The 72,089-nt window shown below is 38.2% G+C and overlaps 1 long non-coding RNA gene across 1 annotated transcript; it reads right to left on the bottom strand.

Moving 5' to 3' along the window:
• Positions 1-13,638: 13,638 nt before the first annotated feature.
• On the bottom strand, positions 13,639-37,075 carry LOC115437736 (uncharacterized). The gene is made up of 3 exons (XR_003937972.1): positions 37,003-37,075; positions 19,260-19,266; positions 13,639-13,649 (listed from the first exon to the last, which is right to left on the bottom strand). It is a non-coding gene; the product is annotated as an uncharacterized LOC115437736 (long non-coding RNA).
• Between the last annotated feature and the right edge of the window lie 35,014 nt (positions 37,076-72,089).

Here is a 72,089-nt window from a genome sequence, read left to right as displayed (position 1 = left end):
ATTTTAGATTTTCATTATTGCACATTGTTGGTGGTTACACACTGTAAAAGCAGTGTTGGGAGTAACACATTACAAAAGTAATGTATTACATCAGGGGTGTCCAATCCTGGTCCTCGAGGGCCAGTATCCTTTATGTTTTAGATGTTTCCCTCTTCCAACACACCTGAGGGTCATTATCAGACTTCTGCAGAGCTTCATGATAGGGTTCTCATTTGAATCAGGTGTGTTGGAAGAGGGATACATCTAAAACATGCAGGATACTGGCCCTCGAGGACCAGGATTGGACACCCCTGCATAATACTAACAGATTATAATCTATTTATCAATCTGCAGTAATATTTTACTCAGTGCATGCTCAATAGCACTTGCATTACAACACAATTTTCCTCCCTAATTTAATTACTCTAGTGTAGAAAAAAAAACAAAAAATAGCAAGACCGTAAGACCTTAAGGAATGAAAAATGCAGCAGGAAAGATGGCAAAAGACAGTACATGCACCAGATGGACGTACGCTCGTTACTATAAAGACCAGAAGAACATAATAGTAAACAAGTGTTCAGAGAACGCAAACCTCCGCCAAGCACCCCAAACGGTGTGCATGTGTGGATCGACTATTTCTTTTTAAATTAAACAGTTTCAAGGTTGTTCCATACAGCAGAAAAAGTTGAGGCTTGGTACCAGTCATGTGTATGTCAAATTATATTAAATTCCAATCAATATTTGTTGAGTTATAATGAAAAATGTGTCGTAAAAGGGATTTTCAATGTTAAATGTAAATGTCCACAGAGTCCACATTCCACAGTGGATGTGGACAATTTTGTGCCAGATACAAGATATTGTTATAAGCTACAGGTGGATCAAATTGGAGGTTAATCGGAGTCATTTGGAATTTTTTATGAATTTTCTAAAATGGCTCAATGATGAGAGATAGGAAAACTGGAGATTTTGTGACCTTGCTGTGACCTTGAACTTTGACCTACTTGGCCCAAAATTTAATGGGTTTGTCCCAGGGCCTAGGCCTATCTGTGGGTAAAATTTAGTAAAGATGGTTGGAATAGTTTTCCTGTAAAGTTGCTCACAAAAATGCTTTGAAATACATTTTGTTATTTTAGAATGTTAAGTTGTACTTCTGTAGATTTTTTGGTGAAAGTAACTCAAAAGTCATACAGGAGTCACATAACGCATCACAGTTCTGAGACAGTAATATTACAAAGTAAGGAATAACTATTAAGTAACAGTTACAAATATCAGAATAGAATAGAATAGAATAGAATAGAATAGAATAGAATAGAATAGAATAGAATAGAATAGAATAGAATAGAATAGAATAGAACAGAATATCCTTTATTGTCATTATATTGAATGCACAAAAAGATCGGAGATTAATTTGTAAACTATTACAGTTTGGAAGTAACTTGCACAATAGTGTTTAAAAGTAATTCCTTTCCTAACAAGAAAAGCACTCAGAGAGCGCAGACCTTCACCAAGAGAGATCTGCCCCCCTGATCACCACCAAAATTTAATCATTTCTTCCTTGTGCCAATATAAACATTTCCTGAAAATATCATGAAAATCCATCCATAACTTTTTGAGTTAACTTGCTAACAAACAAACAAACAAACAAACACGCACACAAAGCAAAGTGATCACGATACTCCTGGTGGAGGTAATAATATGACTGTCTCAGAACTGTGATGTATTTCATGACTTCTGTTTTACTTTTGAGTTATTTTCACCAAAATATCGACAGAGGTAGAACTTAACATTCTGAAATGACCAAATGTACTCCAGAGCATTTTAGCTCAAGTAGAGGATGATATGGTGGAGCATACTGACTGTGTTCTATCCAGGTTCGAACAACAGAGTTTAGAACTGTCAAAGTCAAGGATCAAGGCAATGAAAGAAAGGATGACAGACAAACGGAGTTTCTGTTGCTTTATCTCATCACTCTGGTCCTCTGTTTTCTTTCTCTCCTCAGTCAGTGGAGTGGTCACATGACACCGTTCTACATGTTTTTTTAAATTGTTACTGCTATTCCTCAACGTTGATCGTTCTTTTGGTTTTGGACTGCTGAATATATTAAGGTAAAGTTTTAGACGTGAACTGTATTTAATTTGCAGGCCAACATATGACAAATACCAGAAGTTTATGTATATTACTGCTTCCCCAGGCCTATATTTGAAAACCACCATTTATTTATTAATTCCATCCTTGCCCTTGGCTGTTCTTAGAGACCTGGTTTAACTGACTCCCAATTTTTACATTAGGAAATAAGATAATAAGATGTAAGATGATAATAAGATAAGAGGTCAACACTCTATGTTTTGGATGAGAGGGAGAGAAAGCAGCGTTAGAATGATTAAAATAATGAACTAGAGAAACAGTGCTATAGAGCACATAAACGGCTAATTGGGTAGCAGTTAGTGGCTAACAGCAGCTAGTTAATTCAGATGGGAAAAATTACAGGGTTTTTTTTTAGAGTAGTTTGGAAAATTATGGTGTAACAAATCTAAAACCTGACCACATACACATAATTTGACTCTAATTTATAATACCTAATTCCCTATATTACACATATAGAATGCTAATCTGCAAAAATTTACTTAGGGGTTCAAATGAGTGGCCATTTTTGTCAAAAAAAAAAGTTGTAAGAAATGCATAGAACTGTGTTGAAATAATGCTAATCCATTTGTGCACAGACTACTGATATTATTTGACAGTGGAAACTATATTTTCAGAAATATTGGATTTTGAATAGCACGTGTATGTGAAAACTTTTGCTGGTGGACGGACGTGACATTACCCATGATGCTCTGGTCAGTACCAGTACTTTATTAGTAATAAACTTATATACTTACTATTGCTAATTCTCCTCTCATTCATAAATGTTAGTATTGTGGATCTAAAACAATAACAGCTGACACAAAAACACAAAATGTGGCAGTGGACGGATGTGACATGGTTGTTACAGATCCCATCATACTGATGCTCGGCAGCCATGTCACCGTTTCCACAAATGATCCCTGTGCAAAAACTAGGATCAGAATTATTTATTGTATAGTTTATCATCATACTAAAGAGTAAATAACACTATAGAATTGTTATTTCTTTATAAAATTGCTTATTAATAGAAAACTGTTGATTTAAAAAGTGACGTGTGACATTCTTAATGTATGTATTAGCGTAACAGAAGCAGGATGGATCAGCACCATACTCCATATTGCAACCTGTAAAAATAAAACATGTGATATGTAGTATAGAATCTTGTAAGAAAAATTGGGGAATCTAAAAGAATAGAATATTTGTTTTTCAGGTAAATTCAGTTCAAATATAACTTGGCCATTTGTGACATGAAAATATGGCATTAACTGTGATGAAATTGGACATTTTTGAGCTGAAAACATAGTTCATATGACCATCAACATGTTACAACAGAACTGAAATCCTGTAAATTTGCATAATTTGCATTTACCGACACAAAGTTCCTTTGGGGATTCACTTATATTGATTTCTTATGTACAAAGACATAAATAAGACCTCTAAGCAAGTTTTAGCCGTAATGTATTAATTCTGTGGCTTATTACATTTCAAAAATAACCTGTCTATACCTAGAAAACTTTATATTTAACTACATTCCACAGGTATGGTTGATTAAAATTAAATAAGCAAACAGTTTCTGCAGAGTCCAGTTAGCTTTCTAAAGTAGCTGTCCTACTTTATCATACAGTCTCAAAGTCAGAGGAGGGTGAGAGGAATATGCTAACTCCACCAGAGAAAGCCATATTTGACAGATGGCTTTTTTCCACCCATAAAACATTCATATAATGAATCACTTAAGATATCGAAATACAGGAGAGCTGACTGGGTGCAGAGAATAGAATTCTTTTTCATTCCACTGAAAACACACTGTCATATACCTTACTTTTGGATGTGACAGGAGTGAAGAAGAATGCATAATGCATCTGAAATAGGCTAAGCAGGAGGGATACATATCACAGGTATTAATGCAGAGCTATTAGTTTCTTAGTGAACCATGTATCAAAGTACTTTCTTCAAAAGCCCAACAGATAGCGTTATCCTGATATACTGACCTATAATTTGGACTTCCTGTCTAGACTGTGTAATAGAGTAGGCAAATACCAAGCGTTTCCAAATGCCAGGGAGAATATTTCACAGAGAAATCATACTCTCTTTTGTCATGTTCAGGTTATTATGTAAAGGTTTCCACTGGTTTTATTTTGAATTAATGATTTTTTTTTTTTTTTTAATTTCGGTTATGTACAAAACACATAAAGAAAGTACAATTTACACAATTAGTAACTGAAAAGGGAAGAAGCTGAGGCCAGAGGCTTATTTCTGTTTTTCTTACTTCCATCTTTTGAATCATTTGTCATTGATCCAACTCCATTGATTTTTACTGGTGAATCAATGTTGTAGAAGATGATGGTGTTTTTACGTTCACTACGGAGCCTCTGAACGTCCAAATAGGTCATATCTGATGACCATGAAAAGACGACAAACTGTATTTTACACCAATTATTTACATGGATTGATAGGATTAGTGGATCAACAGGTATTAAACAGTTTACATCAGTAGGTTTTGGTCACTGGTGGATATTTGGGTCTTTTTGTGTTAAATATCTATACTACAGCCATAAGTTACAAAAAAGACAAAAAAATAGAAAACCTGGAAAAATATATACATTTTTTTAATCAACTGATGAACAGTTCAAAGATGCATTGTCCTTTATTCAGGTTTTACATGTACAAATAGGGGTTTATATTGGCAAGAATCTGGCAATACGATACAAATCACAATACTAAAATCTCGATATGATATATCATGATACTGATGATAATGATTATCTACTGGAAGAACTGAAAATTACACCAGAAATATGCACAAATACTAAACACATCTTTATTTGATCACAACAGGATCTAATGCTATATCACAAAATGTTCCTGTGTTAAAACTTAAATTATATTTTACAGACATTACAGTTTAAGATCCTGCTCAAATGTTCATATTCTATTAATTCAGAACTAACATCATAGCATTATTTTTGTGCAATTTTGTGTCCCAACAAAGAAGCTAACATCTGCCTCTCAGACAGTAAAAAGTGCTTTTAGGATGCTTCAAATAACCTTTATTTAATTAAACAGTGTTAAATAATAATAACTAAAATATAAACAATAAAGAAAACCAAAACACAAAAATGTATCTCCGCCATATCTGCATTTGAAAAAATACCTAAAAATATCGATACAGCACTTTTTAATATCGATACAGTATTGTGAAATGAAATATCGTGATATATTGCTGAACCGATAACACTGGGTTACAAAAAAATGTTTTTTGCAAGTTGTCTAGGTTTTTTCATCTGAATTAGGACCATTTTGCACCGCTAAATCCAATTTTTTGCTAATTTGATTTTGAAAAATTTGATCTTCTCACAAAATATAATAATTAATACCTAAATAAGATTGGTAAACACACTTTATGAAACTTGTGACTTGATTCCTGTTAGGTACAATGGTGTATTCACCGCAGATATAGCAGAATACGTCAGGCTTATTTTTGCAAGATCTTCTAGTCGAAGCCATTTCATTCACCTGTAATATTAAAAAAAACATTAATCATAAATTGGCAAAAGTAAAATAATCAGAACTCGTTTATTGCAAGAAATATGAAAGAATTTTGTATCATATGATGTGAAAATGCCCATAAATGTAAACAAAAATGTTAAAAAGCCAATATGTAGCATAGTTCAGAAAGTTGACCTGATTGAGCAAAATTAATGTGATTTTTGGATTCAGCACACCAAAATTATCCTAAATCAGCTCAAAAAACTTCAACAATAAATTTGATGTTGACCAATGTAATTTCTAACACCCCTATGTACCAGTACACAAATGTCTAAACAGAAGTAATTGGACTTGTGAGCAAGGTTCTAATAGTTTTGGATTTTTCATTAGTTTAGTTTTATTTAGTTTTGACTTTTTCCCCCTCTAATTCAGTTAGTTTTAATTCATTTTTAGAGCAGGTTTGACACTTTTTATTTTCATTTTTTTCTAAATGCTTAGTTTTAGTATTAATTTTAGTTTTGTTGTATCTTTTCTCTTCTTCTCCGTCGTATTCAAATAAATCCCAGACAGGACTCTGCTGCTTTCTCCCAACTTTAGTCTCCATATTTCCAGGTAGAGTGGGGACCAGAAGACGACTGGAAACCACAAGTAACGGATCGTTAAATATCATACGGTGACAGCAGACAAAATTGCTAGAGCGAAATAAATTATTTCGTATCAATCCGACATTGACAAAGACAAAAACGAAGGGAATTTTATCCATCATTTTTATCTGTTTTAGTTAGTTTTGTAAGCACACAATACAGTTTCAGTTAGTTATCGTTTTTTCTTTTTAATTATAGTTTTTTTTAATTTCAGTTCACGAAAATGTTTTTACAATTCTAGTTTTTGTCATTTCGTTAGTTTTCGTTAATAACCTTGCGTGTGAGGCTGTCACTGCTCTGAAATGTATTACTATTTTATAATTTTTTTTTTGCATTTTTACAGAGGAAATAGCACTGAACCCAGACATGCATACATATTAATACATTTGTCTCCTCAAGGACAGTCCTTCTTGCAATAAGTCATCATTCTGTCAATATGAGCACATCCTATGACACTTAGCCCTGAGCCATGCAACCCACAGACACCCAGGACATGTGTAGGAATGCCTCAGTGTGACAGCTCCATCTGGACACACTACACCGACCGTTTAATGATCAGAGGAAGGATCCACTCAAGGACCCAGTGCTCCTTAACTGAACACTGGCCAGTGTCCACTTCACTGTGGCTTTAATCAGGATTTTCTTTTCTTTAATATGTAATTTCATCTTCTTCAACGGTGAGGGTGAGTCATATTTAACCTAGATATGTAGGGAGATTGAACATTTGATCTTCATCTCTGTGAAAGGTACATGACAGGACATTTTTCCCTAGTCTATGTGTGTGTGTATGTGTGTGTACGAGGGGGTTTGATTGAGATATGGGACAGTGGCACTGGTTATAGTAGACCATTAGATGAGTGTCCTTGGGCTCCTGGGCTCCTCTCATCACTCTTGGGTGGCTGGCTGTGAGCAGCACAGGTCCCTGTTTGGTTCCATTATTTATGACTCTGTCAATCTGACATCAGGTCGCTCCACCTGTGCTATTCAGCCCACTGGACTGGATGTCAGTGGAATGTGCGGCAAAAGATAACAGCGGTTGTTGACAGAAAAACACTGGGTTACGTCACGTTGCTCTGACTTCTTGAAAACCTTGAAAGACCTGTGTGTGTTGGCAAACACTGCACTGTTTTTCCATCCGACTAAAAAGCAGAGGCTGAATTTTACAATCGGCTCACTTGTAAGTATGTGATAATATCATTCAGTATCGCTCAGGCTGATTCCAAATTCATGGCAGGTTTTTGTGGCTCGTAACATGTATTAAAGAAGCAGACACAGACACTAATGTTAAAGTGAGTTTGGAAATTAACCCTTTCACGCATCAGTTATGAGAACCTTAATCAAGATTTTTTGTTTTCCTGAGTGTTTTTATTCCTTTTTTAAGCATGGGAAATAAAATTTAAAAAAAAACAATACGATTGAAAATTTTCTTCTGAACCTATTTTAAATGGAGTTCCAAAAATGTCCACTCAGCTGGAATTTTTTGAAGCAAAGAAACATATATTTACCTATATATTGTGTGAAAACTATGAAATAAAAACATTTTAAATGCTGCTATTCTGATGTTTTTACACATTTGCACATACTCTAATACTAGAGTATTAGTTGCTTAATTCAAGCAAAAAAAATCTGCCAATGGAACAAGTGAAAATTATCTTGGTAAGATTTCTTGAAATAAGATTTTCAAGATCTGTCATCTAAAAATAAGTACTTATATCTCACTGAAAAGTTACTCTATAGGTGATTATGTCTTATTTTAAGTGTGATGAGATATTTTGACTAGAAATGAGAAAAATACACTTGGTAAGATTTTGATTTTTGCAGCGTAAAAGCTCAGTAATTTCAAAGGTTATTACATCAAAACAGAGAAAACATTAGAAAACATGAATTTTTCACCAAAATAAATCAATAATTAAACACAAAAACAAGTGTCTCTATCCACTGTCATTGATCCAATTCCATGGGTTTTACTGGTGAATCAATGTTGTAGAAGATGACGGTGTTTCCATGTTCACTACAGAGCCTCTGAACGTCCAAATGGGTCATATCTGATGACCATGAAAAGATGATAAACTGTGTTTTACACCAATTATTTACATGGACTGATAGGATTAGTGGATCAACAGGTATTAAACAGGTTAGATCAGTAGATGTTTGTTGGTCTTTTAGGGTTAAAACAGCAACAAACAACATATCTGTGGATAGCGTAATTCAGATGGTATCACAAAATTGTCACTGTCACTGTTTAGATTTTTTCCGAAGTTAGATTTCATTAGACACATTTAAAATTGCGGGACTTTGTCTATGTCAAGATTAGTTAACCCCATAACGCCAAATGTATCATATTTGATACATGAGTTTTGAAGCCCTCTACATAATCAGTGTGATATTTTTTTTTCTTGAAAAACCTGATGTATACAATTAGATACATGCAATACACAGATAATCCACCAGGGGGAAGGAATTTGTTCACCAGAGGCCTTTCCAGTGACACTGCAAGACTGTCATTAATGAGGAAGGAGGCAGAACTTTGCCAAATTTGAAAAGGAATTACCAATTTGTTAGACATGTTTGTGTTATATTATGTTTTTGTTTGTTAAAAAAAAAAAAAAATAATAATAATAATAATAATAATAATAATAATAATAATAATTGAGCACTGAGACCTGATGTATCAAATATGATACAAAATGGAAATTCATACATGGAAATTGATATTTGAAAAATAAATTCTTTAGGTTGTTCAGATGAACCAATAAAGCCTCCAGTTTCAAAGAACTGGAATTTTCTGTCAGTGATTTAATGGTTCTGGCTTTACAGGGTTCATGTATGTAAGTGATCTAAACAGTCTGGTTAGTCTAATTAAGTAATGGTAAACCTCATGAAACACTGGTGTAAATAAATTGTATGGTGGTAAATTGAAGAAATCTTTTTATTCAACATACACAAGCCCTGTCTGTCTCAACAGGTAATAATAATAATAATAATAATAATAATAATAATAATAATAATAATGATAATAATAATAATAATAATAATAATAATAATAATAATAATAATAATAATAATAATAATCACACCCATCAGTCACAGCCCAGTTGATATATATCCCGTCTATTAGCCCTAAAATTCAATTAATGAAGCGATAATTTATACTAGTTATTTGTTTTATGTACTGAATTTAGCATTTGGCTGTTAGCATGTTGGATTTTTGGAGACTTAAGGGACAAAAAGGTTAACTAGGTAAGGGGTGATGAGCAAAAGTTGCAGACTACAGCTAGCTTACACAAACCACTGCTAACACTTTTATGTTAAACACCCCCATGTAATTATGGGTGTTTGCTAAATGATAACACATATAGTTGTAATGTAATGCCAGATAGCATTACAGTTGCTTGTATGAGCAAGAATGACTATTAGCCCTGATTAGCAGGCGAGGTGATGCACCATAAAGCAACATCACATTACTGCTAACATTAGTTAATGTATCTAAGTGACACTAACAGGGTGGTTATTAGAATTAAGTGGCAGTAAAAATCTTGAAACACTGGTGTAATTAAATGGTATGGTCTTCTTAATTTAGCTTCTAAATGACAGTTACAGTAGAGCTGTCTGTCAAGAAGACATCTTTTTATTCAACAAACAGCAGCTGCGACAGTCTGACAGAGTAGGCAGGTGAGCTGTCAATCACCCCTGTCAGTCAAAACCTTCATGGCACGTATAAAAATCGGTCAACCCTAAAATCATATCAGTGGAGGAATGATGTACTGTACGTTTATTAGAAGGTCAAGATGAAGTAAATGAGACTATAATAACATAAGATAAGACTTTATTAATCCCACCGTGGGGAAATTTCACAGTTAACAGCAGCAACATACAACAAACAAGTGCAGAGAAAAAGACAGGTAGAAAAACCACAAATGAGTGACAAATTAAGACTTTGATGTATGAATTATGAGAACCTTAGTCAAGATTTTTTCCTGAGTGTTTTTATTCCTCTTTAGGCATGAAAAAAAAAAAAAAACATTCATTCATTCATTTTCTGAACCCGCTTTATCCTCACCAGGGTCACAGGGGGTCGCTTGGAGCCTATCCCAGCTACATAGGGGCGAAGGCGGGGTACACCCTGGACAAGTCACCAGTTCATCACAGGGCTGAACATATAGAGACAAACAATCACTCTCACATTCACACCTATGGGAAATTTGGATTAACCAATTAACCTATCAGTGCATGTGTTTGGATGGTGGGAGGAACCAGGAGTACCCAGAGAGAACCCACGCAGACACGGGGAGAACATGCAAACTCCACACAGAAAGGTCCCACCCCCCGTCGACTGGTGTTGGAATCGAACCCAGGACCTTCTTGCTGTGAGGCACGAGTGCTAACCACTGCACCACCATGTCACCCTAAAAAAACAAACAAAAAAAACAATGTGATTGAATTTTTTTTAATGAGCTTATTTTTTTATGGAGTTACAAAAATGTCCACTCACCTGGACACCATGTGCTTAATGTTTGAAGCAAAGAAACATGTATTTAAAATGCAATGTCAGAAAGTGATATACTCTGTGAAAACTATGAAATAAAACATTTTAAATGCAGCTCATCTGATGTTTTCTCACATTTTATCGTACTCTAAAACTAGCTATTATCCACTTCATGAAGATGATATGCAAAATAAAAACATTTTTGTTTAAGAAAACTGTTAATTACAGTCTAATAACAACTAGCAATTGATTTTCACTTAAACAAGTTACTGCAGATCAGGTTCATCCAGAACAGCAGAGTTACAGTAATGGCATGAATGTCTATGTATTATGGAATGGTGCATAAGCGTCCACTGTGTTGGCTGATATGGAACTAAAACAACAAAACCCATGAATATACAAGAGAACAGCTGGAGAATAACTGTCCACTGGAGTGACCAGTATGCATGAAAGGGTTAAATAAAACAGAAAATAAGAAATTTGGTATCTACTGTATATTGAATATTTATATGAATTAGAATAAATAAATTAATGCTATTAAAGAATGCTGGCGAAAGAAAAAAAGAGGTCAGGTTATTTTTTTGATGGAGTCATCTAGAGCAGGGGTGTCAAACTCATTTTAGTTCAGGGGCCACATTCAGCTAAACTTGATCTGAAGTGGGTTGAACCAGTAAAATAATAACATAATAATATGTAAATAATGTCAACTCCAAACTTTTCTCTATGTTTCAGAGCAAAACAAGTTAATTTACATTATGAAAAGGTTTACATCTACAAACTATCCTTTCAAAAGATGTGAATAACATGAACAAACTGAAAAAATATGTGTAATTTTAACAATATTCTGCCTCAGTTTATCATTTCCACATGTACATTATAACTTACAGATCACAGTGGATGTACAAATACACAAAACATTTAATAACAGGCAGAATCTTGTTAAAATTGTACTCAGTTCTCTTAAGACATTTCAGGTTGTTTATACTTGTTCAGGTTATTCACATTTTTTGCAAAATTCTACTTTGTTTCAGTATAAATACATGAAAATATTTACATTTACAAAGAGAAAAATTTGGAGTTATTTCTATGTAATCATGATAGTATTTTACAGATTTGACCCACTTGATTTTGAATTGGTCTGAATGTGGAACCTGAACTAAAATGATTGTTAATATCTTAGTGTAATTTTTGAATTTCACAAATTCATCCCAAGGGCCAGACTGGACCCTTTGGCGGGCCAGATTTGGCCCCCGGGCCACATGTTTGACACCTGTGATCTAGAGACATGCTTTTTTACAACAAGAATCCAGTCGTTGCCATTGGTTTTTCACTGTAGGCCACTGCAGTACTGGCTTCAATATCAGCCCATGGCTATTGCCCCTTGCGTGCAAGCCCAAACAGGCTAGGACCAGGAGGATGATGTGACTAATGGACAGTGATCTGGCAGGTCTGAGGTCTTTGGCAGGCACAGGATCGGGTATGAATGATGGCTCTGACCCATCCATCAGTCAGAATGTGACAGGACAGGAGCGCTCTTTGCAGAGGGACAACCCTGACCTGAAGGGAGTTAGTTACTGCATCCCTTCTGCCGGCAGCCTCATAAGACATTCACATCTCCATACCACTGGGGAGAGAAGGCGGTCCTGCTGAGCCCAGAGAATAGGTGTCCCTGCTGGATTCTAATTTGAGATCTTCAAGTGGCTGTGAATGAAGGATGCCCTCGCGACTGAGTGCACATCATGTATAAAGAATGACGCAGACAGGTAATTTGACAAGCACAGTACAAACAAAAGTGACACTGTAAGTTCAGTTAATATATTCCTGTTATAAATGTCCTGTGTGAAAACTACTCTGTAATGTTGATGCATTTATTTACGTGATGAATTGTGCCACCATTAGCTCAGAGGGTTCAGTAAAATTACATCTGCTCAAGTCAGGGCACAGTACGTTGCATACAAATGAAACAAAGGGTATTAATCAATACTGTATTTCTCCCCACTAAGTGAAGCGTTAACTATTGCACTATTTCAGGAACACGACATTTGAATAAATATTTGATTTAGCAGGAACAGAATACATGCCAGTTTGACAAGAAAAATCCATCACAATTTTTTGTTAATGCAAATGGTATTTACTCTGCTATTAATGAGGGGGGTGTTGCAGTCAGCGGCGCTACTAGAGCGACTTACAGCGAGAATCGCATCAACACATTGATTCTGATCTGTCTGTGTGACGCACTAATTTATATGAAGATGCAAGAGGAAAAAAAAAAGAACAACTCTCTGAAAGGGAGTTCAAGAATGGTGTAGAATCAAAGAAAACTCTATACAACTGGAAAAAAAAAAAGTGCGTCAGACTCCAAGCTCCATTTTTGTTGGCCTGCCATGTTGCCATGGTAACCGTAACACGTTGGACTGCCTCACTGTCAATACGCTGTGAATTAATAATTTGGTAATTGTTTGTAAAGAGAGATTGAAGGAGAACTGTTGAATGTTAAATGAGTTGGCTGTAGTCTTTAAGTACCCAGATGGCTGGTGTGTATTTATAGGATCCACTGACAAAAGCATCAAGGCCTCCATTTCTGTGATGTTAAACAGCCCATAGAGAGCTATTGGGGAATCCATGGATAATGTTTTGGCAGATCCAGTGTTTTTTAATTATCTTTTGGTGACTCACATGAACAAAGAGCAGAGATCGGTACAGCTCAGTAAATTTAAAGAAGGTTCGGTGCATCTGCAACTGTGCAAAAGCTTCGATTCCATATTCTTTGCTTTGAAACCATAAAATACGATGAACATTTCATAGTGTACGAAATTAAACACAGATTGCAGTGTGCAAATTATCATCTTGTACATGTTTAAATATCCCTAAAAATAAATGGATGTTTGTGCATGGAGATAAAAACAAAATGCTAAACATAATAGAAAAGGCTGGTATTGTTTAAAGAAGATCTTTGAGCATAATGCATGAAAAAAAAAGAAAAAGAAAACACATCTAAATGCCTGTCAGTATTTGTTGTTTACGTAATGTCACATTCATAATGTATGAGATGATAAAAATGGAAACACAAAAGTCTGGCTACAGGAATAATCAAGCCTTTAGTACAGTGTTTTTCAACCTTGGGGTCGCCTGAAATTTCTAGTAATTGATTAAACATTTTTTTAAAAAATACTATTAAAATATATGTTTTAATGACATGGGTGGTGGTGCGGTGGTCAGCACTCGTGCCTCACAGCAAGAAGATCCTGGGTTCGATTTCCAACACCAGTCGATGGGGGTGGGACCTTTCTGTGTGGAGTTTGCATGTTCTCCCCCTGTCTGCGAGGGTTCTCTCCGGGTACTCCGGCTTCCTCCCACCATCCAAACACATGCACTGATAGGTTAATTGGTTAATCTAAATTTCCCATAGGTGTGAATGTGACAGTGATTGTTTGTCTCTATATGTTCAGCCCTGTGATGAACTGGCGACTCATCCAGGATGTATCCCGCTTTCGCCCCTATGTAGCTGGGATAGGCTCCAAGCAACCCCCGTGACCCTAGTGACGATAAAGTGGGTTCAGAAAATGAATGAATGAATGAATGATTCAATATATATTTCATTGTAATTAAAATACCACACACTTTTCCTAACAAAAATCAAGTTCAAATAACATGCACAATATAATATCTGAGAGGGCATATCTTGACTGACCCAATCATGTGACCACATGTGTTACTACGCTTCAGCCTGCCACAGTCACAGTCAGAAAATCAGACTGAACAGAGAATGGAAAGATTTCTTTACCCACCTGGCCCCTCTAAGACATCTCCAAGAGAAACTAAGAAGCAGACACCAAAAAGGTGCATTATATACATTATATAGCCTAAATGTCATCTAAAATTAAGATTTATTTGCAACATTGTATTGCAAACTATTACATGATTAAAACATTAATTTTAGCATAAAAAAATGTATGTGTTTTGAATGTCTGGGGTCTCCAGAAATCTGTGATGTTGAAATGGCGTCATGAGCCAAAAAAGGTGGGAACCACTGCCTTATAGCACATGCAGTTATTTCCGTATGATAGTGTGTTTGTGTGTCTGAGTGTTACAACACCCAAACAAACACACAGTGTGAAGGAAAACATCCCACTTGTTAAAGGCCCTGTCACGCCTTGAGGATTGATGCAGCGTATGCCAACGTGTCAAAATTTCTCTATAACGCTGGCATAAAGGGGACTATCAATTTTTTTTTTGGGGGGGGGGGGGGGGGGGGGGGGGGGGCGTATACGTATCTTACATAGAATGTTTCAATAACTTATAGATACATTACACCAGGGGTGTCCAATTGTGGTCCTCGAGGGCAGCTATCCTGCACATTTTAGATGTTTACCTCTTCCAGCACACCCGACAGTCGTTATCAGGCTTCTGCAGAGTTTGATGGTAGGCTCATCATTTGAATCAGGTGTGTTAGGAGAGGGATACATCTAAAACATTCAGGATAACGGCCCTCGCGGATCAGATCTGGACACCCCTGACTTATACCAACGAAAGCTCAGTGTGTTATCCGTGTCAAATCGATGAGGTCATGCTGATGTTAGAAGCTAGTAGGTATTCTGATCCCTCTGCTCCCTGTGGCTTTGGAAAATTAATACTGAGTATTTAATTAAAATGTTTGAATTATTTAAATTTTTTTAGTTTAATTGGTTAGTTTTTTTTTTTAAGTGTAATTCTAAATTTGAAGATTATAGAGATATTAGGTTTTATAGGTTTTATCTCCTGCTGCACAACAAAGTCTGGTTGCTGTCCAGAGGGGAGGTGCTGAAACACTTTGTGTCTGGAGGAAGTGGAAAGAGGTCATCCAGGACACGTCCACATACGTCAATAGGGGTTGGAGGTGAGTTCAATATAAGTTACACATTGGTTCAAAGCACATTACCCATAGGTTAGAGATAAGTTTTGGACAAGCTAGATATTATCTTCGACTTATGAGTGTGTCACAACGGCATAATTTACCTACAATTTATGGCCCATGTATGACACATATGCTGGCATACGGCAAAAAATTTTGTGCATGAACAAAGTTTCTTAATGACCTCGCTGTACTACGACCTATACCAATGTGTTTCAGCGTGTTCTTCAGCTGTACAAAACTTAACCAAATTTGTCATACGTTAGCATACGCTGGCCTAGAGCCATTTCATAGTCAACGCAAGAGAACGCAGACACGAACGCAGACTCAAACACGTTCTGACGCATTGGTCACCATGATGCGTGCCTAGGGATGGGAATCCATAAGAATTTAACAATTCCGATTCCATTAACGATTTTGCTTATCGATCCGATTCCTTATCGATTCTCTTATCAATTCTCATTGGGTAAGTGAATAAAAGAGTACAAATGGAAGTGTTTGCATTAACTGTCTTTGTGCACCTCATTTCCTTTCCCCTACCTTCGGAAACTTGTATTTGAAGGGGTACGACGTTTGTTGCCCACACCGGAACTGGAACTGGGCCCGGATGACGGACTGGTGTTCACTCTGCTACTACATTTGCAAGCGTTGCTAAGTAGCGAATCAAGTTCGTGACATTCCTGTAAATGAATCACATGTTGTGGACAAATGTTTGAACATGCTGGAGGGATTCCACCCTTTTGAAGACATGGAAGCTTTGACAGTGTTACAAGTGGACCTGGTGTCATCTTTTTAGACCGTTTCTGTCTCAACACCATGTTGGCTACGTTCTGATCAAAAAAATGTAGCGTACACGTGATGTCATCGCACATGTGCAACAAAGGGCGGAATCGATAAGCAGAATCGTTAAGCAGGCAGGCAAATGATTCCAAGGAATCAAGCTACTGGGATTCGGTTCTCAAAAAGAACCAGTTCTCGATTCCCATCCCTATGCGTGCCGGCATCTCAAAATGTTTTGTCCATTTTTTTTATATGCTACACAGCGACACATGTAATACCATTCATCACCAGCAGGGGCAATATGTGATGTAGTTTAATTTAACACATTACATTTACAGAAGAAGAAGATGATAGTGATTCACAGGAGTCTCCGGCAGAATGCGAGTCACTGGAGCCAGCAGGTTGGAGACAGACATTCTGTTGTGTATTCTTTGTGCTCTTACACTGAAGGGTCAAACAGGATGTTAATTAATTAAAAAGCAACACAGGCTAAGTGAGTTAACATGTGTTCTGGGATAGCTGAGAGAAGGGCGAAGACTTTCAGATTTCCACTGATATTTAGTTTATTACTCATTTAGGAACCATACAAGGTCAGGTCTCCATGGTGCTAGTTTTAAATCATACATGAATATACATTAGATTTGTCCGAAATACCTGCACCATTTGTTACTTTAGTTGTCGAGCACAGAATTGCGTGTGTGTGCTCCATGTCCATGACACTGAACCGGAAAAAGTGACCTATAACCTCACAGTACAATAACAAAGAGAGGTGCCATTGTGTGGCACTTTAAAGTATTACAACTGTAATACAGTAATACTGACTGATACAATATCAGCCGGTCTGACACCCAGATTGGAAATGTCCCTGTTTGGTATGATAAGCTGAAGATGTAAATTAATGGTTTGGAAATACCTAGAATAACCTTTTTTTTTACAACTATCATGTCAATTTCGTCACAGTCTGTAGATGTTTTATTTTTACATTTATTGACAGTTTCTATTATTTCTTTTTTGTCAATAGCTTTGAGAAACATTGAATTTGGATTTTGATCTATTAATGCTACATTACTTTGATCTGTTGCTGGAGCAGGAATTTTATCTGCCAAGTTTGGTCCAACATTAACAAGGAACTCATTAAACTTGTTCACTTGTACCTGACTCAGAGCTACCCCCTATTGCGCTAGTGATGTATTGCATTTTACACGTTGCCCGGCTCGCTTACGTTCAATGTGTTGACTGTGAAAGGAAATGTGTTGCACCCACTGACTATGTAGGCAGCTTTAATCGTCAAGGTGTGACAGGGCCTTCAGATACAATCCCTGTCTTTTAAAAGAGTGAGTTAACACACGAGTCAGACTCATACATGACTCCAGTCTGACAGGGAAAATGTAGTTTCTGCAACTACATTGTTGTGGTTAAACACATGTTTACGGTTTAGAAACTGAACAGGAGAGCAGCTTTGGGATCACGCTGCTGTGTTTTATAGGATGTAGAACAACATAGCGATACACTGTGATGTGAGTGATTTTTATAAAGTCTGGAGTTTGAGTTGACAGCTCCGTGTGTTTTTACGGTTGGCTTAAAAGCACAGAAAATGAAATTCCAGGCAGTTCGACAGAGCTGAAGTGGGTGAACGTGGACCAGCTCATGCCTGAGAGCTGTCAATTAAAGCAAACGCAGGTTGGATGTAGAGACTTATGGCATAAAAAGAAAAATAATGTTGGTATTAAAGGAGGCAGAATTTGCTGTTGATTAACTTGGATATGTTATAGTCAGTTTAGCTTCTGTACTGCATCATTTTTACCAAAATATCTTCATTACTAAATGAAAGACTAGGTCTAATGCCAACAGTGGTCCTTCCGTGTTGTTACTTAGTTAACCCATAAAGACCCAAACATCCACTGACAACCAAAACCATCTACTGTTATGAAATGTTTGTTGATCCACTAATCCTATCAATACATGTAAATAATTGGTGTAAAATGCAGTTTGTCATCTTTTCATGGTCATCAGATATGACCCATTTGGGCATTCAGAGGCTCCGTAGTGAACATGAAAACACAGTCATCTTCTACAACACTGATTCACCAGTAAAACACATGGAGTTGGATCAATGACAGTGGATGGAGACACTTGGGTTGTGTTCAGTTAATGATTTCTTTTACTAAAAAGTCATGTTTTCGTCAGTTTTTTCTGTTTTTGATCTAATAAACCCCAACTTTAATCTGAGCTTTTACGGTCATCTACTTGATCAGTGAATTAAATATAGGAAAATGCCAGATTTATACTCAAGAATGCAAAATACAGAGCATAATGTTAGAATAAATGGTGATAAATCAGTTAAGAAAGGTAAAAACAAATTTTTAAAAAATCATTTGGGAAGTGCCACAAAAGTAGTCCTGGGTCTTTATTCAAATTGTTACATGTAGCTCCAAAAAAAACCCAAAACATAATAATAATAATAATAATGATTAGAAGTGAAGGTTAGAAATTGGAACATGTTTTTTCATTTGACTGATGATTAATGGGGTCTGTTCATTAGTCCACACATACCTGTTACTTCTGCCAACTTTGGTCTTTTTCCAGGTCGATACTGGAAACAGCTTCTGCTTCTTCCTCATTTTTTGTAGAAGTAGAAAAAGAGAAATATCCACATAACACATACAGTTGTGTTTGATAAAAGCAACACTAACAGCTCTTGAAAAATGAGGTGTAATATGCTGAGATAAGAGCCATCTCGGTGTTGACGATGTGAATCATGTGAGATGAGAGATGCAGTCTACTCAGCAGTTTCACAAAAAAACTTTTTTCAAGTCATAGCCAGTGACGAAAATGTATGCTATGAGGCTAACGATATAATGAAATGTACCTAAAATCTCCAGCATTTAGTGGATGTGTACCAATGAATAAATCGATACAGTTAAATAAACGCCATATTTCTACAATATCAACAAAGTAGGTGTTTCCATTAAAAAATGTTTGGCTTCTGATGCGTGATTCTTGTTAAGTCCTGTCTTGCATATACTTCTTGCAAGACACTTGTTTAAGGAAGATGGATGCACTGAGTTTCATGCCAAACCTCCACAGTGTTGGCGCTGTAGTGTTGGTTCATCTACTGCTATTGCAGTGACTGTCTTAAACAAAAGAAGGGAACGTATAATCGCCCCAATGCAAAGTCCATATTTATGGCAGTGGCCACACAGAATGGAATTCTGGGAGAGAGCTGTGCATCAGGAATTCACCAATATCCAGAATGGATCCAGAATTTCCGAATCACGCAGGCAACATTTAATGAACTGTGTGCTATTGAACCTCTCATGGCCCCAGACTTGTCATGCCTTCGGAAGCAGTTCCTACACAAATGCGAGGGTCTATTGTCCGATACAAACTAGAACCATCAGTTTGTTCTGAGTACAGGGTAATGGGTGAGATATTTGGTGTGAGCAGAACCACTGTGCACAGGTGTGTAAAAATGAGAAAAGTGTGTTTCCATTACACTTTTGTGCTATACTTCTATACAGGGTGCGATTTGCCAAAAAAAAAAAAAAAAAAAAAAGGGTGGGGGTGGGGGTGTGGTCCATAACTAACGTATCTAACACTGGTGTGAAACAAAAGTGAAACTTTATATTATTTCAACGTCCAACTCTCTAGTTCTGTTCCTCTGTTATTCAGCGGATCTTTCACCAAATTTTGACACCTTCTAACCTGTATCCACTGGACCCTCTCCACTGCTCTATGCCCCCCTCCCACACACACACACACAAATGCTGGGCCCCATGAATTTGTCATGTTTACCTCCCCTTTACGGTGCCCCAGTGCATGGGGACATTCGCAAACTCTGAGACTGCCGACAGTTCGGTTCAGATGAACGTTGGTGTCAGTAATATAGGATATAGGTGTAAGAAAACTGCCACAACCTGCCAATTGGTTGGTTGTCCCCCCCAAGGACGAAATTCATTGAGCAGAAGTAGAGATGTAAAAACCAGAGTGGGGGTTGATCCTCCCCATCCCCCCCAACAAATCGTACCCTGCTTCTATATCAAAACATCTCAGAAGCCACCTCATGAGAGCGTAAACATTTTTTTCCGATCTTTGACAGTTTTTGTGATATTTCAGTGTTTCCATTACCAGTTTTCTGTTCCGCAATTTACTTTTTATGCATTTCTAAGGGTAATGGAAACCCAGCTACTAAGAGGACAGGACTTATGGTTAGGGATGGGAATCGTTAAGAATTTAACGATTCCGATTCCATTATCGATTTTGCTTATCGATCCGATTCCTTATCGATTCTCTTATCAATTCTCATTGGGTGAGGGAATAAAAGAGTACAAACGGGTGTGTTTGTATTAACTGTCTTTTATATTTCCATCTGCACAGAAAATATACCATATACAGTATGAACAAATAAGAACAGATGACGCTGGGCCCGGTTCGGGGGGGGGGGCGTGCAGTGAAAATGAAACTAAAGACGCTTTACTAATTCCTCTATTGCCACATGTGCACTACGTCGAACCAGTTTGACTCGTCTTGGCTCGTCTCCCGTTGTTGTGCACCTCATTTCCTTTCCCTTCTTACCTTCGGAAACTTGCATTTGGGTGTGACATTTGTTGCCCGCTCCGGAACCAGAACTGGGCCTGGTGTTCACTCTGCCGCTACATTCACAAGCGCCGCTAAGTAGTGTACCAAATACATGGCATTCCTGTAAATGAATCACATGCTGTGGACAAATGTTTGAGCATATTGGAGGGATTTCACCCTTTTGGAGACATGGAAGCTTTGCAAGTGTTACAAGTAAGTGGACCTGGTGTCGTCTTTTTAGACTGTTTCTGCCTCAGCCCCATGTTGGCTACGTTCTGACCAAAACAATGCAGCAAATGCGTGACGTCATTGCGCATGTGCAACGAAGGCGGAATCGATAAGCAGAATCGTTAAGCAGGAAGGCAAATGATTCCAAGGAATTGAGCTACTGGGATCCGGTTCTCAAAAAGAAGCAGTTCTCGATTCCCATCCCTACTTATGGTCTTACTACATCCCATCACCTGGATGAAATTGAGGCATTTTTACTTTACTTTTGAAGAACTACAATGCTGTCTATAATTACTGTGACTGTCATAAGCAGGACCTATGAAGACATCTTCAACCGGATGACAGTCTTATCTCTACCATTCAGTTAAGTACAGTGAACGGTAGCTTTGAGTAGCTTGAAGATAATCCCTGTGCAGATATTAAGATTAAGAGCACGCGAAAGCCTATAGCGGAGTTATTACCTAAGAAGAGATGCATTATACAGCAGTCGACAGAAACATTTAAGTTTTTCATTTCCAAGCCGCACAGGGCCAAACACAAAGTAAGACTTATGTAACCCGGATTCAACATTCAGCCATATTCTTCCCACAACGAGTGCGGCTCTGCAGTTAGCTTAATCAGGATTGATGGTACAGCACATTGGGTCTAAATTTAGTCTCCCCGAGAACATTCCTCTCCTTGCCGTTGCTGTGGGGCGAAGCTGAGGTTTTCAGATCCGCCACGGTCACACGCACAGGATGGGAGGCAGTGGAGCTGAAACGTACTCCTGTGTCACACTCTGCCCTGCTTCCCATCCCCAATGCCACACTCTGGTTCCTTCTTTTTTTTTTCTCCTCTGCCTCTCTTTATCTCCCCCGTTCACTGGGATTTTGTGGATCACTTACTCAGGGAAAACCCCCCGAGGAAACAGGATTCTGTGTTCAGAGGTGCAATTTCTAAAATCCTCTCTTGTGTGGATCAGACGAAATGTAAAGCACCAATCAAACTGGATCATTAACAGTGGTAATTTCACCCCCAAAAAAAGAAGAAAAAAAAAAAAAAAAACCAAAACGTTAAAACCAACATAGTGTACAGCGTGGGTATCTCATACTGCACAGTAATGATAGCTTCAGGAGAACTCTGGGGAGATTCTCTTTTTTAATTTGTGTGTGACTCAGTTGAAATTGAAAAATAAGAAGACACTGAAAGGAGCTCAAGGCAAACCATTATTATTTTGCTATGATTTGATTTTCGTGACGGAAACAGCAGCGAAAGCCACCTCATTACGGTACCCATACATTTAAAATATGCCTCTGGCCCGTTAGCCTAACTAGCCATAGCAGCAGATGTACTGTCAGTGTAATGTGACCAAATCATCAGCAAACCTTTATATTAAATATCTAATGCAGAACGACTGCTGCTACACACTTATAGTTTTACTAGTTTTATGATATCTTGTATTTCTATCTATATCTTTTGGGCACTTTGCATTGTTGTAAATGTGCTATATAAATAAATTTGACCTTGACCTAAAGAATGCAGTTCTACCGAGTACATGCTCACTGAAGTTGTCACATGAAGTCCATTGACCTAGTGCCAATCCTACTTTTCGTCTGGAGAGGATAGTTGGAATATGATTTATTTGCCCAAAAACATCATCCGCAGACAAAGTGTTATTAAATTCAGCTGGCAAGATAGAGATATGTTGGGAAACAATGGAGTCTGGCCACTAATAAGCTCTGAAAGTGGTATCCACTGTTCTCGTTCAATAATAAAAGGGCCTCTTGGAAAATTAAAGTCTGGCACATGAAATATGGATTTATTTTTGATCCACATCTTTTAAAACGTACAATAGCGGAGATTAAAAAGTGAATGTAATTTAGCAGCAGTTTGACGAAGAACACTCTGCTTTAAGGAGCATTTAGTTACATTTTTGAAGCATCTTGACATCTTTTATTAAGTAGCTTACTGTACAGAGTGTTCAGTGTTTATTTACTGTCTCTGTTTCTTTGCCCTAATAGGATTAACTAGTGCATCTGTAAAGGTAGTAGAGGATGAGGAGTGTCCCTGCAGCTGCCATGCACCTTGGATAGAAAGAAGAAATAGTATTATTTGATTATTTCCATTCATACATAAACCCATCCTAATCCCAGTGCTATCCAAAACTATTACAATTCTAACCGCTGCAAAGAATTCCAAAGAGTCAGTTGTTCTGTTAAAAGATTTTTTTTTTTTCCACGTTCCTCCTATAGTTCGGTGACCACTCCTTCAACCTGAACTTAAAGTATGTAAAGGTTAAAACAGGACTACACCCTGGAACATACTAAAGAAAACTGAAAATGAAAAGAAGAGTCTTTTTTAGGAAGACAGACTTGACTCTATAAATATTTATGGGTAATGCAGTGTTATTTTGTTTTGGAAAAACAAAAAAGGGCTTCAGACGGTGACTAAAAATGCATTTAAAACCCTCCGTTCACTCATCGTATAAGACATAATAAATACACCCGGCATTGAAGAATAACTGAAGTTTATGGGTTTTGCACAAGAAAGTCCAATGACCTTGCAGAAAACATGTTCAATTTAAATCCTCTCCGCCCACATTGAAAAACTGGGATCAAAATATGCAAATATTGTTCATTTTTAAAGGTTACCTCCTGGACACCAGATGTTTTCTGAGAAGTGCACTTTCAGTCTTCTGTGTACTGATGGACTTGGGTTTCCACATCACACTCGTAAACCATAGACCACATCCCCACTAATGAATGTGAATATTTGCATCAAAACAATTCCTCCTGATAGTAATGCAAATTTGTGACAGTTGCAACACTTGTTCAATAGGTCATAACAGATTTGCACTAACCCATTCAAGAGAAACAGTAATGAATTCAACATCACCGTAACCTCGTCTGCAGCCTGGGTGTCCAAACACAGAAGTAAGATATAAACAGGTCCACTGTTGTTGCTGCCTCAGTGTGTAGTTTAAAGTGTACCCTTACTGGTTGTGCTTACAACATTTATTGTGCTTTGTGTATTACTTATAGGCAAGAGAAGTGCACATTCAGTTAAAAAAAAAAAAAGATTTCCATATATTCACCACACTGGACGTTTTTATTATGTGAATTATAGTCGGGGGTGGGACCTATGGGGTGCAGCCATTGCTGGCCAAAACTGACAAGCAGCAGTCAGTGAGCAAGACTGAGTGGAAAGCATGTGTTCACATTTGTTGTTTGTGCAGTCATGAGTTTTGCACTCCACCATTGTCCTAGAGACACGACCCAGCACTGGCTGATAATGTGTCATTTTAGACTGGTGTCTATGCACAGGGTCAGTGACCAGTCCATCACAGCCCAGATAATCGGAAAATACAACATTATTTCTTTACTACCGGTGCAGGAACAGCCTGTGAAGGAGGAAACATGTCACTGACAATGACTGATGAAGCAGTGACTTAGTACTCGCATGTACTTTAACAACAGGCAATAACGCAAGTTACCTGATGGAACCACTAGTATTATTATGATGTATTATTATTATAATCTTTTGACAGCTAGCAATGAAAATTCACTACAGGTACCCTTTAATGTCCTTTAGGACTGTGGCAACTGTCAGAAAAATACAATCACAACAGTTATGATCCTGCAGTCAAAGACATTTCACAACAAAGAACTAGACCATGGCATCAGCAACAGTTAAATAGAAACAAATGCAACTGTACATACCCAGGTCACATACATATGTTTAACAGGGATGAGAAGTCCATAAGGATAGTGTCCAGTATCACTGTCAGAACAACCTAACTCATGTTCAGCACGTTGAGGGTGTGAAACATCACTGAGGATTACCCACCCCTTCACCACTGTTCTGGACTCACAAAGATTCAAAGTGAGGTGTTGTTGACCTGCAGTCTTACGAGACATATTAATAATCCAAGTTTGTTATTACTAACTGAAGAAAGTAGGACTAGTATACACTGTATACATACATACATATATATATATATATATATATATATATATATATATATATATATAGTGTTGTCAGTAGCTGTGATTAAGATTGAATGATTTAGCGCGTTGACCTGTGGGGATCCACAGGTTCTAGATGTGGTACTTTTTATGTTGTGTATTTGTGCATGCTGTACCACATTTGTCCAGCAGTCACTGCCAAAGCGTTCTGGGCATAGCAATGTGATTGTAAGGCTATTGTATTCCAAAATTACTAATATCTTCCAAAATAATGATCTTATCAACTTGCCGTTTTTGCTAGTCTCTTCTTTGACCAAAAATACCTAAGTATGCCAAACTGCAGCAGTCAGCTCTTTCTGGATTTTGTGTGATTCCTGAGACACACACACATGTACACACACACACACACACACACACACCTACACACACACACACACACACACACACACACATACAGAGGCCACTTGGCTTTTATAATGTAGATAAGCCTCTTAATCAAACTCACCCATAGAAGACACAATGCTATTTCAGCATCAAACTCTATTCTTTTCATTCACAGCTGTGTCCAGTGGTGACAACAGTGCTTCTAGCTTTTATCACTTTGTCACTTTCTGCAACTTTAACTCATCTCATCTCATCACTTTCACTTTGATGCTTTGGTCAAAGGCACCGTGGTGTTAGTTTTCATCAACCATGGGAGACTGACTCAATACTCCCTCTAGTGGTCACATAAAACCCCTGGCCTGCCAGTGTAAATCAGTGATACTCCGGTCCGTGAACGCCCCACAGGTGGTCCGCGAGAGGATGTCATTAAAAAGTCAAATGTATATCAGTGTTTCTCAAATCACCTTCATCTGACTTCCAAAGCAAAGTTATGAGTACAGATAATTGTTTTCTAAATTAAAAGTTAATCAAATGTAGCCTAAATAAGCCTAAGAGTAGACTTTTAGTGAATTTGTCTAGGCAAAGCCACGTTTTGCATCACCATCTCTTGAGGTTACCTAGATTGCCCATTGTCATGTCAAAGGCCTCTCGTCACTTGTGAATTGTGATGGAAATGAAACGGCATAGCTAACTAATCAGAAACAAAGAGTGAAATGAAAGGAAGAGTGACTTGAACAGTTCTAAAATACAATAATGGATCGATGACTGAAGAGAAAAACTGGAGAAACAATGACCAATGTTTGCAACAAGGTGCAAAGACATTCTGTTAGCATCGAGCCGTTAGCAGCATTTATAATATACTGCAGACTTAATTTGTAATATACAAAATTAATGATTTTGTAATATAGGCTGTGTAATTTTTTTTTTTTTTTTGTTAGGGTGGGAGTGAGAAACTGGCCGGCTGGTTAAGTGGTCTGTGAACTTTTTTTTTTATGATAAAGTGGTCCTTGTTGTGAAATAAATCGATTTCGTATCAATCCGACATTGACAAAGACAAAAACGAAGGGAATTTTATCCATCATTTTTATCTGTTTTAGATAGTTTTGTAAACACACAATACAGTTTCAGTTAGTTATCTTTTTTTTTTTTTCTTTTAATTATAGTTTTTATTTATTTCAGTTAACAAAAATGTTTTTACAATTCTAGTTTTCGTCATTTCGTTAGTTTTCGTTAACGATAATAACCTTGTTCCAAAGGTGGTATTTTATTTATTTACTAGAGTTATACCAGGAGAACACAAGAGCACTTCAAGTACACATGATGTAACCCATAAACACAACACTAACATAAAATAAAACTGAGAAAGTATATTCCATCAAGCATTTCTTATAGCTTCAGGATGCACTGAAGGCATTTTGGAGAGAAATATTAAATCTAAATAAAACTGTTTGTTTACAGTTAAAAACTCCACAGGGTACTTGTAGAAAATAAACCTAGAGATGCCTTTGAAGAATGGGTCACATGGAGCAGTGATTAAAACGATATTCATACTGATGCTGTGTTTTTAAGTGGGAAATATAATCATTATTGTAGCTAAGATGGAAAATGAGTCATATGCTGAGGTTATTAACAGTCATGAGGTTACCTTGAAAAAAAAAAAAAGCAGGATATATTAATTCTTGAAAATACTTATCAGTATGGTACAATCTCTCCCACACACACACAGTAGTGGTTTGGGATGAAAACCTTTAATTAGAGCCTTTTTTCCGAATATTTTGCCACCAATTTGATTCGCACACTGCTCTTGAATGCAAATTTGAGACAGGTTCTCATTAACCAATTTAATGATAACTTTTGTGAGGTCATGAGGCCAATGCACCTGATTTCACAGCGAATATAAATACCAGCCGGGGGGTTCGGGGGTGGTTAATCAATGAGAAATTAATGCTCATTTTCAGTTTTGAGGATGGAATTCAACTTGGCATTCCTTACTGTATGTGCTTCCTAAAAAAAAAAAAAAAAAATCAGTTATCTAAAAATACACACACGCCCATGTTCCTACCCCTGCTGTTACATCTTGGGATGTTTTTCTGCTGATAGACCAAATAAGTTACATTTGTATTATATGATGCAGTGTCCCGGAGGCTTCCAGTCAAGGTTATTGATCAACACTCACCTCCATAATTGCATTGCCTTCTATTTAATTTCCTGTTAAGCTCCTCATTAATTACCCTGTTTTCCATCTGGGGCACGGCTATTAATCTCATAGTCTTTGATCTGTTTAATATGCCTTGTGGACTAGTCTTGACATCTTTTACAGTTGTGTGAACCCATCCAGAAGTCCACCTATTTGTTTTGTTAATGGTAACAACCCGGAGTAGAAGAAGAATTTAAGAAGAATTGACAGCTCTCAGTGTTTGGAAGTAAAAAAAAAAAAAAAAAAATAAGTAAATAAAAGTCTGAGGAGGTTTGTGATTGAGAGATCTTTGAACTCTGACAGAAGAGACTGCCTCAGGAGTTTTTGTTGTTGTTTTGGATGTGAACTGGCATTTGGTAAACAAAGGAACAAAAGCGTGAAATTCATCTAAAAGTCAGATCTTCTTTGAGAGATTTCACACTTGAAGGTAGAGAAGGAAAAAAATAAATAAGACTGAAAAATTATACAAAAAGTCTGGTCTCTATCCAGCCTTTTTTGTGCCAAATCTGTAAGCATCTACACATAATTTCGAAAACTAATCTTGAGTGCCTTATCCACGGTGAAAACTGACTTTCAAACTCGATCTCTCCGGCAATCAATCTTCTCCTGGCAGGGTAAGTCTGTCGAAAACTGGGAGCCGTGGCTGTAAAGAAAGTAACATTTCAATTTCTCTCTTCAACTCTTAGTGGCAGCCAGCATATGTTAGCCCTGGCACTGGAAGCAACCATCACAAATGGGCAAAGAGCGGGGGGAGGGGGGGGTTGTGTAGAAGGAAACAGAGGAATGAAGTAACTCAGTTCAGCAGAGGTCTGTGGGAGTTGCAGGACAGATGAGGATGGACAGTGAGGGATCAGAGTAGACTGTTTTGCATATATGCATGTGTATTTAGCTGAAGTATATGGTACTATGTGGGACGATGTGGACTGTTTTCATGGAACCCTAACCTTAACCCTTAGCTCCTTCTCTTATAGCCCTAACCCTAACAAATGTCTAAAACTTAAATGCATGTATTAGACAATGATGAAAGTGTTCCGGTTTTTGCCAAAAATCCGTTTTTTTTCCAAAAACTGAGCATATGTTCTGGTAAATTAAACGTGTCCAGATAATTTCTGTCTGGTTTGGCAACATTTCAGTCAGAAAATTATGCATAAATCACTCCGAAAAGTGTAAATTATGTTTATTTGGGTCCGTCTCATGGGCGCGGCCATATTGCTTTCTTCTCCATCCGTCTCGACCAATGAGATGCTCATTTACAACGCAGAACTTGTATCGACGGCTCTGATTGGTCCATTGATGACTTGTGGTCTGTTTCGCCTGTCTGGAGGCGGATTCGCTTTGAGTATTTTACTGCCAATGTATTTCGTCTAAATATTTTGTGAAATCATGTCAGAATTCATCGTCCTTCAGTGTGGGGACGAGCTGAAGTGTGAGGCAGGAATCAAAAATAAGTTCAAGTGGTCCTGGCTCCAGGAAACTGATAGAAATGGCGATTTTCTGTCGCAGTACGTCCGGAAGACAAGCAAACCAGGTTTGTTACTCATTGAAGTCATTCAGTAGATTGTAGTATTCCACCACCTGGCCCTGCTGTGTACAGGCATAGGTTATTTCTTTGTCTTCTGTATTGTGTAATAATTATGGCAGCAATACGTTGGAATACATTGGAAACTGTTATCATGTAGTTTAGTAGTTAGTGACAGATGTAAAGCCTGGAGATTCCATATCTGAACATTATATTAAATGAGATTACTATTCTTGATGAGCCTCTTTTCTCATGTTTCTAAGAGACCAATGTTTTTACCACAGATACTTAATCTGTCCATAATCTACCCATGACAATGTTTGAAGTACATCAGTAAGAGAATTAGTGAAACAGAATGTTTAAGTAGAGATATCAAGATTTGATAAAATGTTTGACCATATTCCTGTGTGAGATGTATTTTTTCATTAATTTTGAACCTTAATGCTTTACAGGTTTTTGCTCCCAAAGTGCACCAGAATACACCTAAGAGCATGCAGAATGAAATGCTCAGAAAAGTGCAGTTTTTTGTCTTTCCTCACTTTCCTCACTGATTAGATGTTATCTGAAAGTACATATGTTCTAGTTTCTATTGCCGCATTTCGACTATGTGGAACCAGCTTGGCTCGGCTCGGATACCAGATACTATTCCTGGAGACCGTTTCCATTACAGGATACTAAAGATTTTAGAGTACCTGGACATCATAGCGATGCGGTGCCTAACTTCCGTGACGTCTGCTCAGAGAGTTGCTGATAAACTCCCTCGTTGCGTGTTGTCCCATCAAGCTCACGCTGAATTTTTTCGTCAGCCACCAAGGACAGAAATGTCTGAACCTCCTCGACTGATCAGTGTCATTTTACGGGCTGCCATCATGTGGATTAGCCAATCGAAATATTTACAGTAAACCTTTGAATCTGTTTTTTGAAAATAGCGGGTCACACATTGACGATGCAATGACGCAGAGACAGCTCTCTGACCGATCAGTGGTCTGCAGTATTTACACATCACGTTTTAGTATCTCTTCTCCAGTTTTGGAACTTCGGCAGAGTAGATACCAAAAGGGTGCCAAATCCCAGGTCCTTTTACAAGATGGAAATGCAAAAAAGCTGAGTCGAGTCAACCTGAGCCTGTACCACGTAGTGAAAACGCAGCATATGTTTCGATGTTACAAAAACATAACTACATTAGTTTAACTGTGGCTGAAAAACACTGCCTGGCCAAAAACAAAGCCTTTAGCTTTGATTTTGGGATACACTGACTTATCCAATGCAACACTTATGTAATGTCACAATTAGGGATGGGAATCGAGAACTGGTTCTTTTTTGAGAACCGGATCCCAGTAGCTCGATTCCTTGGAATCGTTTGCCTGCCTGCTTAACAATTCTGCTTATTGATTCCGCCTTTGTTGCGCATGCACAATGCGCGTACGCTGCATTGTTTTGGTCAGAATGTAGCCAACATGGCGTTGAGGCAGAAACGTTCTAAAAAGACGATACCAGGTCCGCTTGTAACACTGTCAAAGCTTCCGTGTCTTCAGAAGGGTGGAATCCCTCCAATATGTTCAGACATTTGTCCACAGCATGTGATTCATTTACAGGAATGCCACGTATTTGATACGCTACTTAGCAACGCTTGTGAATGTGGCGGCAGAGTGAATGCCGGGCCCAGTTCTGGTTCCAGTGCCGGCAACAAACGTCATACCCCCTCAAATACAAGTTTCTGAAGGTAAGGTAAGGGAAATGAAGTGCACAACGGGAGACGGGCCGAGCCGAGTCGAACTGGTTCCACATGGTGGACATATGGCAGTAGAGGAATTAGCAAAGCGTCGTAAGTTTCACTTTCACTGCAGCCCCCCCCCCCGAGCCAGGCATCATCTGTTTTTATTATTTGTACATACTGTATATGTTATATTTTCTGTGCAAAGATGGAAGTATAAAAGACAGTTAATGCAAACACACCGGTTTGTACTCTTTTATTCCCTCACCCAATGAGAATCGATAAGGAAATAGGATAAGGAATTGGATCAATAAGCAAAATCGATAATGGAATCGTAATCATTAAATTCTTATCGATTCCCATCCCTACTCCTGAGTGACCAAATGCCCAAACAACCTCAGGTGTTGATATGGAGGAACAACAGCTCTACTCTGATCTCTTCACCATATTGCTAAGTAACAACCCACCCTCCTAAGGACACTCATTTCTATCATTTGTATCTGTGATGTTGTTCTTTCAGTCACTACCACATCTTACGAACACATGTGAGGGTGGGAATGTAGATTAAGCAGTAAATTGAGAGCCTCACCTTTCCACAGAGCTGCCTTTTAAATGCAATAGACCAGTACAGTGTCTGCACCACTGTTCCAATTCACTTGTCACAGTCTAGCCTTCTCTTACTCATGAACAGAACCCTTGGGTACTTCAACTCCTCCACTTGAGGCAGAAACGTATCCTCAGCTGTCCTTTTCTGGTGCAGAACCATAACAGCCGAAGAAGGATTTGTGCTCAGGGTCAAAACTTTCTGTGCACTCTCAACATGCCAAACATTGAATGAATTTTGGAAAGCTTTTAGAAATTTAAACTGAAGGATTCTGGCTGTAAAACTCTAGTCAAATCTGTTAGAGCATGAATGAAACAGTATGAAATCAAATCCCTCTGCGTATCACATGGTTTTATGAAGAGTGAATGTGGTTGCAGCCCCTCCATCCCCCCATGAATTCAACGTCTATAGGCATAACCATGACCTTTGTTACATGTTATTCAGCATTTCTTTCTCTTTCTCAGTCTCTTGTGTCTTCTTTATTGCCACCTATAAAACAAAGACACAAAAACGGCCAAAAATACCACATATATATAGAAAAGAGTTTGACTTGACCCATTCCATCATTGTTCAGTATGTTTTAATTCTATTCATCACTGCTGAAGGCCGCCTGACAACCAAAGGGAAATCAACAAACTTAATAAAAATGTCATGTTGACCTGCCAGTTTCATATCCCTTAATAGTTTCAGAAAGTATTGGTGGTGGGCAGGGGCAGCTCTCATCAGACGCAGTACACGAAAACTTTGAGAGCAACTTTTCTGGTAAATTGCTTTTCTGCAACATTAATGAGCAAGTTTTTATTGGTTAGCTCACTAAAGATGTATGGATCGGTACAAGCAGATCCATGCATCTTGAGAAAGACATTTAGATCAATGACAAAGTGTCTCTGATGAAGATCTAAGATGATGATGAAGCTGTATGCTACATGCATACTGTATGATCACCACTAGATATCTAAAAGTAACATTACAGATTAGATTAATGGATTAAAGAATTAGAGGCTTGACAGAAAAGTACAACACTGATAATAAACCATGACTGCTACTGCATTAAAATCAGGCACCAGTTATGTAGGGTTTATGATTATGTTATTTGCAGCTTTATTAACACTTTTAGAACTAATTTACTCATTATTTATGTATTCATTAAATATGGGTTTAATCCTTTGTTGGTGAAGTTTAAATATACTTAAGTTCTAAGCCAATTCATCCAAATTTCAAGAAATGCATCTGCAATGTGTCCACTTGGAGTTCACATTCTTAAAAAATAATATTTACCTATGCAGATTTGCAATTGCTTTTGTTTTATTTGACTTACATTATACTGAGCTGACCACAGTTTATTAATTGCTTACTGTATAAATATTCATAACCACAGCAGTGTTACCATAATTGCTGCCCATCATCTTTGATTATATTTTGCATTCTGATTTGAATTCACTGGTGACAAAATGTAAATATCATAAAAACAAGCCATAGTAAAAGACCAACATTAAACTGCAATTACAGCACTACCACATCTGTTTTTCATTCACTACATTTGCAATGGATGATAAAAGACTGTGTAAATGATTTTACTGTTATGTTTAAAAAGGAGAAAAAAAAAAGTCATAATAATGGTCTTAGTCCTGTGCTGAACTGGCCCCACATCCAGGGTTTACCCCCCCTTCGACCGTTGGTAGATGGGAAAGGCTCCAGTATCCCCTGTGAACCTCTCAAGGACTAAGGGGTTCAGAAAATGGATGGAGGGAAAAATTGTTTTCTGCTGGGCTTAAGGTTGCTCTTTGGGTGAATGGGTCTCAGTGCTGTGGACTTCAAACACGCTAAATGATCTATATCATGGTTCTCACCTGGTCAGGCTTTGGAACCCACTGATCATTAAATCATAACCCACTTTCACAGAATTCAAACCAAACAAAGACATTTTTCAAAAATAGGCTCATAAAATCATGTCCAGTATAATTGTGATTGTGTACTTTTTTATGGTTATGCACCTTTTTTTTTTTTTTTTTTTACATTTCATTTTATTTGATACATTACTTTTCTTCATTTGATGGAATCACATAAATAATCATTAATATTTTTCTTAAATTTAATTGTACTAGGAGTTAGGATCACCTTTGACCCGTTCACCGCATTGTTTGGCATTGTTCCTGGAAGGTCGCAGCTACCTGCAGGTGGACACAAGGTGGTTGCCTTTAGTACTGTTTGGGCACGCCGTCTTCTTCTTATTAGGTGGAAGGAACCTGCCCCACCTTCTGCTGGACATTGGGTCAGAGAAGTGATCTCCTATCTTAAACTCCAAAAAATCCAATATACATTATGTGGATCTGAACAGAAGTTTCATAAAGAGTGGAAATCTTTCTTAACCTTTTTTGACAATCCTACGACGCATGCACAAGACCCTTAACAAGTTAAGATGTATATGTGTCTATGTAATCCTCTGATATGTAATTTTATTCATATCTACATTGCCATATTGTATACGCATACAGATGTCTGGTAACAGCAAGGGGTTTGGGAGGGTTAAGTGGGTTTTGTTTGATTTAGCTCTTTTTTTGTGCATGTGTGTGTGTGTGTGTGTGTGTGTGTGTGTGTGTGTGTGTGTGTGTGTGAATACCTGTGTAAATTCAGTATTTTGAAAGTCAATAAATATATCTAAACAAGAACGTTTTTCTTAAATTTGACCATGTTTGGTTTTGGCAGGAACATGTGGGTTGGCAGAGAATTCCATGCCCTTGGTATGTATGAGGTTTGATGGAGAGTTGTGGGAGATCTAGGGAGGGTTATGCAGTATGGATTTGAAGTTATAGTCAGTCTAGTTGTTTGTGAGCTAGTTGACACTGGGGGGAGAATAGCACCTAGCTCCTTAGTACGAGAAATTTGCTTTAAGAGCCCTTGAGCATTTTTGTCTCGAAATACGAGTGGACATTCATAGTACGAGCAGGTGCTCCTCCACAGGCTGACTTAACGTTCAGGAGGACCAGCATTCAGATGGAGGAGGACATTCCAAAATGAGGATTGTTATGGATCTGTTATTTAGTTCAGTTATTTAGGGTGTGTCACTGACACTTTAAGAGATGCAGGAAAGCGTGACAGGACCATGTGGCAGATGAGCAGCACAGCTAAAGTCATGGACATGTACAAGTGAGCTATGTGTTGTTAACCCATGTGTCAAGGCCGGCCGAGCAGTCGAGGCTTCAAAGTGGTGAACTAACTTGAGTCTGAGGCGCTTCAAAGGGTTTCTTTTTCAGGTTTTTTTTCAATAATTTTTGAGAGCAATTCACCAGTACACACATCTGGCATCCATACACCAACCAGCTCCAAAAAACCAGACAACTGTGAGGCTTTGTACCCAGTGCTGCCTCTAGTGGTGGGAAAATATACTATCTACATTACCAACCCCATATCTAATCTATATACACCACTATATACAAACACAACATACCTATATAACAATTAAACATCAGACCCAAATATATACACAGAAATATTTACATAACCCAACACCTAACACCCTACTGAAACTCACCTCTGTGTGAGTCACCTGGGTGGAACTATAAGTAGCCCATCGGACCCCCAGGGACTGTTTGCCCGACGGACCACTCCACCAGGAACCCAACACAGGTTAGTTTACATCTGTCCGTGCATTTACATGACAGCTTTTATTCCTGGTTTAATCTGATTAAAGGTTAGATCCTATTTCAGACGCCCATGTAAACACCTTATTCCAGTTGAAAAAGAAAAGTACGGATTAAATTTAAACCCAATTAAAGTCACTGGTTTAATCCACTCTTGAATCCGGGCAAAAATTATTCCTCGGACATGTAAACCCTTTATTCCGTGTGGACTTTATTCCTGCCATTCTGCACATGCTCGTTGTCTTGTCCTGTCGCGATAACGCACACATTCTGCGCTGGCAGAAGAATATGCAATGCAGTCTAGTCAACCCAAACCGTTCCAGTGGGCTATTCTGATGGGATCTACCAGCCTCTAAAACCCTGAAGGAAGAGTTCACCACTTGTTTTTTATTAATTCATTTGTCATGCGCTAATGAGTTCGATAAGTGGGCAAATCAGTTTGCACCGCAGTGCACCGATTGCCTTGTTCTCGTAGCCCTTCCATTAGCTTAGCTTAGCCTAGCTTAGCATAATCGCTGCACTCCTATGGTCAGACGTAGCCAGGCTTTTATAGGTGATTTGTAGTATTTTATGAGTGATTTTATGAAATTCAGTTCTCCCTAATCATTACTTTACTCCGGTGGGGTCAATATGATCACAAATTGAGGCTCAAATCATGGCGATGTGACTTACTGCAGGAATAAAATCTTGGGAAATAAAAACTAATGCAAAGCTAAAACGGTAAAGCAAAGCTAATTTAGCGCATGCATCCCTTCCAACAAAAAGATTTTCCAACTTCCGTCAACACAACAGTCCCAAGATTGTTTGAGTGCAGTAAGTCACGGATCTAAAGAAATATTTAGGGAGGATCGGATTTCACAAAATCACTTACAAAAGACAACAAATCACCTTTAAGAAACTGGACTATGTGTGACCATGGAAATGCAGTGACTATGCTAAGCTAAGCTAACAGAAGGGCTGCGAGAACTGAATAAATGTTTCTCATGTAAACCTTTATTCAGTTTAACATTTCCATGTAAACAGAAGAGAAAGTACTTTAGTTCTGGATTAATTTCTTCTGGAAAAATAAATTGGATTGAAAAAACATCATGTAACCGTACCCTATGTGTTCATCAGTTTTATATTAATTTTCTGTCAGTATAAGTCCCGCCTTGTACACCCGGTATATTAACTTTTTACTCCATACCCAGCTACTCCTTTCAGCTCAGAGACCGTGCTGAAAACCTGGCTCCCACAACTGGAACCATTCCCTACACCGACATACAATTTTATAATTTTTACACAACTAAGAAATAGTTTTACAATTTAAAATGTGTGCGTCATTTCTTCCCCCTTATATACAATAATCCCTCGTTGTCTTAACTCTTATATTTTTCCCCTGTATACTATAAAACACATCCATAATTCACCATCCAACTATGTAATGGTGGCTCGTCATTACACCATTGTTTGGATCATTTCATGTGGTGGAGGAGGCTATCTCTATGGGTAAATTAAAAGAAGTGTTGGCAAAGTAGACAGAAGTTTGTGATTGCGTTGAAAGAAAATCATCCAGACAAATTAAGTTCAGGTCATGCAGCTGCTTTATTTAATGACAATGGTCTGGTGCATTTTCAGAACATTTTAAAAAGCAGAACAAAGCAGATTTCTCTGGATCAGTTTTTAATTAAATGACCTGCAAGTGCGGATAGTGATGAAAGTGAGGCCAGAACGAACAAATTAAGTGAAGAGAGAGAGAGAAAACAGCAGAAATTCTTCTACCTGATGTTTTACTAAAAGGAGATTCTCCTTCCACAGAATAACCCTCTTTCTTCCTCCTCCTCCTCTTCCTCACGCACAGATCATCTTATCTTTAAGGTAAATAAGTTAATAAAACCAGTTTATTTGTTTTTATAATTATTTTCGTTCTAACTGCACTTTTTCTATTAACCCTTTCATGCATACTGGTCACTCCAGTGGACAGTTCTTCTCCAGCTGTTCTCTTGTATATTCATGGGTTTTGTTGTTTTAGTTCCATATCAGCCAACACAGTGAACACTTATGCATCATCCCATACACTGACATTCATACCATTACTATAACTTGACTGTTCTAGATAATCCTGATCTGCAGTAACATGTTTGAGTGCAAAAAAAAAAAAAGCAAATTGTTATTAGATTGCAACTAACAGGATTTATTTATTTATTTATTGCATTTTTAAATAAAAAGTTTTTTGGGTTTTTTTGCATATTATTTCAATAAAGTAAGTAATAACTAGTATTAGAGTATGATAAAAATGTGAGAAAACATCAAATTAGCGGCATTAAAATGTTTTTATTTAATAGTTAACAGTATATCAGTAAATGCATGTTTCTTTGCCTTTAAAATTTAACACATATGTTCTGGGACTGCGACCTTCTAAAAAGTAATTGGAGCTCAATTCACTCTTTTACTCAATCAGTTCTGGATTTACAATTTGATTTAAGCAGCAGTCTGTATTTATTAAATGACACATATAAGTTACAGGTAGATCATAAAAAATGCAGGACACTAATTTTGATCACTTACTTCGCAAAGAAATGCATACTTTTATTTTGGAAGAATGACTCCCCTCCATCCTTTAAGATCTTCCATGATCAACTGTCTTCTTTTTTACCTTTAGAGAAACTGACTTTTGATAAATATAATCAGGGCCATATCTTTAATGAATTTTGGTTGCCTTTACTTTCCGGTAGGGAGAAAGTTTGAGTTTGTAGATCATGAATACTGCCCTATTATTGCTATTTATGTGACAGCATGTATAATTATGTTCATGCTTATGTTGTTACCCTTACTAATGTTATTGTGAGGATGATGATGATGATTTTTTTTTTTTTTTGTTATTATTATTATTTTTATTTTATTATGATTTTTTTAAAAATTATTATTATTTATTTGTTTATTTATCTTTCTTTAGATATGTATATTTCTGGCCTGTTACTTTTGTGTGTGTGTTTAGTTGATTTATTTCTTTCGGGATGGGAGGTGGGAAGAACGCACAAAGGAGAATTGTAAAAAGTGAGACCCAGTATGACTATGTTTGTACTGTATCTGGAGGATTCTCCTGTGTGAAATGAAAAGATATTTAAAAAAAAATAAAAAATTAACACATGGTGTCCGGCTGAGTGGACATTTTTGTAACTCCATAAAAAATAGGTTGATGAAAAAAATTAAATTGCATTGTTTTCTGTTGTTTTGTTTTTTTTCATGCCTAAAGAGGAATAAAAACACTCAGGAAAAAAAAATCTTGATTAAGGTTCTCATAAATTGTGCATGAAAGGGTTAAAAAAAAAAAAAAGAAAAAAAAGCCTGTAAACAGATCTTTGAGTGGTTTTTGGAGGCTGGAATAAATTAATTATATTTCAGTTCATTTCAGTGGGGAAAACTGATTCGTAAAATGAGTATTTCACAAAACGAGCAGTCATGGAGTTAAATTCGTACTACAAGGTTCTACTGTATTGCATTCTATCTGTGCAACTGGATTCTCTTAAACGCCCTTAAATACCAACAGCAAACACTGGACCTGTAAACACTAGAAGGGAATACCCTACTCAAAAGACCAATTGAAATGGAAATGATTATTGACATGTCTAAGAGAAATTATTGTGGCAAATCCTGAGGACCACCAATCATTGCAGGCATCTGGGTTTTCCAATGGGTGTGTTGTTGAAATCTGACTTGTCAGCTCATGTTGGCTCCCTTTGGTGATTGGCCAAATGTCAAGAGAGAGACTAAGGGAAAACCCTATCCAGTATATCCATCTCAAAGGAGTGACAAAAATCAATGGGTGAGATGCTTATCAGGAGCATGTTAATAATTCATTGTGGGCCAGTGGAAGGTGTATAATTGATCAAGGGAGCGATAAGTTGTGGTGATAAATATTTCAAAGGTAGCCGGTAGAGAAAAAAAAAAACAACAGAGCCCCCACGGTCAACTGTTGTCGCCAAGAGGCTATAGGCTTATTGAGTCTCCTGAAAATTGTGCAGCGATTTTCTCTGAAAGCTGTTGATAGCTCTTCCAGAGATGATTGAGATGGCTCCCATGGTGAAGATCAAAAGGCTGGAACATATACAAGATACCCACCAGCATATCGCTCAACTCTGTGGATCAAGTCTGACATCCCAAGGGCCAGACCTCAAGAACAGGTTGGACTATAATGGGGCCTGTTTCAAATGGCCATGCTGGTAAGAGATATACCGCACACTAGCAGTCAGTCACATGGGATGGATTGAGAGTGTCTACCACTCAGCAAAATTTATTTTCTCTTCTGTGCATTGAATTCACTACAGGCCTTTCAGGATGCTTGTTGGATCTGCTTTAAAAGAGTGGTATTTTTGCTTTTTTAAATGGAATTATTCTTTTTAAAACATTTCCCTGTGGTCTACATATACTGTAAATACTATTCTTGGGTCTGAATTCTTCATTATTTAACTCATAAAGACCCAAACATCCACTGGTGACCAAAACCACAAGTCAAGTTACTTCTGTTTAGACATTTGTGTATTTGTAAAACCTGAAAAAAGGATGATGCACCTTTGAACTGTTCTAAGGTCATCAGTTGATTAAGAAATGTATACATTTTTTTTCAGGTTTTCTTTCTTTCTTTTTTTTTTTTTTTTTTTTTGTAACTTACAGCTGTAGTATAGATATTTAACCAAAAAAGACCCAAATATCCACCAGTGACCAAAACCTACTGATCTAAAATGTTTAATACCTGTTGATCCACTAATTCTATCAATACATGTAAATAATTGGTGTAAAATACAGTTTGTCATATTTTTATGGTCATCACATATGACCCATTTGGATGTTTAGACGCTCCATAGTTATTGTAGAAACACTGTCATCTTCTATGACATTGATTCACCAGTAAAACCCATGGAGTTGGATCAGTGACAGTGAATGGACACACTTGATTTATGTTCAGTTAATAATAGACTAATGATTGACTAAAAAACCCTCAAAATTAATCTGAGTTTTTATGAACATCTACATGATTAGTCATTTAAATATAGGAAAATACATGATTTTCACTTGAGAATACAAAATTCAGAGCATAATATTAGATTTTTTTTTTTTTTTTTTTTTTTTGATAAATCACTTAAGAAATGTTAAAAATAGAGAAAAATTCATTTGGGAACTGCCACAAAATTAGCACTGGGTCTTTATGGGTTAAACTCCATTGGTCCATCTTCAACCCTATTTCTGAGTAATGACACCAGAAAGGTTATTTTGAGCGCTGGCCCTTTAAATGCAAATGAGCCACTTCATGCCCCACCCCCTCCAAGTTGTTGACGGTGCTTCTCTGTCCCATTCAGCCATTTGTGTTCGTTAACACAACCAACAACTGAACATTTTAGGCAATCGGCTCGAAATTTGGACATATTTTCAGTATGGACTACAACCGCTGCTGCTGATGAACAATTATGTCGTACTTAGAGAAATGTATATCAGAAGTCGTGGCCTTATATGTGCAAATGTCGAGACGTAGCTAGTTACAGATGTAACAATTTAAGAAGAAATTGAAATGGGTTGTAGAAATCCACTCGATATATAGATAGCTTTGCAGCACCTGGAGGGTTCAAATTCAAACTTTATGAACCATTAGGGTCCAAATACACAAATAAATGAACCAAAGACTAACAACAGTGGGTTTAGCAAAATATGACCCCTTTAAGAGATATAGGGGACATAAAAAAATCTAACTACAATGGTATCCTCAATTCATAGACATCTTCAAACCACCTCCTCTGTGCGTATACAAGCCTACAGGAGATCACATAGTTTAACACCAGCAGGTAAAGAATACCAGTGACCCTCACCCCAGTAATGGTAATAGTATTTAATAGGCTTCCTCACATGTCAAAAAGACACAACCAAAACAAGGATCTGTGCAAATCCAACCAAAACCTCCATAAAAAATAACAAGGCTTGATCCAAAAGAACCCTCAAGGATTTGGCACATGCTTGGAGATTGTCTAAATCCAAGCAGATAGAGCAGCTGTGTTTCCATGTAAATACCAAGTACATCTGAAGAGAACCTGTGACAGCAAATGGATATGAGTCACATTTCCATCAACTGCTTTGGTGTGACTTTGTTAGGTTGTGTGATGTCGTGAGAAGGTGTCAGTATAGCTGAGGTTTTACACATGGTTGTAATAAATAGAACAAGAAGAGGATGTAGATGTTGCCAAAACCAGCTGGCTACCACTTGCTGTGAAGACACCAGGATCAGCTCCATCTTCAGAAATAGAAACAGCTGATCCACCATGTGAATAAAATGTTTGCTAATGCAGAACTTATTTGAAAAATGTTTCCATCTCTAGTTAACACCTTGTCTTTACCTTCTGTGAAGTAACACTTCAAATTTGCCTGATGGCAGGAGTATAAGGAGCCAGTGAAAAACACTGTTTAATATTACTATAATTATATAACTTATTACCAGGGGCGGTGCTATCAATTGTGAGCCCCATGAAAGCTAAACATTGTAGGCCTTTTCATGAAATTCAGTATCTTGTTGATCATTCGGGGGGTATGCGCAATCGACACACAACATCACTTGCGCTAGCATGAAAACGAAACTTACCATGCTTTGAACATCTGACTCCTGACTTCTATGTCTCATATACAGCAGATCTTACAGGACAGCTTCACAACTTCTAACCTGAACCCCCTCCTCTGTTCTAAGGGCCCCTCACAAATGCTGGGCCCCATGAATTCGTCATGCCCCCCCTTATCGGCGCCCCAGCTTATTACTATTAGTAATAGGAGTAGTTGCTTTGGATCCACACAAAGTGACCCACAGACCAGAGAGTCACAACAATACAAAAAGACCTTTTGGACCCTGTTTGTTGTTTTAACTTGAATCCAAATCGAAAAACAAAAAGTCCCTTTTTTGAGCTTTGGATTTATTTGGCTGTAATGACAGGTCGCCGTTACGTCCATTATTGATTATAGTTGGTGTATCGAATGACTGTGGCAGTAAATGTTAACTCACGTATCACAGAAATATACACACATTGTGTTTTAAACTGAGAACTTTATTGAATGTTGTTTGTATTGTGGGTGACACGGTGGTGCAGTGGTCAGCACTCGTGCCTCACAGCAAGAAGGTCCTGGGTTCAATTCCAACACCAGTTGATGGGGGGTGGGACCTTTCTGTGTGGAGTTTGCATGTTCTCCCCGTGTCTGTGTGGGTTCTCTCTGGGTACTCTGGCTTCCTCCCACCATCCAAAGACATGCACTGATAGGTTAATCTAAATCACCCATAGGTGTGAATGTGAGAGTGATTGCCTCTATATGTTCAGCCCTGCAATGAACTGGCAACTTGTCCAGGGTGTACCCCGCCTTCGCCCCTATGTAGCTGGGATAGGCTCCAAGCAACCCCCGTGACCCTAGTGAGGATAAAGCGGGTTCAGAAAATGAATGAATGAATGTTTGAATTGTAATGCTGTGGTGGAGCGGATCCGGCGAAGGGATGGTGAGCAGTGTGCGCATTCTCTAACGCAATGTGTGCGCAATCCTCTTCACCGTGCCTGCGCATTTCACAAAGACGGCACATATTAATTGTTAAAGGTATATAGCGATTGTGATATTGCATAAAGTTCAATGTACCAGTGTCATTTTTAGAATATTGTGGGAAATGGGTTTTAAGACACTAACTTACCATATGTGTGCTTCCGTTTCCGGCATGGTGTCCAGCCAAAAGAGTCCCCGGGGGGGGGCTTGGGCACTATTTAAAGGTTCCGGAAGGGGGAGCACACACCGGAGGTTGAAGGAGGGGTGTTTGGTGTTGGGGAAAATGTAAATATGTATATATGTGTTTGCATATGTAATGATCTGAGTACGGTGACTGAACCCAAATGCAAGACCCGGAAGCAGATGTAAAAGTTCAGTGTTTATTAAACACAGGTTTAACAGACAAGACTTGGATAGTGATTGTATACAGATTCTTGAAGTCAGAGTTCAGGGTTCTTCACGGGGTTTGTGAAGTGGACCAGAGACGGACACTCACAGCCCGGACCGAAAAAACACGTCGGGTATCTGACGAGGGAAGAGCAGAGGGAAGTCAGTAAACAGACCAGGTCATACACGGTAAGGCAAATGGACAGGCAACAGTACATGGGGGGGACAGACAAGCTCACGTACCAGTAAAACAGGCAGGAAGGTCAAACACGTTGAGGCGACAGCAGCTGAGGCACAGACAGGGGTCAGGCAAAAAGCAGAGGTCCAGAAAAACAATCCGGGTCGAAAAAACAGGCAGACAGACAAACAGGATCCAAAAACACTGGTAATTAACACACAAGGCGATACGAACTGGCACAGGACAGGGGAAAACACAGGGCTTAAATACAAAAGAGGGAGGGAAGACAATGAGACCCAGGCGGAACAAATCAGGGTGGGGACAGGTAATCACACACAGGTGGAAATGATTAGGGAAAGGAAGCAAAGACACCAGACATAACACATGAGGAGAACTTAACAAAATAAAACAGGAAGTGACAGACAAAACACACAAGACAGACAAAACCAGACTAACATCTGGTGGCAGACGTGACAGTATAGTGTTGGTTTGGGTATTTGGTTCTGTATTAATATTTGTAAATACTGTATTTTGTGAGTTGTGGTGTTTTTTAAAGGTAAAAAGAAACTATTATTAGTGTGTATTTTGTGTCTCCCCTGTGATAAATGGTGTATTCTCGTCACGTGCACAGTGCACTTTTGCATATATTTGGTCCATTTAGTATCTGTAGGTTGATGGTGAAGGCTGTGTTTTTGACTCTCTGGAGAAAATAAAAAGAAATATGTATTTTTACTACAACACCTGGGTCCAAGCTCCTTCTTAAACGCGCCTTGACCGCTCGAGCTATGACATGGGCCCAGGGTAACTGACAGTGTCTGCAACAGATTAGGTCTATGTCACACATTTAGTTGACTTTTGAACTTACATTACATCAAAGATTTGCACCAGTGTTCAAAAAATCTAGGTTTTTATTCAAAGTATTCAGCCCCTTTAATTTGTTTGCATGTTTATTTCATCATGACTCCTTATTCATTTAAAACATGGTCAAATATTTAGTGAGATCGAGTGTTGAAACAGCAGAGTGAAGCCAACGGAATACCCCCCTTCTGGTGGCTGAGTTCTTTTGCTTGTTTTTTGCTTGTCGCTATAAAAAAAACAGTTACATACAGGTTAATTATCCTGTCAGTGCCGTTTGACGCCTGCGATGCCAGCTAATGTGTGCTAATTGCTAATGCTTACACTAGGTACTGTGGATATATTAGCACAGGTAAAATGCAGAGACCGAATATCCTATAGGAAAAATAGAGCGAGATAACACTATTTTTTGTTCAGGTGAAGTCCACTGTTTCTCGTAATGGTTCATTGGAAGGTAACAGAAAAACAAAACAAAACACAGAAACATGATTATAAAGTGATAAAAAAAAAAAAAAAAACAAAGCTATGAATATTACATTCTAATTCTGCACTCAGATCCCTGTACATAATTAAAACTTTTAATTATGTATGCTGTAAACATGATTTCTGCCTTCGTTACATCAGATAGATTTTCATCAGCAGCGGTGGTGAAAATAAATCCCATGACCCATTAATGAAAACATCTACTATTCAGTCTTTTGTTACTGTTTTTAATTGAGTGGCAGAAATTACATATTGTGTGTTGTAACATTTACACAGATTTGTGAAGTATGTCTAACCACTCCAGGTACAGCTGCTTACTACAGTATTGCTTTTAAAATGCTTTTAAATATTGTCTTAACATTTTGGAATCAATGTCAAAAGCTGTATTTTTAAATGCATTAAACCAGGGGTGTCAAACTCACTTTAGTTCACGGGCCACATACAGACAAATATGATCTGAAGTGGCCGAACCAGTAAAAATAATACAAATAATAGGATAAGAACTTATAATTAATATCAACTCCAATGTTTTTCTTATATTTTTGAGTGAAAAAAGTCAAATGTTTACATCTATGAACTGTACTTGAACATATCACGAAAAAATATGAACAACCTGAAAGTTCTTGAGAAAAATAAGTGCAATTTTAGTTTATTATTTATACATGTACATCACAGCTTACAGACCACAGTGGATCTACAAATACACAAAATATTTAGTAAAAGGCAGATTGTTGGTAAAATTCCACATACTTCTCTTAAGAAATTTCAGGTTGTTCACATTTTTTGTGAAAGGTTAGTCTGTAAATGTAAATATTTGTGTAATTTTACCTTTTTTTTTTACACTAAAACAAAGAGAGTAATTTGTGGTTTTCTTTATTTATAGGTTATTATGATAGTGTTTTACTGATCTGACCCACTTTAGATTGAATTGACCTAAAATGATTTTAACATCCTTGATTGTTAATATCTTCAGTGTAAATTTTGCATTTCTCAAATTCATCCCACAGGCCGGATTGGACCATTTGGCGGGCCGGATTTGGCCCCTGGGCCACATGTTTGACACCTGTGCATTAAACAATCTGAAGAACTGATCTGTAGAACTCTGTTTACATGTAAAAAAATAACATTCATCAAAGACTTGTATCAATAAATACTGTCTTCAGCAGAGAAATGGCATCTCATCATAGCTCATTTATTTCCACCAGCCTTAATTGTTGCCAATAAGAAACATGACGCATCTCATTATAGATGATTAATTGCCATCAGACAGTGAACTGAGGTTTGAGTGTGAGAGACAAAATGGAAAAGGGCAAAATAATCTTCATAACACCTGTGACAGCGAGTGTGTTTTGTGTGGGAGTGCATAAATATTTATTTTATTGAATCAGACTTAACACTTTAATCCGTCTGCTGAATTCATCAACTGAGACAACTATGAATATTCATCAAAGTCCATCATGAGTGAAGAGAATTTAATTAATAAAGTTGTTCCTAAATTTAAATCGTGTTTGATTCAAACTAAACTAAATGGAGGAAAAGACAAGAATGAAGTTCATGAGCAGGAGGATAATTAAAGTATGCATTTTATCCAGAAATCGCATGCATTTAATCCCACAAGTGGATCGCCGTAATGCTTTAATGTTAAAACTATCTGAGAAGAACTTTCTCTTTAATCATTTTATTCATTTTGTGCAGATGAAAATAATTTATTTTCTTTTTTTATAATCAAGGTTTTTATTGATTTTTTGTTTTTGACAAGAAACACACAACATACATATAATTTTAACAGCTAACACTTTGCGTTGTACACATCCACTAAACAACCAGGCCAATGAAACCGAAAACCAGTAAGAGCATAACATCACAATAATAACAAGTGGTGCCAGGCACAACAAACCCCACCCCTTACATGTATTGTAGCTTATTTTGGCATCGATCCAGCTGATGTCATCATGTCTATGTGTGTGCTGGAGTTAGCATACCAATCGCCTCTATATATGTGCCAAATTTGAAGTAATTTGAAACAAAATTTATGTTTTTATAGACATTTGAAATATATATATTATAAATATATATACAGTACAGGCCAAAAGTTTGGACACACCTTCTCATTCTTTGCATTTTCTTTATTTTCATGACTATTTACATTGTAGATTCTCACTGAAGGCATCAAAACTATGAATGAACACATGTGGAATTATGTACTTAACAAAAAAGTGTGAAATAACTGAAAACATCTCTTATATTCTAGTTTCTTCAAAGTAGCACCCTTAGCTCTGATGACTGTTTTGCACACTCTTGCCATTCTCTTGATGAGCATCAAGAGGTAGTCACCTGAAATGGTTTCCTAACAGTCTTGAAGAAGTTCCCAGAGATGCTTAGCACTTGTTGGCCCTTTTGCCTTCACTCTGCGGTCTAGCTCACCCCAAACCATCTCGATTGGGTTCAGGTTCGGTGACTGTGGAGGCCAGGTCATCTGGCGCAGCACTCCATCACTCTCCTTCTTGATCAGATATCCCTCACACAGCCTGGAGGTGTGTTTGGGGTCATTGTCCTGTTGAAACATAAATGATGGTCCAACTAAACGCAAACCAGATGGAATGGCATGTCACTTCAGGATGCTGTGGTAGCCATGCTGATTCAGGTTGCCTTCAATCTTGAATAAATCCCCAACAGCGTCACCAGCAAAGCTCCCCCACACCATCACACCTCCCCCTCCATGCTTCACGGTGGGAACCAGGCATGTAGCATCCATCCGTTCACCTTTTCTGCGTCGCACAAAGACACGGCGGTTGGATCCAAAGATCTCAAATTTGGACTCATCAGACCAAAGCACAGATTTCCACTGGTCTAATTCCTTGGGTTTCTTGGCCCAAATAAATCTCTTCTGTTTGTTGCCTCTCCTGAGCAGTGGTTTCCTAGCAGCTATTTGACCATGAAGGCCTGATTCACGCAGTCTCCTCTTAACAGTTGTTGTAGAGATGTGTCTGCTGCTAGAGCTCTGTGTGGTATTCATCTGGTCTCTAATCTGACCTGCTGTTAATTTGCGATTTCTGAGGCTGGTGACTCAGATGAACTTATCTTCAGCATCAGAGGTGACTCTTGGTCTTCCTTTCCTGGGGCGGTCCTCATGTGAGCCAGTTTCGTTGGAGCGCTTGATGGTTTTTGCGACTGCACTTGGGGACACATTCAAAGTTTTTGAAATTTTCTAGACTGACTGACCTTCATTTCTTAAAGTAATGATGGCCACTCGTTTGTCTTTACTTAGCTGATTGGTTCTCGCCATAATATACATTCTAACAGTTGTCCAGTAGGGCTGTCAGCTGTGCATCAACCTGACTTCTGCACAACACAACTGATGGTCCCAACCCCATCAATAAGGCAAGAAATTCCACTAAGTAACCCTGACAAGGCACAGCTATGAAGTGAAAACCATTTCAGGTGACTACCTCTTGATGCTCATCAAGAGAATGCCAAGGGTGTGCAAGGCAGTCATCAGAGCTAAGGGTGGCTACTTTGAAGAAACTAGAATATAAGAGATGTTTTCAGTTATTTCACACTTTTTTGTTAAGTACATAATTCCACATGTGTTCATTCATAGTTTTGATGCCTTCAGTGAGAATCTACAATGTAAATAGTCATGAAAATAAAGAAAATGCGAAGAATGAGAAGGTGTGTCCAAACTTTTGGCCTGTACTGTGTGTGTGTATATATATATATATATATATATATATATATATATATATTTACTTTATAAGTACATGGGAGGGAAAAAAAAATAAAATTCTTTTAAAAAATTTGAACTTTGACTTACTTTTCCCAAAATGTAATCAGATCTATCCTGGGTCACTGGCAATCTATAAACCCAGTTTGGTATATATTCAAGCAGTAGTTTTGCAGCTAGAGTGCTAACAAACAAACCGAACCAAAAAAAAATACCCCCCTTGGAGGGGGGTGTAATAAAATTAAAAAAAGAGAAAATAACACATCTTGAATAAAATAAGATACAGAATTTAAAAAACAAAGGGGGGGGGGGGGGGGGGGGGGGGGGGGGGGGCAGGTGGGATTTATGCATGATAATACTTTTACTATGGGGCACTAGTCAGTTGAAAGTGATTAAAATGTAGGAAGTGGGACCAGACCTGGTAGAATTTGCCCCTGACATCATTCAGTCTTGCAGTGAGATCCTCAAAGGAGGCTGTGTCTGTAAAACCAGGCCTTTCTTGGCTTTTCCAATGTCTTAAAATGAGTCTTACAGCTGAGATAAACCCAGTTAGTACCAAGGCAGACTTTGCTTCAGACACCCCTGGAGGTAAAAGGGACCAGTCTCCTATTGGACATAGCTGGGGAGACTCTGGTAATGGCATATCTAACCATTCTCCAATAATTTTAAGAATTAGTTTCCAAAAAGGAAAGACCATAGTGCATTCCCATAGGAGGTGGAGGATGGAGCCTGTGTCATTTAGACATTTCCAGCACAAATGATCCTCCATCAACCCCATTCTATTAAGTTTGACTGGTGTATAATAATAATAATAATAATAATAATAATAATAATAATAATAATAATAATAATAATAATAGTATCTGAGAATAACCTTAACGTGTACATTTACTAAATGCATCCCTTACAGGCCACCCTGCATTGAAAACCACATCTTCCTGAATGTTTGAGTCCAGGTCCCTTTCCCAGATTTCCTTTAAATGATTATAGTGACCATACGGACTGTCTGCCATTTTATAGAAAGCAGAGGCGAAAATAATTTATTTTTTAAGTAAACATGTAATGTAGGGTTGGGAATGTTAGTTGTAAGGCCGATACAATACAGCATCTTGATACAGCATCTCTGATCGGAGATATTAAAGATACGTTTATGGTATCTCACAATGCGATGCGATGCGATACGATACGATTCACACCCAAATCACGATACATAGCGATTAAGGTCATTCTGATTCCACACATTCATTCTGGTAAAAAAAAATAAAAATAAAATATATATATATATATATATATATATATATATATATATATATATTGTGGCGAGGAAAAAGGAGAAACCAGCCAGTTGCTAGCGAGCCAACTTTATAGCTCTCCAGCCACCAGAAAACAATCATGGAAACTTCAACACTCCTCGTGGGTGCTAAAACCCGCCCCACAAGCCACTACATCCTCTGGGTGAGAGAAACGCCATATCCTGTACACCACACAGCCCCCCCCCGAACACCCAGAAGGGAACACAACCAGCAACTCAGTGTCTCAACGGGGGCTTAATTGGCCTCCCATAGCGACTGCGCCGAACCACCGTCAAGTCAGTGTGAGGAACCTGCAAAACAAGGTGCTCATTAGAACAATGGGCAGGAACATCATTGTCCAGTACAGGATGAGGAACACAATCAGTACTAGGAGGCAAAACTGGAGGCCTGGAAGGCGGACGGCCGCGACGAGGAACCTGGCCTAGCAACACAGGTTCGCCCGCCACAACATAGGCCGGCTTCAGGCGATCAACAGATACAAGCTCTCTGCGCCCACCCATATCCAAAACAAAACCCTTGGTATCCCGTTCAAGCACACGGAACGGACCATCATAAGGAGGCTGGAGGGGCGAGCGGTGGGCATCGTGACGTACAAAAACAAAACGTGCAGATAGGAGAGCTGTAGGAACGAAAGACCCTGGGAAACAGTGGTGCATAGGGCCCGGGGCTAAAGCGCCACTGGACGAAAAGGGGTCCACTGAAGAACGGGGACTCGGTGCGGCCGACTCCAGCAAAAATTCACCTGGGACACGGAGCGACTGACCAAATACCAATTCCGCGGGGGACGCGTCAAGATCCTCCTTGGGAGCCGAGCGCAACCCAAGCAGGACCCACGGCAAACGATCCACCCAACCATCACCCACGAGCGTAGCGCGCAGAGCTGCCTTGAGCGAACGATGGAAACGTTCACACAACCCGTTAGCCTGAGGGTGGTAAGCCGAAGTACGATGCACCTGTACCCCCAAGGAATGCGCCATCCCAGACCAGAGCTCTGAAATAAACTGAGGGCCCCTGTCAGAAGTAACGTCTGACGGTACACCAAAACGGGCCACCCAAGCAGAGAGAAAGGCACCAACCACATCGGTGGACGCAGTGGAGGACAGGGGAACCACCTCGGGCCACCTGGTGGTCCGATCCACCATAGTGAGCAGATGAGTGAAACCCTTCGAAGGTGGCAGGGGCCCAACCAGATCCACGTGCACATGGTCAAAACGCCTGGCAGGAATTGGAAAAGGTTCAAGAGGGGCTTTGGTATGCCGGTGCACCTTGGCCCGCTGGCAAGCAACACAAGCAGCTGCCCACCCCTTAACATCCTTACGAAAACCGGGCCACACAAAACGGGAACCGACCAGCTTAACCGACGCGCGCACACCCGGATGTGAAAGTGAGTGAATAGAGTCAAAAACGCGGTGCCGCCAACCTGCCGGAACCACGGGGCGAGGCCGTCCTGTGGACATGTCACACAGGAGTGAGGGACCTCCCTCTTGCAACACAACCGTCTCCAACTTCAAACCTGTACCGCCGGAGCGAAGAGCAAGGATATCCGGATCAGCAGGCTGCTCGGCGGCCATAGCCGAAAAATCCGTCCCGAGGAGCACGGGGCAAACCAGCACGCGTGAAAGACAATCCGCAACTGAATTGGACTTCCCGGCGACATGACGTATGTCAGTAGTGAACTCAGAAATGGCCGCCAAGTGACGCTGTTGACGTGCCGACCAGGGTTCTGATACTTTAGACATGGCAAACGTCAGAGGCTTATGGTCCACATAAGCTGTAAAAGAACGACCCTCCAGTAAAAACCGAAAATGCCGTGTAGCCAAAAACAGGGCCAACAACTCACGATCAAAAACACTGTATTTACATTCAGAGTCCCGCAACTTGCGGCTAAAAAATGCGAGAGGCTGCCATGCGTCTGCCACCCGCTGCTCCACAACAGCCCCCACAGCTAAATCAGAAGCATCGGTCGTGAGGGCGATAGGAGCATCAGGGTCAGGATGAGCCAGGAGAGCTGCATTAGCTAAGGCAGACTTAGCTCCTTCAAAAGCAACAATCCGGTCCGGAGTCCAGACAACAGTGTCAGCAGCCTTCTTGGAACGCAAGGCGTCATAAAGCGGTTGCAGGAGATGGGCGGCATGGGGAATGAACCTATTGTAGAAGTTCACCATGCCCAAAAACTCCTGTAACGACTTGACTACAACCGGGCGGGGGAAATCCGCTACAGCCTGAACCTTAACAGGCAACGGAACGGCGCCACACGCCGAAATGCGATGACCTAAAAAATCGATCACCGGCAACCCAAACTGGCATTTGGCTGGGTTGACAATCAGGCCATGAGCATCCAAGCGCCGGAAAACCTCCCTGAGGTGCGCGTGGTGCTCTTCGGGGGACGAGCTGGCCACCAAAATGTCGTCAAGATAGACGAACACGAACTCGAGGCCGCGCAACACCGAGTCCATAAGTCTCTGAAAAGTCTGGGCTGCCCCCTTGAGGCCAAATGGCATACGGAGAAACTCAAAAAGCCCGAAAGGGGTGATTACTGCCGTCTTAGGCACATCCTCTGCCCGCACTGGAACCTGATGATACCCGCGCACCAGGTCCACCTTAGAGAAAACAGAGGCCGCAGACAACCGAACGGAGAAATCCTGAATGTGAGGAATAGGATAACGGTCTGGTGTCGTCACGTTGTTTAAACGGCGGAAGTCACCGCACGGGCACCAAGACCCGTCTGCTTTAGGCACCATGTGGAGGGGCGACGCCCAGGGGCTGTTAGAGCGTCTCACGATCCCCAGCCTCTCCATGGTAGTAAACTCCTCCTTAGCGCAAGCTAGTTTTCCTGTGTCAAGACGCCGCGCGCGCGCAAAAACCGGCGGACCACTAGTGGGGATAAAATGTTCCACCCCATGTTTAGTGACTGTGGAGGAAAAGGCAGGAGTAGTCAAGGATGGGAACTCAGCCAGCAGACACTGAAAGATATCTCCAGACGCTGAAAAATTCCCGTGCGTCACCGGCCCAACTCCCCCAGCCTCACATGGAACAGTGGCGAAAGTTACAGCATCAATAAGCCTGCGGTTAGCAACATCAACTAGTAAACTGTGAGCACACAAAAAATCAGCACCAATGATCGGAACAGTCACAGAGGAAACTACAAAGTCCCACTCAAACTCACGTCCGTGGAAACAAACAGTTGTCCGTTTTGTGCCAAAAGTCTCAATAGGTGAACCGTTAGCCGCACTTAGCAGTGGGCCACCCCCACGGTCTGACATCCCTGGACCGGTGGGGTGCACCAAACTCTTCTGAGAGCCAGAGTCAACCAAAAAACGCTGTCCCGACAGGGAGTCTTTAATAAAGAGCAGCTCACCTCGTCCGTCGGCGCCCACGGCAGCCACTGCGTTTCCAGACACCTCAAACGTGCATGGGGGGACACAGCGCTTAGCTTTGTTGCCAAATCTCCGGTGGTAGAAACACAGGGGGCTCCCACGACGACGAGTCCCCGCGCCGACTGCAGACACCACCGCCGGGTCCTCCGCCGTCCTCTGCTGGGGCTCCGCCGCAGTACTCTGCACCATGAAGCGTCTGGTAGCCAGCAGGATCCGGTCAGCTTCTTCCGCCAAACCACGGTAATCGCCAGCGATCAGACGAGGAGAGTTAGCCAAAGCCGCTCGAACTTGCGGCGGGAGCTGACGCAGGAAAATGTGCGGGAAAAGAAAACCGCCGTCATCTGAACCAAGGAGGGATAGCATATCGTCCATAAGGTCCACGGCCGTACCGTCCCCCAAACCAGGCAGGCTGAGGATTTTATCCGCTCTTTCGGCGGAGGACAGGCTGAACCTCCGCAGCAGAAGCTGCTTCAGAGCGGCGTACATCCCGCTCTGAGGGGGGTTACGCAGCAGCGGCATAACCCTGCGGGTGGACTGCTGGTCCAGGGCCGCGACCACCAAATAGTACCGGGAAACATCCGCGTCTACACCCCGTAGATGGAAAAGGGCTTCGACGTGTTGGAACCACGACGCCGGGTCGCTGTGCCAGAATTCTGGAAGCTTGATGGCGGTCGGGGCGGCGGAGAAAGAAGCCGGCTGTGGGAGCTGGAGAGGAGAGGAGGCCGAGTCCGCGGCCGAAGTTGAAGAGGAAACACTCTCTTCAGCTGGATCAGACATGTTCGAATCGGGGTCACCAATGTGGCGAGGAAAAAGGAGAAACCAGCCAGTTGCTAGCGAGCCAACTTTATTGCTCTCCAGCCACCAGAAAACAATCATGGAAACTTCAACACTCCTCGTGGGTGCTAAAACCCGCCCCACAAGCCACTACATCCTCTGGGTGAGAGAAACGCCATATCCTGTACACCACAATATATATATATATATATATATATATATATATATATATATATATATATATAAATATCCAGTGCAATTCAATGAGCTTGATTATTAATTCATCAAATAAGACCATGACTTTTTACAAAGTGTCTTTAGTTCCGTTTCAGAACACGTGCCTCACATTCAGTCAGGTGAAAAAGTTAGGACTTTGTTTCCAAAGTCGTTTCTCCGCATGTTTCTAACACTCAAGTTCTTGTTCTCTCGCTGAATCCATTTGTAATGTAAGGTATTTATAATGTAGGTAAAACAGAAAAAGGTTCTGTCACTTTAAGAGACACATGTGCAAGGTATTTTGGGATGCGCTGTTGGATATGTATGACACTGTTTAAGGAAGTATCTCCAGTTTGTACAGCAGTATTCAGTGCAGTTGATACAGTATGAAGCACACGTTCATAAACCACGTGTGGTCACCTCCCTTCTAAGTCTGTCACATTCACATACACACATTACAGTATTCATCCGCGGTGCTTGTGTCACAGTCCATCCACGGAGCTCAGACTGTTAGTGTACAGTGTACACATCCGTGAATCCATGGCGCACATTAATGTGGGTCTGAAGGAAAGAAAAACTTTACCCAAATAAACAGTAACACTTTTAAATGCAAGTAAAAATATATTCTATTGAACGGATCAAATTTGATTGATACAAACATTCAATAACCAACGCATCGCAATATCATTCCAAACTTTTTATTCACTTGCAGCTTCTCTACTGATGTCAGCGTATTGATGCATATTGGATAATCTTCCCATCCCTAATGTAATGTTATACTATGTAATGTGTTGATTTCCAATTTTCACTTTGCATTAAAAATGCTGTGGCCAAAATGTTTGCCAGTGTCACAAAATGTTTAAGCCAATTATGTAATAAATTATTACATTAATAGCCTTGTATCAAGGGTTTTTTTTTTTTTTTTTTTTTTAAGTATTAAGGTTTTCTGTGGTTTTGTGCAGTTTATCAGATTCATTCATTAAGCATGTGTCCCATGTAGCTCTTACTCCCTTTAATTATGGTTCTAAGAGCCAATCTGAGAATTATTTGTAGCAATTAGAATAAAAATTATATTGTTGGCAAGTTATTATGTTACTGGCTGCATTAGATTTAAAATGGCCAAAATTCTTACATTATTGGCAGGCAATATGACATTGGACAATATTGTAACCGGGGTGTGGTTAGGACCCAAACACAGTGCAGTTGATTGTAGTTTGGACGTAAATTTATTAAAGAAAAGGTCTTAATATGAGGGCATACTGACAGTCTTCGGCAATGGTAGAGTTCTGGAACAATACACTCAGGTTTGGATTTGAACCCGGGACTTTGATGTAACTGCCGCTGTTGTGCCACTGGGCCAAACCAACAGATGGAAGTACTGGGTCAGGGGCTCACCTCAGAACAGCTGTGTGTGATCGGTGAAATGCCACTGAGTCACAGGCATAAGGCTCAGGACATCCAACAATCCAGAATCGTGGTCATAGACGGTAAGGCGGGTCGGGTTACCGGGGCCAGGCAGGGTCACAACCAGGAAAATCCAGAATCACAGAACTCAGCGTCACAGACAGAAAACAGGTCAGGTTACCAGGAAACAGAAAAGCAGGTTCAGGATGAATGCTGGAAAGTCTGGCTGGATCCGAGGACAACCTAGCACTGGGTGGATGAATCTGGGCTATTGGTGGGCGGATCGGTCCAAATATTGATAGTGTTGATGCCAAGTCGGTATCGGTATCAGATCGATAGCATGGTGAGATCGATACTTTAGTTTCAGTTTTCTCTCTTGTACGCATTGCTGTGGTTTTTTGTCAAAGAGGCCACAGCCAGGTCGCAGAACTCGCCGCTTCTGTCTTAGTGCAGAGCAGACACACTTTGCTTCCCTCCCTCTCTTGTGTTTGGATGTTGTGCCGTCATGTGACTCAGCAGCACCCACTAGCACACGCACAACGCATGCACAGACCGAGACATGAAGTAGAATAATGGAATGGAAGAGCAGCGCCATGTGGTCATATTTTCAGGCCGAAAATGAGACAACGGCAAGCTGAATGATTTGTAAAAAGGCTATAACATACAGATAATTTTGATTAAATTTTTGTATTGCAGTTTCTGAACACTACCTGAAAAAAATAATTTGTTTTCTGGTGATCATTTTGTGCACGTTGTTTATTTAAGAAAATATTCCAGACATGATAATATATGAGGAAAAATATTTTGTTACTGTTGTATTGTTTCTGAAAAAAACTTATTTTGATTAAAAACTTCAATATTTGGGAGAGTACTCATAATTTGTGAGGCTTTGGAGATTTCGCATTACCCAAATTTCGAACCACCCGTAAACGTTTTTGTTTGTCTGTATGTGGAGTGAAACTTTGGAACAGTCTGGACATCCAACACAAGCAACGCCAAAATATTCACCGATTTAAACTGTTATACAAAAATATGGTCTGGTCTCAGTATAAAGATGGAGGGTCTGAATACTGATGTTACGTCAGTATTCTGTCTTATATGTTAATGTGTGCTTGTTGTTCCTTATCTAGTTGGTCTGTGTTGTCCATTACCATCTGCTATTGTTCTTACCATCGCTGGTATGTGCTGCCCTTTACCATTAGTGCTGTTGTAGTTTTTTGTTTTTTTCTTACCATTGTTGGTATGTAATTATTGCTGGTCTTTACCACTTGTGGTATTGCAGTTTTTTTATTTTTACCATTGTTGGTATGTAATTATTACACTGGTCAACAAAAAATTTATTGTTTAAGTTTTTTGATCTGATTTAGGATACTTTTGGTGTGCTCAATCCAAAAATCAAATTAATTTTGCTCAATCAGGTCAACTTTCTGACCTATGCTACATATTGGCTTTTTAACATTTTTGTTTACATTTATGGGCATTTTCACATCATATGATACAAAATTCTTTCATATTTCTTGCAATAAACGAGTTCTGAAGATTTTACTTTTGCCAATTTATGATTAATGTTTTTTTTTTAATATTACAGGTGAATGAAATGGCTTCGACTAGAAGATCTTGCAAAAATAAGCCTAACGTATTCTGCTACATCTGCGGTGAATACACCATTGTACCTAACAGGAATCAAGTCACAAGTTTCATAAAAAACAGATGTCATTTTTGGATTTAGCGGTACAAAATGGTCCTAATTCAGTTGAAAAAACCTAGACAACTTGCAAAAAACATTTTTTGTAACCCAGTGTTATCATGTAAGTTGACGGTTAACTGTTACCTGTGGTAACACCACCAGAATGTACTTTGTTTCTATTTTTTTTTACACACATTTTGGTTCTGCAATGTAAATACTGTCAAATGAGTTCATTCTAATTTGGTATCGGCCTATTTTGTTCATTATTCTGGCTTGAAGTCAAAGGACAGGAGTGAGTATTTAAAATGTTAGCATGTTCAGTTATTTGATGATGAGAATGGGGGTGGGATTAAATAAGTTCTTCTTCTTCCCACTCCTTTTCAAGTATAAATGAATGATTTTTTTTTTTTAATTTTGAATTTGCATGTATTCTGTACATGCTCGAAATAAACAACCAAATTAAATGAATGAATGAATGAATGATTATTAAGTATTTTCTATTTACTTATAAACTTTGTCCTAATTCTGTCCTGGGTTTTAACTATTTGATAATAAGAAAGGAAACATCACAAAACACTAAAAGGTCATGAAAATTAATTGAGATTTAGGCAATTCAATGATGCATCCACCTTAATTATTGAAACGTATCAGTATCAATATCATCTATACTGGCCCTGTATTTACTTGCAGTAAATATACAGTATCACACACCACTAATCTGTGCTGCATAAATACTGGCCTGCTGATTAGGCCCAGCTGGGACGGACAGGTGGGATGGGTTTGGCTGATTAGGTGTGGAATGGTGAGGGAGAGGACAACAGCAGGGAGTCCCAGGTGAAACTAATGTTGGTGTCGAGGTGGAAGGGTCAGAGATGAGACAGCAGAGAAGCAAACTGGGACAGATATTACATTAATGGTTCCTACAAATGTGAAAATCTGCAGGAATTCAGTAATAGTGGAAAGCCATATGTTTCTGTTAGGGATGCACCGATCTGATACCTGTATCGGGCATCGGCTCCGATACTCAGTGTGTGTACCTGTACTTGTACTCGTAAAAGATATCCGATACAAATGCACCCATACCACTTACGGCCGTTTGACATTCCCAGTTTAGTGCAGCAGGTACGCGGCAGTGGAATAATGTGTGGGGAGTGTGAAGAGTGTGGAGATTTTTTCAAAATAAATGACAGTGATAAAAGTAACGCTGACTGCAAGTAACGTTAAAGACACAGACAGATACGGACACAGCGTTCTGTCCGTCCTCTGCGTACATTCCATCTGTTTTCCAGGTGCTTGTGTACCCAGACAGAGAATACCAGCAGGAACTGTGGAGGTAGAGGATCTGTTCAAAGAGCGACTGTGTGAGTTAGAGAAAAACTACTGACAGATTAATGACAACTACCCAGGGCAGGGCTGGGGGTACGGAGAGGTGCAGACCACCATCAGCAGAAATGAAAATGAAACTTACCGCTCATTTCTCTTTTCCCTACCTACTGAAGCTGAAATTGTTTGATACTTATCAGATTGATCATATCAAATTGCCAGTGTTTGTTGCAACCAACTTTTTTCATGCAATTCATAACTTGTAAGAAAATGTCTCCCAGGATATCCTACTATAATAGTCTATGCAATACCATGTAGTCTATGCATATGTGGTTTTTCCTGCATTTTTTGAGCTGCATATCTGTATAGAGGGAATGCACATACGTCACTTCCCCCCTGGGTCACGCCCCTCTCAGTCAGACTGAGTGGCAAAAACAAACGGGCTCAACATGGCGGAGTATAGCAGTAACTACAGCGAGACCGGGAAAAATGTGGAATATAACATGAAATAAAGACAATTGGACTGGACATGGATCCATACAAGCTACCAAACAACAAGTGGTCTACGAACACTGATCTGTGGACAGAAATCACGTATCCTGACATTTATATGAACCTGATTTCAACACTGGGAAAATCCACAATGCAAAGGCTGAAAGCATACAAAAGCCAAAAAGTTGTTGACATCCTGGTCATGGTTAATTAGAGGATTACAGCTGGTGAGTGCTTTCAGTTCAACATACCATTGTTTTGGAGGTTTTCTGTCAGTGCAGACATATTTTCTTGGCGGTGATTGCCAAGGTAAAGGCCCAGCAGTAGTGCTCACAGTTCACTACTGATTTACTGGAGTTGAACCCTTAGTATTGACCCAAGTGAGTGGATGATCTACTGGTACTGTGGAGATTTAAGTAGAGTTAACATCAAATATTTGATACAACACAGCTACAACAGCTTTGTGCTAGAGTACCCCCTTATTTGGAAAACTAGGTTAGCCTCAGTTTAAGCTAGTTCACAAATCTTGTCGAGCACAAGGTTCAGAATCACACAAATGAAGACAAAAATGTTTCAGTTATGAAATACAGAACTAAATGACAGATGCTAACATTAAGAGCTTTACTAAGAAGTAACATTAGCCAAAACGATATGTAATTTAAGGTATGACATTACGCAAGAATACAGCATCAATTAACGTTACCTGACATGAATCCAGGTTTCGTTGTCTGGATTCCAGTTATTTCTACGAATTGCAGCGATCCATCTGCTTCTTCTGTCTTTGGCTTTAGGTCGCCGCTAAAATGATAGCTCTGAGTGCTTTTTAAATCTATTTGTGCAATCAATGGCACAACAGCTCTGCCCCATTTTTTAGATTGTTGTAAGGTTTTTGCAGTATTCAAGCCAAAGCTGCTACTCATCTCCCTCTTTCTGCCACTCAGTGGGCGTAACTGCGGTGACTTCCGCTAGCGGTGACGACATGCGCATACCCTCTATTTAGAGTGAGTAAATGGTGAACTGGGGTCCAGCCTTTTGTAGAGCAGGAGGAGCTATTGCACTAACTGTACTAACTCCTACGTGCCATTAAGCAAAAAACAGCATATGATGGGACAGCTACCCAGGGCTGGGCCGGGGGAATGGAGAGGTGCAGACCGCCATCAGCAGAAGTGAAAACGAAAGTTATTGCTCATTTCTCTTTTCTCTACCTGCTGAAGCTAAGCTTTTCAACCTTACCAGCGAAAACGCTATAACATTAGTATCACATTAGTGCAGTGTTTCTCAAACTGTGGGGCAGGCCCCCCTGGGGGGGCGCGAAGGCTTGCTAGGGGGGGCATGGGATCTCTCCCGGGTGTTTTTTTTTTTTTTTTTTCTCTTCAGGTTAGAACATGCAGCAGGTGAAACTAGTGTTTTAGCATTGGAGCACCCTGGACTGATTTTAGGGACGAACAAATCAGTCTACTGCCGTGGTGATCTGTCACTAGACCAGGCAAAGAGTTTAGTTTGGAGAGTGGACAAGGACTGCACTGGAAAAGAAAATGATTCTGTTTTTGCACAGTTTGTACAGTTTGCACTTTAATGTTCTGAGATGTGCATGTAAATGGGCTTAACGCAGCCACTGATATTGTTAAAATGTTAATCTTTGTTACAAACATTTGTTTGTTGTTCTAAAAAAAAGTAGCTTTATTGTCATAGTTGTAAGATAATTCTGCATTTCCTATTTTTCTTTGGAAAAATGTTTGTCTCAACAATTTTATTGAGTTTATTTGTATTGTTTAACCTTTTTAACCCTGACCATATTTTCAGGGGAAAAATGCCTAAAAAGACATACCCAAAGTAAATGAAAAATTACTTCACAATAATAAGGTTCATATGGATGTTCTTGGTGTCTATGGACATTTAGAGACCTCACAGAATCTATTCCCATTGTCTAAAATATTGTATGTATTACTATGCCTGAGTAAACTGTAACAAACTAAAAGAGAAATTAGAATTTTTTATCCTCGCCTGTTTTTTTTTTTTCAGCTGGATTGACGATAATATGCATAAATTAATTGTTCGTGTCGGAGATTTTTAATAGCGTATATTTCACCCCACAAAGATTAAAAATCATGTTTGAACATTAAAGTTTGCACTAAAATACACTTTTGATGTACTTTTATTAACATTAGGGTCTAAACTTTGAGCAAAAGTTGAAAAAAACATCCATTGTCCTGATTTATTATATTTTTATAGTAGATGAATAAGGCTAAAAGTTATTTTTAATTTGCACAACAAATAATTCACAGAAAAGCAAAAAGGATTGTTACAATATTGACGTTTCTTTCAATAAAAGCTAGAATTACACCACTGTTACAATGTTGTTGGGGTTGAGAGGGGCCTGGAAATTTTTCATCCTCCAAAGGGGGGCCCGACAGAAAAAGACTGAGAACCACTGCATTAGTGTTACCTCTGTCATCTCCATGTTTGTTATTACTGACTTTCTTCTTCTTCTTCTCAAAAAACCTTACTCTTCTTCGTGGTATTTGTCCAGTATGGTTAATTTAGAGTGGCGCCCCCTGGTGGATTAATTGAGAAACTCTCATTCCAACACATTAAATGTCAGTAGCAGCACCCTGTTCCAGTCAGACTAATGACAACAACAATAAAGCACATTTACAAAAGGAACTAAGAACTGGAATGGGATTATTAAGTACTCGTATTGGTACTCGGTATCGGCAAGTACTCAAATGTAAGTACTCGTACTCGGTCTGGAAAAAAGTGGTATTGGTGCATCCCTAGTTTCTGTTAGCAGCATCTAGTTTAAACCAATGCTCATTTCAGTGCTAGCATTAACAGGATTATATGACTTGATTGTCACTACCCCTATTCCAAGGACATGGTCGACCCTGTCCAACCTCTCCAATAATGGCACGGTGATAATGAAAAGTTGAAACCATCCCATAAAGCTACCAATCATCTCATTTCTTGACGGCTCCAGAGACATGAGTGTTCCATTTCATCCATTGTTCAGGTAGAATAACCTGTGATGCGAGTGCTCAGTGTTCTCTGTGGGTCAAAGGTCAGGGTTGGATGTGAGTGTACTATATAGAGGATGTGCACACCCATTCAGGATCCACACACAATGAGAACCAAGCCAACTTCAGATCCATCCACAGTTATCCATCTAAGAATCTGATCACATTCAGACTTTTACATTTAAGCCTGTAATAATTGTTACAAAATTGTCACGTCACAATTGTTGGACTTTATTTTGATTATTTTACATCATTACAATAATTATTTCCACTCATATGGAATAAAACAGTTGACTGAAATACATACAAAAACAACATTTTATTATTTCCACATCATTATCCATGTCTCATTGCTAAAATGGTTTGGTTGAACCTTATGTATAGCTTATTATTATTATATTAATATATTTTGTAGATATGACATCTATCTATCTATCCATCTATCCATCTATCCATCTATCTATCTATCTATCTATCTATCTATCTATCTATCTATCTATCTATCTATCTATCTATCTATCTATCTATCTATCTATCTATCTATCCTTCAGTATAGAACTAGCTTTATTTATATTTTATAAGTTGTATCATATATGCCATGTTCAGTTTGAGTTAAAATGTTTCAGATTCTATATCAATAAAAAGCTTGTATTCTTTCTAAGGAGTATGTATAATTAAACTGTTATTATACTTACACATCAGTGGTGGTATGACATTAAAAAAAAAAAAAAAAAAGATAATATAATCAACTGCAAATCAAATTTAACACCAGGGCAGTATTCATTACACCTTACATTAACATATGTTTATTTCCTCATCCAGACACTGATCACATTATAAAACCAGATGCAAATGAGGTCATTGTAAGTATAATTCTTTACATTACCTGTTTTTGACAGATATTTCTAAAAAATAAATCTCCAATTTCAGACTTCACCTGGCATCATGCTGACCTTTGATGGAACAACAACCATCCCTCAGTGTTGGTGAGTTTCTAAAGACTCTGTTCTCCTCTCCAACTACAGCATCCACTGAATGAGTCACCACTCATATATTACACAAATATAAAACAAACCCTTATGATTAGACACCTTCATAATCACAGACTGAATCTGAATGTCTTTTTTGTTTTTGTTTTTTAATTAGAATAGATTAAGGATGTTCAGCTTTCTTTAGCATGAATTCTCTAAGGGAGGGATTGGAACGTCAAATAAAATATCACGGGGATACTTTTCCACCAGGAGATGAACAAACCTCATAAAACAACAAAGCGACTTAGATGAGTTATATTATTTGGTCAGTGCATTCTATAAAAGACTGGGTAGTAATGAAGCATATGATGAGTAGAAACTCCAATAAGAATGCTGTCGATGTGCTTTCTAAGGCTTGGCAGATGCTCTGAGTCTGGGCTCTTTTATAAACTAACATGATTTCCACCTTGTCAGAAAACTCAAGGCTACCTCCATATAACAAACACAATGCAGTATTAAACTATGTATTTGTCTTTTACTGAATAAGTCTTAATAGCTTAGCTAAGTTTATTCCTCTTTTAACTCCTCCACATCAGCTGCTAGTAAGTTAAGCATTCATGCAACATGTTATAAAGGCTTATGGCAGTGTTTTTCAACCTTGGGGTCGGGACCCCACATGGGGTTGCCTGGAATTCAAATGGGGTCACCTGAAATTTCTAGTAATTAATAAAAAATAAAAATAAAAAAAACTTACTAATAAAAAATATATGTTGAATATAGAGAGACAATCCCAATCCATAAAAGACATGACAAACTGTGAAGCTGAAACTGAAGCACTGTGGTTCTGTTTATCTTTCAAATGTTCATTGTGGTCAGTTTCAGATGCTGCAGCTCTTTCATAATTCATAGTTTGAGTTTTTGTTTGTTCAGTATTAATTGTCAGCCTTGTAAATACAAGCTGGACTGACTGTACATATCCTGACCAAGGAAAATAAAATGCTCACTTTGTGCAGTAATCTACACCTGACTTTTCTGCCTCCGTCCATAATAATATACATTATATAGACTAAATGTAGTCTAAAATTAACATGTATGTGCAACATAGTATAGCAAACTAGTACATGATCAAAAACAAATTAATTGTAGCAAAAAAAAAAAAAAAGTCTCCATTTTGAATGTCTGGGGTCACCAGAAATTTGTGATGTCAAAATGGGGTCACGAGCCAAAAAAGGTTGGGAACCACTGTGATAGTGGGTCCTAAAGCCAGACCAGTTAAGAACCATCTTATTCTTTATGAAACATTGCCTCAAATCAGCAAAAATGGCAAATGATAAAAATCAAGTTGAAATTCTACCCACGTTCACATACCCCGGTTAATTACAGCTATATATTCACAACTTTGAAAGCATAAAATTCTGCTAAGATATATGCTTTCAGATTCTACCGGATTACTTTCGTATTTTAATTTGCTAGAGTCGAGCGTGGAAGCTGAAAATCTTTAGCTGTCTTTGGTCTCTTTGCCCACATATGAATGACCTCCCATTGTGTAAGAGAGGATTAAACTGTAATATGAATCCTTTATTCTCCCTTTCGTCAAGTCAACTCAATTTCCCACCCAACCTGGGCAAAATCTTTATGTTGTAATATAATTGAGAGATCATAACTCAGCTGGAAGACGCAGATGGAGATTGTGAAGTACCTGACCTTACCTGATGCCTATTGACAGAGCTCCCTTTTGGAGATTGAATTATGACTTTGCCATTTGTGCCTTGGATCCCATCGTCTAGAGCCATGGGCCATATGTTAATGGAGGATTTTAATTAAATATTTCCGAGTTTAAACTTTTTAAAGACTTTAAATGACTTCAGCCATGCAGCTATGGGCACAGTGATATTTTTACAGCTATTGGTGGGATCTCTGAACCACTGGTATCCTTCTGGGCATGAGAATCAATATCTCTCTAATGGGGGCTCGTAATATGATAATATTGGGCGATTATCAGAGCAGGGGTGTGATTAGTATCAATGCTGTTAACCTCAGCGTTCAGCAGATAAAAGAATCTGGAATATCACAGAATCAGGAGAATTTAGCAATGCAAATACAGGGAAAAGAAATCATTTAACTCATGACAAAACTTTAGTATCTCACTGCTACTGTCTTTGGATTTGATGTTCCAACAACAGCTGTAACAACAGATACTCAGATATGAACACTGAAATTTTAAGTTGGGTTTCCAGTGAAAAATTGTACTGAAATATCAGGAAATCTGCAAAAGAAATGAATGAAAATTCTGGATCTAAGGCTGATAGATTTAATAATAGTTTTCAAACTCCTGTATTTTAGTGTTTGATTAATCATTATCTTAATAGGATAGAAAATTAATTAAGTTATTGTGATATTATGTGAGTTTGATGTGGATTTTCACACCTCGGGTTTTGACTGAGGACCTAATAGTAACAAGGTTATTGATGCAGAAATGCATTTATTTTGCCTAAAAACCTTAAGTTGACTTTAGCTTTTCTACCCAAACCACTTGCAGACATCTGACTCTTTCAACTTTTATTTCAAAGCCAATGTATAATAGTTATTTCTGCAGCTCTTCCTATATTGTATACTATTTCCCATAGGTTATGTTAGTTTCATGTATTTAATCAAGTCTCCTCATCTGTCCACACATGCCAACAATAGTCACTTTCCCACTGACCCTTAAATTACGCAAATATAACTTGTACATAAAAATTTACCTAATGGAAAAAACGTCAATTTCGCCAAAACTCTCATTTTTCCTGTAAAAGATTTTGCGCTGGCAAGAGGTGTTTTTTTGGGCATAGTGCAATTGTTATATCATGCAAAACTGCAATGGAAAGATGTTTTTTTGCAACGCGAGTCACTGGGAAAAAAAAATAAAAACAATGTTGACGGACGTTACAACAAGTGAAGAAGAGTTTTAAAAGAAATATGGCATGGTATGTCTGGACCCTAAGGAAATTGAATTATTTTTTAAGTTAGTACGGGATAGAGAGGTAATATTTAATAGTAAGGAATATATCTGTAAATCAACACGATATTTACGTTCGTCGCCATGTTATCGGAATGACTTCTTGTGTCAATCTCGCGACAATAAATAAACAAACCATCGTATTTGTCATTTAACGAAAAAATTGACATCATGCACTTCTGTTTTTTAACATTTAGTAAATATCAATAAAGTTTTGCATATATGTCCGATGGAGAAGCGACTAATGTCTCACAGAAATTCCTTTCACGTGCAGATAACCTGTTACCATAAGTTTGTTTTGTTACCTCCGCTAGGAGGTATTGTGATCACTTTGCTTTGTGTGTTTGTTTATTTGTTTGTTTGTTAGCAAGATAACTCAAAAAGTTATGGATGGATTTTCATGAAATTTTCAGGAGATGTTGATACTGGCACAAGGAAGAAATGATTAAATTTTGGTGGTGATGGGGGGGGGGGGGGCAGATCTGTCTTGGCGGAGGTCTGCTCTCTCCAAGTGCTTGTCTTGTTAAAAATGAACCCTCACACATACTTAAATTATGTTTTCTTGCAATATGGCAAAAAATATTACTCCAGAAGAAACAATTTGCATTAGTTTCTTTTCCTCCGCTTAGTAATATGCTTAAATTCAGTGGGTCGTCTCGTCTGATCTGAGGTCATAGTCGGAAGTAGTGCTGCTCTGGTATAAAGAGTCAAAAGTGATCCTCAGGTGTTCTTCAGTTTGAGCCAAGGTTATTATCATTAACGAAAACTAACGAAATAACGAAAACTGGAATTGAAAAAGCATTTTCGTTAACTAAAATAAATAAAAACTATGATGAAAAGAAAAAAATGATAACTTACTGAAACTGTATTGTGTGTTTACAAAACTAACTAAAGCTTATAAAAATTAAAGATAAATTTCCCTTCGTTTTTGTCAATGTGGGATTGATACGGAAGCGATTTATTTCGCTCTAGCAATTTTAGCTAGCGGCACCATACTTCACGGTCCGTCACTTGTGGTTTAGAGTCGTCTTCTGGTCCCCACTCTACCTGGAAACATGGAGACTAAAGTCGGGAGAAAGCAGCAGAGTCCTGTCTGGGATTTATTTGAATACAACAGCGAAGAAGATAAAATATATGACAAAATTAAAATTAATACTAAAACTAAACTAAAACTAAGCATTTAGAAAACAATGAAAACAAATAAAAACTAGTAAACCTGCTCTAAAAACCAAACTAACTGAATTAGTGAAAAAAAAGTCAAAACTAAATAAAACTAAACTATAATGAAAAATCCAAAACTATTACAACCTTGGTTTGAGCTAAGAACTTGTCTTCCAAAGCACTGACTCATTACTTACCTAAAATAAAACTCAAACACAATATTTTGGACTAAATGTGTAATAAATGTGGCATTAATAACCTGCCTTTGTCTGTCGGTAGCTGCGATGGGCTCCAGATCCTCCACGACTCACTTGAGAACTAAACAGTTTGGAAAAGGAACAAATGAATGAAATACATAGTTTAATAAATTTTTCACCAAGATCTTGTTTTAATGATGGAGAGTTGAACCAGTGATTAAAGTCTTACTCATCACACCTCAAAAACTCTCTATGGAGTTCAGCTCGACTCTTTCACCATGTGAATGTGAATCCTGATATTTGTCATCTTGGAATATGTCCATGTCATCAGGGAAGAAAAAAAGTCCACTGATGTTGAGACCTGGTCATTCAGAATATTCAGACAGTCAGCTGACATCTGACTCATTATATGGACACATAACATGGCCCTAATGATGACCTCAGATAAATGCAAAGAAATTATACTCTTGCTCTTAGCCATCCCAAAATTAATGAATTTTTAATCAAATATTGGGGCCAAAAATAGGACCAAAATTGGGGCATGAAAAACTACCTAGGTGTCAGTGCATTTTATTTTGAAAACATCGCTTGAAATGGTCTTATATATAGCGCTATAAATAAAGACAGTTAAATTTGACATGTGGGTTTTTCATGAATTGGAAGTCTCATTCCAGGTTTTGTATGTAACCCATCGTGTCCACTTGTGTTACATACAGAACCTGCCCAGTTAAACGCATATAAATCGCAAATGATTTTGCAACAGTGGTCATTTTTGTGAAACACTCTGCCTTGCATAATTAGTTCAAATCCCAAAATGTACCTGTGAGAGAATAAAGAGATATTTTTAAAAAAACAGTAGTGCGTAATTTTTGTGTCCCTTTGACCGTGTTACATAAAGATTTTTGTATTAAATATAATGTCATATAATATAAAATGTGTTTTATCTGAAAAATACAGGGGTTGGACAAAATAATGGAAACACCTTCACCTCAAGATGATAATGCCCCAATCCATACAGCTAGAATTGTTAAAGAATGGCATGAGGAACATTCTAATGAAGTTGAGCATCTTGTATGGCCGGCACAGTCCCCAGACCTCAACATTATTGAGCATTTATGATCAGTTTTAGAGATTCAAGTAAGATGTCGATTTCCATCGTCTCTAAAAGAGTTGGAGGGTATTCTAACTGAAGAATGGCTTAAAATTCCTTTGGAAACAATTCACAAGTTGTATGAATCAATACCTCGGAGAATTGAGGCTGTAATTGCCGCAAAAGGCGGACCTACACCATATTAAATTATATTTTGTTGATTTTTTAAGGTGTTTCCATTATTTTGTCCAACCCCTGTAGTTTCTCTTTTACCTCAGTAAATATATATATTTTTTTTAAACAGACCAAAGTGCTTCCAAACTGACATCGTAACATTAGTCTACATCTGGTTTGAATTTTTAGCCCCTATGTCCTGTTTTTAGGGACCAGTTTCACAGAAGCACACGTTTGATAAAGTTGTCAAAAAAGCTTCTTTGCTTCAACACTCTGGCTTGGGTACTCTGTTCGTTGCATGTTTCTTCTCACTACTCAGGAGGGATGAGTTATAAAGCCTTTAATATCTCTTGGCATTCAAAGTAAAAACATGCCAATATGTTTCAGCAACCGAGGCATTCATCAGGGCAAATCCATTTGATCCAATTCGATTGATTTGATGATGAAGGCCTTGATGGCTGGTTTTACTGACTGAACAGCCTAGAGATTTTAAAGACCTTTTTATTTCATCTATTTTTTTTTTTTTTTTACTCACCTCCCCCCTCAAAGCTTTGGCACTGACCTGATTTATGATGACAGCCCTATAAAACATTTCCCAGTTAGGTTTAGATGTTGAAAGCGTTTAAAGCAAAATACCAGGGTTTGGTTTGAGGACTTTGGTGGCCTCAAATAGGGCAAGAATCTGGTGATACAAATCACAATACTAGGATCACGATACGATATATCACAATGTATCATGATACTGTTAAAAAGGCCATTTTTTGTTTGGTTCTTTTTTTTAATGATTATTTCCTTGAAGAATTGAATTACACCAAAAATACACACAAATATTAAACACATTTTTATTTGATCAGAACAGGATCTAGGTGTGAATGTGAGAGTGGTTGTTTATCTCTATATGCCAGCCCTGCAATGAACTGGTGACATGTCCAGGGTGTACTCCGCCTTCACCCATAAGTAGCTGGAATTGATTTTTTGTGTATTGTTTATCATTATTATTATTATTTTTCTATTGTTTGATTTTTTTATTTGTGTATTGTTTATTATTATTATTATTATTATTTTTGTTTCATATGTTTTGTATTATGTCTGTGTCTGAAATAAACTAACCTAAACCTAAATAGGCTCCAAACGACCCCCTTGACCCTAGTGAGGATAAAGCAGGTTCAGAAAATGAATGAATGAATGAATGAATGAAGAACAGGATCTAATGCTATCACAAAATTTTCCGGTGTTAAAACTTAAATTATGTTTTGCAGACATTACAGTTTAAGATCCTATTGAACTGTTTCTATTCTATTGGTTCAGAACTAATATCAAACCATTATTTTTGTGTAATCCCAACAAAGGAACTAACATTATTTAATAAAAGAGTGTTAAATAATAAGAAATAAAATATAAACAAAAAAAGAAAAACAACAAAACAAAAATGAATCTCCACAGTATCTGATATGGATAAAATACTTTCTAATATCAATACAGTACTGCGAAATGAAAAATCGTGATATATTACAGAACCGATATTTTCTTACACCCCTAGCGTCAAACCAAATCCTCCTACCCATAAAGGAAAAGTAAAATGATTATAAGATAATGTCCTATTCATTATGCAGTTGGGTTTGCATTTGCATATGAATATGGTTTCTGATAATTAGCAAGGTTCTAATAGTTTTGGATTTTTCATTATAGTTTAGTTTTTAGTTTTGACTTCTTTTTTCTCTAATTCAGTTAGTTTTAATTCATTTTTAGAGCAAGTTTGCTAGTTTTTATTAGTTTTCGTTTTCTTCTAAATACTTAGTTTTAGTTTAGTTTTATTTTTTTCATATCTTCACCGTCGTATTCAAATAAATCCCAGAAAGGACTCTGCTGTTTTCTCCATGTAGTCTCCATGTTTCCAGGTAGAGTGGGGATGAGGAGACGACTCTAAATGATAAGTGACAAGAGGTGACGGACCGCGAAGAACCGCATGGTGCCGCTAGCTGAAATTTCAACAATTAACTATTTCATATTAATCCAACATTGACAAGACAAAAACTAAAAGAATTTTATCCATAATTTTTATACGTTTTAGTTAGTTTTGTAAGCACATAATACAGTTTCAGTTAGTTATCTTTTGTTTTTTTCATTATAGTTTTTATTTATTTCAGTTACCGAAAATGTTTTTTCAATTCTAGTTTTCGTCATTTTGTTAGTTTTTGTATAACCTTGGTTCATATTCTATTTGTTCTTAACTAATATCATAACATTATTTTTGTGCAATCCCAACAACGGAACTAACATTATTTAATAAAAGAGTGTTAAATAATAATAAATAAGATATAAACAAAGAAGAAAAAACAAAAATGAACCTCCACAATAAATACCTAAAAATATTGATTCGGTACTTTTTATATCGATACAGCATTGTGAAATGAAATATTGTGATATATTGCAGAACCAATATTTTCTTACACCCCTAGCTTCAAACCAAGTCCTCCTGCCCATAAAGGAAAAGTTAAATTACGATAAGATAATGTCCTATTCATTATGCAGTTGGATTTGCATTTTCACATGATTATGGTTTCTGATAATTAGCTGAATCTGTTTTACCTTTTATCAATACAACTTTTCCATCTCTACTGAGAAGAAAAATGTCATTGCCACAATTGGAGTAATTCTATAAATCGTTGATGTTTCGGCACTCAAATTAACCCTTTCATGCATGATTTATAAGAGCCTTAACCAAGATTTTTTTTCCTGAGTGCTTTTATTCCTCAAGGCATTAAAAAAAACAATGGGATTGAAATTGTTTTTATGAACCCATTTTTCATGGAGTTGCAAAAATGTCCACTCAGCTTGACACCATGGATTAAATTTTTGAAGCAAAGAAAACGTATTTACTGATAAACTGTGTGAAAACTATGAAATGAAAACATTTTTAATGCAGCTAATCTGATGTTTTCTCACATTTTAACATATACTAATACAAGTCATTACTCACTTCATGGAGATAATATGGAAAAAAATAAATAAATAAATAACTGTTAATTACAGTTTAATGGCAATAACAAGCAATTGATTTACACTCAAACATGTTAGTGCAGATCAGGTTTATCAAGAACAGTAAAGTTGCACTAACTGTATGAACTGCAGTGTATGGGTTGGTGCATGCACTGCAAAAATCTAAATCTTACAAAGTGTATTTTTCTCATTTCTTGTCAAAATATCTCATCACAATTAAAATAAGACATAATCACTTAGAGTAAATATTTTTTTGCTTAATTCAAGCAACAACAAAAAATCTGTCATTGGAACAAGTGAAAATTATCTTGGTAAGATTTCTTGAAATAAGATTTTGCAAATCTATTGTCTAAAAATCAATTCTTATATCTCACTGAAAAGTTACTCTTTAGGTCAGGGGTGTCAAACTCATGTTAGTTCAGGGGCCACATACAACTCAATATGACCTGCAGTGGGCCGGATGACTAAAATAATAACACAATAATACAAAAATAATATCAGTTCCAAAATTTGTGTGTCTAATTTCTATGTTTTAG

This window comes from Sphaeramia orbicularis, chromosome 17, assembly GCF_902148855.1.
Source record: "Sphaeramia orbicularis chromosome 17, fSphaOr1.1, whole genome shotgun sequence".
NCBI classification, from domain to species: Eukaryota; Metazoa; Chordata; class Actinopteri; order Kurtiformes; family Apogonidae; genus Sphaeramia; species Sphaeramia orbicularis.
This window is presented reverse-complemented; position numbering and strand designations above follow the sequence as displayed.